This window comes from Camellia sinensis, chromosome 8 (genome assembly GCF_055761805.1).
Source record: "Camellia sinensis isolate YWXY chromosome 8, ASM5576180v1, whole genome shotgun sequence".
Taxonomy (NCBI): Eukaryota; Viridiplantae; Streptophyta; class Magnoliopsida; order Ericales; family Theaceae; genus Camellia; species Camellia sinensis.
The window spans coordinates 189,229,360-189,301,448 of record NC_138968.1 but is presented as its reverse complement, the minus strand read 5'-3'; the positions used below and the strand labels follow the sequence as shown (position 1 = coordinate 189,301,448).

The window sequence follows — 72,089 nt, the reverse complement described above, 5'->3', positions numbered from 1 at the left end:
TCTACATAACAGATCAAGGCTGCAGCAAAGAGGATCTATTTTGACGTTGGTATGCTCTTAGAACTATACATGAGAAATCTCCTATTTTAATCACTTGTGTTAATCATAGTAAGGCTGTGCTGCAATGTTAAAATTTTAGGTAGGAAAGAGAGATGTAGGAATGTATGGCAAAACGAAAAGGTGTGATGCAAGGAAAATGATTTTATCTTATATTTATTTAATTTCTATATCAAACATCAAAGAAGCAGTTCCATTTACTAAAACCATCATATTGGACTACTGTGTTGAGTGGTACTAATGGACATGGACCACATGAATTTTAGGTGTACTTGGATTTGGTGTATGTTTGTTTGTGCACATAGAAGGTGCTTGTATGCAATTTTATAGGCATATTCTGTGCTCACTAAAATGCTCAATTCTGATATTTCCCCAATTGATTAATGCGTATCTTTTAGAGCAAATTTGAAGCTTACTTCAAGTGTTATCTCTCTTATTTTCTTTCATCTATCCAAAGGCATATGATCTCATTTAGCTTAGTATTATCATTTTAACATTAGCTTCACGAGGTTTCTACTCATGCTTATATGTTATTGTGGTATTGAGTAAAGTACTTACACAAAAAACAAAAAAGGTTATTAAAATATTCTCTTAAATCATATATTTCTTTTTAATGTTGCTGTAAATTTGCCACATGGCTGGTGATTTTCTTTGTATCATATTTTTTTCAATTTTTTGGTGTTTTCCTTTTGGCTCATTGTGAACTCCCTTTCTAAATTGTCAAAATTAGTGCCTAAAATCCACTTTACTGTTTAAAATTGTCACAAATCTATTTTGTCATTCTAAAATCTCTTTTGCTAGGTCATAAGTAGACTTGAGGCCGGGACCTAATTCATAAATCTCTTTTGTTTTGATGAATGCAGGTTTGAAGCAATGTGGTAAGAGTTGCAAGCTTAGATAGGAACCCTCATCCCTGTGATGGGAGCAAGTGGGTTTACTGCAACTGCAATTGCTATAGGAATTGTTGCCGGTAGTTTTAAATAATCTCTTCATAGTTTTGGATATGTTTAGAAACTTAGATATGCATAGTTTTAGATGGTTTAAACTTTTTGGATAGTGTAGAACTTAAGGATATAGTTTTCGAATGTTTGGAATGTATAGACAATTGTTAAATGTTTATAATTTATGGATATATAGTTTCTTTTTGATGTTTCAAACAATATTTTGATAGTTAATTGATGTTTTTTGATGCTTGTTTATAATATTTATTAGATTGTATAAAATTGGTCAAATAGAACCTGTTGAATTTTTTAAAAAAATAAAAAATTACATATTTTACGACAGGCATAATAAGTCGTTGTATTACATATTTTACGGCGCGCAATTAGCGTCGTTATTTGTCTCACCAATTAACGGTGTGCAAAAGTAGTCGTAAAAAAAGTAACAATGACGCATAAAATCTGTCGTTAACATGTCGTAGAAAAAGTAACAACGACGCACAAAATCTGTCGTTAAATAGTTTTTAATGGCGTACGAACGTATGACTTTTCATGAGTAGTCATAATATGACACGCGTTGCATGTCGTAAAAGGGTTTTTACAGCGTGCATTTCGTGCCATAAAAACCTTTTTTTGTTGTAGTGAGATTAGCTTCCATTCACCTAATCCTCATGCAATATCTACAACAATCATGGCTATCCTCCGTCGATAACCCAAAACAGATATTTCTAGACAGATATACAATCTCTAAAATAAATAAATCATCCAAATTTCCATGGGTGAAAGGTAACACACATCAAACTCCACCATTTATATAAACATTCATCCAATGTCATGTTTCCCATACCGATTTCATTATTTATGCAAAATTATTATTTAAGAAGTTTTAGGACAAAACCTCATTTTCGTCCAAAATTCCTCTCGACTACCAAAATACTAAAATTTTCACAACACACTCCATCTCTATTCCCATAATCATCCGTTTTGCATTTACATTTCAAAACCCCTCATATGATTTTACATCCCAAACCCTAGGTTTGCTCAACATAATTCCAAGTTTCAATATTTTCTTACACAACAACAAATAACTAAGTTAAAACTCATAGAATAGTGTAAAAAGTCCCTACCTCAAGCTTAGAAGACCAATGTAACAATGGAGGAACTTCAAAGACGCCGAAATCAAATCTTGTTCGGACCAAAACGAGCTCTAGAGACGTTTTACCTTTTTAACAAAGGCACCCGAGTAGAGAACTCAATGGATCTAAGTGAAAAGTAGAGAGAATATGAGTTCTAGAGAGAGAAACTACAGATCTAGGGTTTTGAAACGTTTTAGAGAGAGAAAGAGATTAAAAAAAGTGATGTAAAAAGTGGTTGTTACGAACTGATATATGCACAGTCTGCTCGAGCGTAAGAGTTGACGCTTGAGCGTCAAACACAATAAGTTATTACACTCGAGCGCAGAATATACACTTCCAGTAGTTTTGCAGAGAACAGACCATCACTCGAGCGCAAGAAAGGCCGCTCGAGCTGAGCCCGCTCGAGCGTAAAAAGAACAGCTCAAGTGTAGAATACAGTCTCTCAGTAGTTTTGTAGAACTGCAAAAGTATTGAGAGTTTACAAAACCCTCTCGAGCGCAAGAAGTGCCGCTTAAGCGGAAGAGCAAAAAGTTGAACAACAAAAGTTTGAAAACTAAGCAACCAACCGAACATAGCCCAAACAACTCAATAGCCAAACTTACGTAAGAATAAAGGAGAAAAAGTATGAACAACATTTGGAAACCATAAAACCCGAGTTCTAGAATAAAAAAATGGGTCGGGTCAAAACCAAAATCGCTATATGATGAGCTTTACACATTAAATGATTTGAATCATTGAAACGAAATTCGTAGTGAACTCCACAGGCCAAACCATATGAGAAGCCATCTCTATTTAAAAAAATAAAAAAATTTGCAATTGCGGTTTAAGAGTGATTTAAACCCAACCTTAAACTATCTCAAATGAAACTAGTCATTGTTGGGAGTGAGTGAAATTGGATTGGATTGTTTCACCAATTTTTTTTTAACATGCCTAATGGCTAATTGGGTTTATTCTGTCTATTACTAATCTCACCATTCATCAATGAGGTATAACTAAGGCTGGGACAAAATTTCGCACAGACTAACTTCAAGAAAATTATTTACACCTAAGAGATTTGAACTTAAAATTATAGAGAGAGTACACTCCCAAACTCCAAACCTTGATCATTGGGCCAACTTCTTTGATTAGGCCTACTTTATTTATGACTTGGTCCTACACATAATACACATGTAAAGCTTATATTGACATAATAAGCTAAATTGGAATCAAAATATGCATCAATGAATTGACCCATTATAGCAACATAATTGGTTTTCTCTCTATTGACAATGTTGTGATCACCGAGCAATACTACTCATATATGCTTACTTGCGATTTAGCATCACAAACATTCCTTCTAGTCTCAATTGGGTTCGGCCCATGGACAAAATTGCCCTAACAAAAGGGTCACATTAATGGTAACCACATAAAAATTTTTAAAATTTTTTTTAAAAAAATTGCATGTTACATACCAAAACTACAATGAGACATAGGTGACATGGTCCCTTTGTCTTTCTAACTACATATATAATAGGTGACGCCTCCACTATCAATAACTACTAAAATTTCAGCTTTTTGCAACGGTGAAATGCTGTCGCTAATACTCCTAATGCCGCCGCAAAAAACTTTTTGCGACGAGAAGAGGGGGGTCGCAATTGGGGGCGTTGCAAAACAGTTTTTGTGATGGTACAGTGCCGTCACTAATGTTTTGCGACGGCATTTTTGCCTTTTGCGACAGCACTTTACACTCGCTAATAATATTTGAAATTTCTTGACTTTTTGCGACGACACTATTTTACCGTCGCTAAAAATGTTATTTGAGACGGGAAAAAATGCCGTCACTAATAATCTTTTTTTTAATGGCAAGAACACTATTTTTGCGACGGTGTGGTGCCGTCGCAAAAAGTATTAAAAATATGAAAATTTCTATTTTTTGCGACAGTGTACTGCCGTCGCAAAAAGTATTAAAAAAATAATAAAATTTCTATTTTTTACGACAGTTTAGTACCGTCGCAAAAAGTAAAACCTATAACAAAATCAATAAAAATATTAAAATTTTCTGTTTTTGCGACGGTGTAGTGCCATCACAAAAAAAAAAAAAAAATCCTGCAATAAAATTATTAAAAATATTACAATTTCTCCATAATAATTGCATAATAATATAAAAATTCCTGTATAAAAATAACAATTTCTTCTTAATAAAATATTCTTCCATTCATAATTACACATCAACAAAAATATCTCACTACATAATGTTCCATAATACATATATAATGTTTAAATACATGATTTTGTTCATAATTCAAAATAACATAAACCAAAATTAAATATTTTTTTCATCATTCTTCGTAGATAACAAAAACAAAAGTTAGCCACATTCTCCACAGGCATGCATTCCACAAGAAGCACACCCCTATATGAGAAATATCTGAAAAATAAAAATAAAAATAATTAATGACAATATAATTATGTGTTAATGTTAATTACAAAAAAACATAAAAATTTAACTACTATAGTAACAAATACAACATTTTTTTTGTTAGTCATCAAATCCCACCTAGATAATTAAACATCTCAATCAAATGCAAAAATAAAAATTTCATTACTGTAACATCAAATACAAAAAATATATATATATATATATATATATAAATTTTAATACTATAACAAAAAACAATCACCCTATTTGATTCTTAAATTTTGACTTCAATTTTATTGGGATATCTAAAAAGTCAAAAAAAAAAAAAAATCAAAATTCAATTTTTTGGATGAAGTTGGGAAATAAATAAATATTCTCTATTTGACATAAAGTGAATAGATGGACAAAATAAATACTAACGATTCTATTTGTCATAACAGACTGTCAATTGTTTTGTTTATTACATCTTCATCAAACCAAATTTCTTTCCATTCGGTTGTTATGATAAGATTCTGTACTACTTTTGATGTGAATTTTTTTTTTTTTTTGAATTAAACTTTATCATTTACATTGCCCAAATTCCAATATAAAAGAAAATTTGAATTTCACTTGCAAAATTCAAAAAAGTAAAATTAAACAATAGTCACCTCTCAAAAAATATTTGTTTTTTATTTTCCAAGCTAAACAAATTTGAATGGAAAAATGAATTGAATGTGCAATGAGATGGATGGAAAGATTACGTTTCAGCAAAAATCAAATAGTTTAATTCTGGAACTGAAAGCTTCGTTGAGGACGAGAAACAAAGTGACAATCTCCCAACTCTCAGCATAAGATGTGTTTAATTTGGTGAACCAGTAAAGCTAGAAACAAAACTACAAAAAAATAAAAGTAAATTTTTGGAGCATGCAAAGCGAGCGCATACTATTTGAGCTACATCCCCACTTGCCAATCATAAGTTTCATATGTTATCTTTCTTTGGTAATCTGAAAGTTTCCAAAACATCTCAACACCGAGTAATAATCTCATCTTTCAAAAATACCATAGTGAAAACATGTCCAATTTGTCACAACCCAAACCCGGTACCCAAAGGCTCGGCGTCGTAACAAGATAAAAATAAAATAATTCTAATAATTTTGTAGTCGCAGCGCAAGCGGATAAATTAAATAAAATAATTGGGTACCAACTGCTTATTTAAAAAGAAACAAACATAATCATTTGAACTTTATTATATTACAAGAGTTCAAAAGAAAACAGATAGAAATAAAAAGAAAAAGATTAAAAAAAGCAACAACACAGTGATTCATTTTTCATCTTGATCCCGCTAAACCACGTCACCTGAAAGGGGTAACAGCTATAAGCACATATCAGAGTGAGAAATATTATACTGTGAGTGTAAGGGCACAAAATAGCCATGGATAATTAGTTAAACTAAAACATTAGCATAATTTGAGTTGAATACACAAATTAATTAAGTGGTAAAAACTGAAATAAATCACTATAACCACGGTACATAACAGAACAGGACAGTGGTCACTAAGTGACAATCACTACAGGGTCAATGGATCCATGACAAACAGGAAACTACAAAGTGGTCAAACAGGGGCCAATGGTTATTTAAGTCCCCCAAGGCATGGAACTCCCGTGGTGGTATTTACAGAAAATAATTATTTACAAAATCATTGCCAAATAATCTCAAAAATTTAAACAAACATATCCATGAGTTTTAATTTAAGCAAATAGAATTCAGAAAATAATCCACGTAATTGAAACATTAACCTAATCATAAAACATAATTTATATCAAATAAATTGTAGTAACTCAAAACATTCGTAAAATATATTATGATAACTTAAGACATATAAAAAACATATTATACTAATTCAAGGTATAATAAAACTCACCTTAAAATTACTCCTAAATTATTCAGAGCTTGCTCGCCGTTTCTAAGACTTTCTCTATAACCTGAACTCCTTAATTGCTTAATTGCTTTAGATTTTTCGGTTCATGCTACAGTACCAACCTCCTATTTATACATGTCTTGAATTGAGGCCCAAGAAAAACAATATACTTGAATTGAGGCCCAAGAAAAACAATATACATGTGGACAATGATCTTCTCCTTGCCACCCGTTTCTTTACCCTTCAAAGTTTAATCCTTAATTGACACCTGTTTCACTCCCTAGTTTTTTTTCATTTCCATGCTTTCACCAAGTGCCAATGGCAGCCACGTTGTTCCTACTTTCCTGCCACGTTAATAGTTTGTTGGTATTTGAGGGGTGTAGCCACCTGTCTTATATCATGAGTCACTTAAATTAATTTGGCTTTATAAAATTTTAAGAGTTATCACTCCTTTGGTGATTCATAATGATTCCTAAAATTACGTATATTATAAGTTAAGTTCACGTCTAAAAATTTCACTACCAAACTATAAAACATTACTTACGTCTTTCTAAAATATTTAACGTGTGGTATCTCACAATTTGTTTCCTTAATAATTTAATCGATTAATTCCCAATTTCTTAAATTATACATTTATTTATTTATTATTATTCTTATTATTTATTGATTGATATTTTATTTATTTATTTATTGCAATATAAAAATTAAAAAAGAAAATTCAGGTGTCACACAATTAACAACAAAGGTTCTATATCCTCAAATAAATGAATAATTTGATTGAATACACAACTATATATTATTTTATAAAAGAATTAATTTCTTTAAAAATGTTGATCAATTAACATACCATTCAGAGACGGTCATTAAATTTGTGTAGACATAAAATTTACAATAATACAAATTTTTGTTGGAACAATCTTCTGTGTAAATAAATAAATTGAAATAAATTCAAACAAAATAAATAAATAACATACCGGATTTATTTATCGAACCGAATTAATTAAGACCAAGTCGAGTGTGTGACACTCTGTCCTTAAGACAGATTCGCCCCGCTACGGTACTTACGGTTGAGTGGCGTCTATCTCCCAGGATACAATGATCTTCACAAATTGTAGTAGTACTCCAAACAATTTGTTCGGTGAACCAAACCTGTGTTCTAACTCTCTGAATATTATACTAAAACTAATATGAAGAATAAAAACAAATGCAGTATTTTTTTGGACAGCAAAAAGACCACAAACACACTGAATTTCCCCGGGCCTAAACCATTGCTGGAATGTAATATTTATAGGCAAATATTACTGTCCGAAAAGGTTCCAATATTGAAAGAACATAAGAGATTTCAAATGAACAGGTGCCAACTTATTCAAACAGTTTTAGCCGTTGCACATGGAATAGAACTTCCTTCCAACAGTTTGAAAAACAAAAAGCCGTTAGAGGACAAAGTTCTACACTACACTGTTTGGAATAAATTTTATTAAACTATTTGCATAGTTTAATCAAACCAACAACCTTCACTGTTTGAAATAAATATATTAAACTATTAGATTTAGATTAAACAAATAAATCTAATAGTATAATAGATTTTAATAAAACCTGTTTGGAATATAAATATTAATCTTATTTGACAAACTTTAGGAAACCATTTAAGGAATCCAAAAATTTGAATTTAGATTTAAATTAAATTCCCACAAAAATTTTTATTGAAAAAATTCAAATGAATTTTGTCTAAAAATTAATGTTAAACCTGAAAACGATGTCAATTTCCCATTCACTCATAAATGGTTTTGACGTTCCGTCTTCATCGTGTGACTTGCCATGCGGCAAGGAACACTTCACCTCTTCGGACACGCCCCAAAATATTTTAGGGGCCTACTAAATTTTGGGCTCAAAGTCGGCCTAAAATATGCCTTATATAAACCAATTTTCCAACAATCCCCCACATGAATGGAATTTGACGGAGAGAAAATGCAACAACATGATCTAATACAGAGAGTACAGAAATTGAAAATATTCTGCAAAGGATAGGTAGCTTTTGGCTTTGAACCTTCCCTTGTGAGACACTATCGGATTTACTAGCTAACCAGTGAACATGATGTCTTGAACTGTTCAGCCGTTTGTGTAAACCAAGACAATAGAACTCACACAGTATATCAACAGACACAGTTTAGTTCTCACTATTGTGTTCATTTTGGCCCTGAACAACCTGGTCTTTCATGAGTGCTCTAAAAACTTGTAGCCCTTCACAAATCTTATAGAACCGGCCCAGTTCACACTCACATAGGTGATTCTTATGAAAAGTATCCTGCCATACTCAACTAGGTTTACCTAGATATAAGAATCATTAAAAGTATTACTTAACCTAAATCGCTGCAGACATCACTTATTTCATCATAGAAATGGGTAGGAGTTGGACTCCACAGTGATCCTTCTGAGTCAATCACAACTCGGTTGTCCCTTTGAACCTAGATCTTGGGATCTCCAGTCAACTAGGTTGGGTTGCCGTTGTGGTAACTCTTATTTAATAGGCTTAAGTCCCATTCCCCTCGATGAATTTTCAACTAACTCTCTTGCTAACCCTTTGGTTAGTGGATCCGCTATGTTATCTTTAGACTTAACATATTCTATGGAAATAATTCCATTAGAGAGTAGTTGTCGTACGGTGTTATGTCGACGACGAATGTGTCGTGACTTACCGTTATACATATGACTCTGTGCTCTACCAATTGCTGATTGACTATCACAATGTATGCATATAGCAGGCACCGGTTTTGGCCATATTGGAATATCTTCAAGGAAGTGGCGAAACCATTCTGCCTCTTCGCCTGCTTTGTCTAAAACTATGAATTCAGATTCCATAGTAGACCTAGCAATACAAGTCTGTTTGGAAGATTTCCAAGATACAGCCGCCCCACCAAGAGTAAAGACATACCCACTGGTGGACTTCGAGTCTCTAGTATCCGATATCCAATTTGCATCACAGTATCCTTCAAGTACTGCTGGATATCTAGTATAGTGAAGCCCAATGTTACGAGTAAATCGAAGATATCTTAGAACCCTTATCATTGCTTTCCAGTGTTCTACTCCCGGATTACTCGTGTATCTACTTAATTTACTTACTGCATAAGCTATATCTGGGCGGGTGCAGTTCATCAAGTACATTAAGCTTCCAATAATTTGGGCATACTCTAATTGAGAAATACTTTCCTGTACATTTTTAGAAAGGTACAAATTAACATCTACAGGAGTTCTAGCAAGATGATCATCATCTTTGCTGAATTTGTCAAGTATTTTCTTAATGTAATGAGATTGTGACAAAGCATATCCTTCTGATGTTTTGGTAATTTTCATACCAAGTATTACATCAGCAATGCCCATGTCCTTCATGTCAAAATGTTTATTCAACATTTTCTTGGTAGTTTTAATCATGTCATTATTACTACCAATGATGAGCATATCATCTACATAAAGACATACAATGACATAACCTTTATCTGTGTTTTTAATATAAACACATTTGTCACACTCATTAATTTTAAATCCATTTGATATCATTGCCTTGTTAAATTTCTCATGCCATTGCTTTGGCGCTTGTTTTAAACCATATAATGATTTAACCAATTTACACACTTTCTTTTCTTTCCCTGGAACAGAAAACCCTTCTGGTTGTTCCATGTAAATTTCTTCATTTAACTCACCATTTAAGAAAGCGGTTTTAACATCCATTTGATGAATTTCTAGATTGTATAGAGATGCAATGGCAATTAGCATTCTAATGGATGTGATTCTAGTAACCGGTGAGTATGTGTCAAAGTAATCTAGACCTTCTTTCTGTCTAAAACCTTTGACTACAAGTCTTGCCTTGTATTTATCTATTGATCCATCCGCTTTCAATTTTCTTTTGAAAATCCACTTGTACCCAAGAGGTTTACAACCTGGTGGCAAGTCCACTAATTCCCAAGTGTGATTTTGCAAGATGGATTCAACTTCACTGTTGACAGCTTCTTTCCATAAAGGAGCTTCAGGACTGGACATAGCCTCTTTAAAATTTAAAGGCTCATTTTCTAACAAATATGTTAGAAAATCTGGACCAAAAGATTTTGAGGTTCTGGCACGTTTACTACGCCTAGGTTCCTCTTCTTCATTTTGATCTAACTCTTGTTCTTGATCATGTTCTTGATCCTGACTAGTAATAGCATCAAAAGATCTTTTATGAGTACTAGTCTCTTGTCCAGTCTTCTTTGGAAATACATGTTCAAAGAAAGATGCATTCCGAGATTCAAAAATAGTATTTACATGCATTTCGGAATGTTCTGATTTATGAATCAAAAACCGATATGCACTACTATTCTTGGCATAACCAATGAAAATGCAATCAATGGTCTTAGGACCTATCTTAGTCTTTTTAGGACTAGGAATAGCCACTTTAGCCAAACACCCCCACACTTTTAAGTATTTGTAGGATGGTACTCTTCCATGCCACAATTCATAAGGTGTTTGATTTATTTTCTTTCGGGGTATTTTATTTAAAATATAATTAGCAGAAAGTATTGCTTCCCCCCACAAGTTCTGAGGTAATCCAGAACTAATTAACATGGCATTCATCATTTCTTTTAAAGTCCTATTTTTCCTTTCAGCAATTCCATTTTGCTGAGGTGAGTAAGGAGCAGTGGTTTGATGAATTATTCCATGTTCTTTACAAAACTCACCAAAAGGTGATTCATATTCACCACCTCTATCACTTCTAAGTTTCTTGATTTTCTTACCAAGTTGATTTTCAACTTCATTCTTATATTGAATGAAAGTTTCCAAAGCTTCATCCTTGGTTCGAATTAAATAAATATAACTATATCTAGTATAGTCATCTATAAAAGTGATTACATACTTTTTTCCACCTCTGGTTTGAATTGATTTAAAATCACAAATGTCACTATGAATTAATTCAAGTGGTTCCGTACTTCTTTCAATTGAATGAAAATGAGTTTTAGATAATTTTGCCTCAACACAAATTTCACATTTATGATTTGAATCAATGTCAAATTTAGGTAAACATTCCATATTAATTAATCTACGCAAAGATCCATAATTAACATGTCCTAGTCTACCATGCCATAAATTTGAAGACTCAAGCAAGTAAGAAGAAGATGTAGTTTTATTAATAACTGAGGGTACAACGGTCATTACATTTAACTTGAAAAGGCCATCAGACATGTAACCTTTTCCTACATACATTCCATTCTTAGTAAGTACAAATTTATCACTCTCAAATACTAGCCTAAACCCATTCTTACTCAACAAAGATCCGGAAACAAGATTCTTGCGAATGTCCGGTACATGCAGCACATTGTTGAGAGTGAGTTCCTTTCCAGATGTCATCTTGAGTACAATCTTTCCTTGTCCTTCAACTTTGGAAGTTGAGGAGTTGCCCATAAAAAGTTGTTCACCATTATCCACTGTAGAATAAGATGTGAACATCTTTTTGTCGGCACAGATATGGCGAGTAGCACCAGTGTCCACCACCATTCTTTAGGATTTCCGACAAGATTTGCCTCGGAAACAACTGCAGAAAGATTGATGTCATCGACACCATTGGAAATATTATCCACTTCGGTCATGTGGGCTTGAGCAGGCTTCTTGCTTGTTCTTCTTTTGTTTTTGCCTTTGCTACGGCAATCTTTGGCCCGATGTCCCTCTTTGTCACAGATGTAACATTTGCCATTAAACTTGTACTTTTTATTTCCTCCCCCTTTAGAGCCTTGTGATGAACTTTCTCCAGAAGACTTTCGTTTCTTGGTTTTTGAAGCATGTTCCACCACATTTGCCTTAGACTCCATAGGAAGCTTACCAGCCCGCTTTTCAGAATTGCGGTTGTCCTCCTCAATCCTCAAACGCACAATTAACTCGTCCATAGAAATTTCTTTGCGCTTATGTTTGAGGTAGTTCTTGAATTCCTTCCAGCCTTTTGGTAATTTTTCAATTAAGGCTGCAACTTGAAAGGATTCACTGAGAAACATACATTCTGCGTGAATGTCATGCAGAATGAGTTGGAAATCTTGAGCTTGGCTGATCACAGTTTTTGAATCAACCATTACAAAATCCAAGAATCTGCCAACCACAAATTTCTTTGAGCCGGTATCTTCCGTTTTGTACTTTTTCTCCAACGATTCCCAAAGTTCCTTTGCAGTCTTGATTGGACTGTAGACGTTGTATAATGTGTTGTCAAGTCCGTTCAAGACGTAATTCCGGCAAAGGAAATCGGCATGTTTCCAGGCATCAACCGCAGCAACCACTTGCCGGTCGGTTTCATCCTCTTTCAGGATAGGAGCATCTTCACGGAGGAAACGAGCCAGGTTCAGAGTTGTAAGATAGAACAACATTTTCTGTTGCCATCTTTTAAAGTCAGTTCCTAAGAACTTCTCTGGCTTTTCACCGTGATTTACCGGTACTGTTACAACAGGAGGGGGGGTTGGCGTCATTGCAGCCACCACAGTAGTACTTGTTTGGGCATTTGTTTCAGTAGCCATCAATTCTAATATATAAAACAAAATTATAATTAGAATTTACACTACACAGAAAATTAAACCAAATTCACAGAATTAAATTCCGTAAAAATAAAAGAAACAAGAATGTAACTTTTATTTTCCAATTAATTTGAAAATAAAATAAAATTTTATTTAAACAAATTAATTCCACACAGAAAGTAAATTCTGTAAAAATAAAAGAAATAAAAAATTATAACTTTTATTTTTCAATTAATTTGGAAATAAAATAAAATTTAATTTAACCAAAATAATTCCACACAAGAAATTAAATTCTATAAAAATAAAAGAAATAATAACTATAACTTTTATTTTTCAATTAATTTGGAAATAAAATAAAATTTTATTTAACCAAATTAATTCCACACAAGAAAATTAATTTCAGTAACACTTCAATAATTAAAATACTGAAACAGAATTTTAATTAATGAAAACTCAGAAAATAATTTCTAAAACCCAAAATTAATTTCTGAAAAAATTCCACAAAAATATATTCTGAATTGTTAATGACACCAGTATCGTACTACTAGTTGTTGTCAAAGAAAAGAGACAGTATATTACTACTATCTGTCAAATAGCATATAATCACTATTTATTTTTCCAACCAGAATATTATTTTGTAAATTCACAGAAAATAATTTTCTTTCGAAATTATTTACGAAGAATGGAAAAAGGAAAACAAACGAAAAATTCTGTAAACAGAATAATTCGAAACTGTCTTAAGATTGTTGGAACAATCTTCTGTGTAAATAAATAAATTGAAATAAATTCAAACAAAATAAATAAATAACATACCGGATTTATTTATCGAACCGAATTAATTAAGACCAAGTCGAGTGTGTGACACTCTGTCCTTAAGACAGATTCGCCCCGCTACGGTACTTACGGTTGAGTGGCGTCTATCTCCCAGGATACAATGATCTTCACAAATTGTAGTAGTACTCCAAACAATTTGTTCGGCGAACCAAACCTGTGTTCTAACTCTCTGAATATTATACTAAAACTAATATGAAGAATAAAAACAAATGCAGTATTTTTTTGGACAGCAAAAAGACCACAAACACACTGAATTTCCCCGGGCCTAAACCATTGCTGGAATGTAATATTTATAGGCAAATATTACTGTCCGAAAAGGTTCCAATATTGAAAGAACATAAGAGATTTCAAATGAACAGGTGCCAACTTATTCAAACAGTTTTAGCCGTTGCACATGGAATAGAACTTCCTTCCAACAGTTTGAAAAACAAAAAGCCGTTAGAGGACAAAGTTCTACACTACACTGTTTGGAATAAATTTTATTAAACTATTTGCATAGTTTAATCAAACCAACAACCTTCACTGTTTGAAATAAATATATTAAACTATTAGATTTAGATTAAACAAATAAATCTAATAGTATAATAGATTTTAATAAAACCTGTTTGGAATATAAATATTAATCTTATTTGACAAACTTTAGGAAACCATTTAAGGAATCCAAAAATTTGAATTTAGATTTAAATTAAATTCCCACAAAAAATTTTATTGAAAAAATTCAAATGAATTTTGTCTAAAAATTAATGTTAAACCTGAAAACGATGTCAATTTCCCATTCACTCATAAATGGTTTTGACGTTCCGTCTTCATCGTGTGACTTGCCATGCGGCAAGGAACACTTCACCTCTTCGGACACGCCCCAAAATATTTTAGGGGCCTACTAAATTTTGGGCTCAAAGTCGGCCTAAAATATGCCTTATATAAACCAATTTTCCAACAATTTTATTGATCATGAATTCCAAATTTATGCATATCTCAAATCAACAATACTAGAAATCCAAAATTTACCTAAAAAATTAATAACTCAAATTTATTTTATATATAAACCTTACACTTCATCAATTCAATTTATACCACACAAACACATTCAAAATCCAATCCCAACCAAATACCAAGATAATGTAGAAAATGTCAAGTCACAACCAAATCCTACTTGGGTCGTCTCTCAAGTCACAATAAAAAATACTCAAAATGATGTTTCTTTAGAACAATTTTGTATCTGCCTTGGTTCGTTGGACCTGTTAATGAAGGTAACCTATCCAATTGAAATTCATCACTACCATAACCAAATTGAAACACACATTTATTCTAAATTCAAAACGCTTAAACCTTGAAGTAACAAAGGCATAACATTTGCATATCAACTCAACCCATGATGACTCATAAAACAATAAGCAACAAATTGACGGTCAATTACCACTACAAGAAAAAACACTTTTGGCGACTAAATTTTTAGTCGCCAAAAGTCTTCTTTTAGTCGCCAAATGTAGAATTTTCACCTTTCCCGACTAAATATTTTAGTCGCCGTTGTGGTCGCCAATACATGGTCGGCAATACCTTTGGCGACTAAAGATTAGTTAGTCGGCAATATACAGGTCTTCAGCGACGAAAGTTTTAGTCGCCAATAGTCGATTCCATTTGTGAAATTAGACATTTAGCGACTAAAGTTTTAGTCGCCAATAGTGTTTTTTTTTTATTATTTATACAATTGGCGACTAAAGTTTCGTCGGCAATTGTCACTCTTTTTTGGCGACCATAGTATTTTGTCGCCAAAAGCATTTTTCAAAAAAAAAAAAAAAAAATACCCACTGTGCCTTAGCAGCTCCCAGGCTTCGAACCTGCAACCTCCAAGCTCCAAACCTTAACAACACACGCCATCCCACTATGCCACTCAACCATCACATGAATAGAATTGCAACTTATATTATTTATATATTACTTTCACCAGTATTAATACAACAAAATATATATAAATATAATTATATATATTCAAATATAATTTATGTAAAAAATAAATTATTTATTAAAAAAAATTTATCTCACTTTTGGCGACTAAATCCATTATTTAGTCGCCAATTCTACAATTTTAGGCTACTAATTAATTTTGCAGTCGCTAAAAAAAATTGTTGCGCCTAAAAACACACCTTTTGGCGACTAAACCCGTTTTTAGTCGCCAAAAACGACCCCTTTTGGCTACTAAACTGAATTTTAGTCGCCAATACTCAGTTTTTAGCTACTAATTTTTTTTTTGTAGCCAAAAAACTTCACTTTCAGCGACTAATCTCGTTTTAGTCGCCCAAACACCTACCATTGGCGACCAATCTGCTTTTTAGTCGCCAAAACTAGCACCTTTGGCTACTAAATTGTTTTAGTCGGCAAAAACCATCACTTTTGGCGACGAAAATTGTGTTAGTCGCTGAAACCCATATAATAGGCGACCAAACTAATTTTTAGTCGCCAATACATATACATTTGGCTACTAAATGGTTTTAGTCACCAAAAGGCTTCATTTTCGGCGACTAAAATGGATTTAGTCGCCATTTGTGCAACTTTCAGAGACGAAATTCATTTTTTTAGTCGCCATTGGTGCTTTTTGTTGTAGTGTACCCATTCCACTACATACATAAAATGAAACATAACACTAATCACAATAGATGACTCACATTTTCTTAGCATTCGGCCCATACTTAGCAAACTAAACCATTATCTCTCTGCGATCAACAACTCGTCCTAATAAAATAAAGCAAACATAAAAACAACCCACATATACACATACAAGCAAAACATCTCTGATTACAAAAAATTACTTGGGGCATTTAGATTACAAGTTATTACATAGTATTAAGAACATACCATCGAGCTTGTCGACCGCCTTCTGGGCTTCATCAGCATACTTGTACCAAACAAACGCAAATCCTTGTGAATCACTAGTCCTAAAATTGTTGAATTACACAATAGCTAACTCGTCAGAACAATTACAACAAACCCATTAAAGAAAATTTAAAATTAAAACAACCGATGAATATATATATATATATATATATGTATAAAACCTTCGGTCTCTAGGGATGAAGACATCAACGACCTTGCCGTATTTCTCGAAGAGTGGGAATAAATCGCCTGCACTAGTTCCTACAGAAGACAAAGAAAAGAATAATAAGTATTTACAGAAATCAAACAAAATCAATGAAAACAAGAAATGAGAGAATAGAAAATTGGCGAAAGGGATTGGGGTTAGTTATGGAAGGTGATGTTGAGGACGAGGAGAGAGTAGGTGTCTTTGATGTTTGGAGGCCCAGATCTTCCAAAGTGCGACATCTTCTTCTTCTTCAGAGAGAAAAAGAGACAGAGAGAGATGAGTAAAGAGTAAAGAAAGAAAGACATACAAGATGTTAAGGTAGTACACCAGACTCCGGCATATCATCCATATCACTGCCTTCCCTCCTCCTCCTCCTCCTCCTCCGACGCGGCTGATGCTCTTGCACTCCGGAGCCCTTTCTATTCACACAGCAGCCTCGTTTGCCGCCGCTCGCCCTCATCTGCCGCTCTCTATCGTCTTCAGCCGCTCGCCGTCGATCGAGAAAGAGGGGTAAGAAGAGATTAGGGATTTTTGGTTTTGGGCGGGGGGGTTAGAGATTGAGGATTTTTTGTTTGGGTTGAGGGGGTACAGAACGGGAATGGAAAAAAAATGGGGGGGAAACAAAGAGGGAATGAAAAGAAAAATAAAAATTCGGTCACAAATGAAATTTAAACAACAAAGGTGGTGTTTGGGAACTTGGGTTTGGGATTTTTTTTTTGATTTTTTCTACTAAAAGACAAACTTTTTGCAAAACTAAAAAACCCACATCTAACCACCAAAAACCCAACTGCCTTCCCAAACACAAAAAAAAAATTCTCTAATAATATCCTACAACTAAAAAAACCTACATAAAAACCCACTTCCCAAACACTCACAAAATAACGTGGTTTAACCCTTTTTTTTTTTTTTTTTTTTGCGACGAGGGTTGCTGTCGCCAAAAAAATTTATTTTTTGTTAAAATATATATATATATATATATATATATTTTGTAGTTAATGAATTTTTTTTAAAAAAAATCATTTTTTTTTTAGTTATTAAGATTGAAAATTTATTTGTTTTATTTTTATTTTAATGAAAAAAAAATTATTATTATTTTTTATTTGGTAGAAGTAGAGGTAATATTTTGTGGTAGAGAAGAGGGAGCAACAGTAGTGGTGAAGGTGGTGGATAAGAGATGATGGTGGTGGTGGTGGTGGTAGTGGTGATGGCGAATGAGATTAGTGGTGAAGTTGTGGTAGTGGTAAAGTAAATAGAGTGGCAGGGGTGAAGGAGAGGTAATTGTAGTAGTAGTAGTGGCAATAGTGGTAGTGATGGTAGTGGAGTGGTGGCGATGGTAGTAGTAATGGTAGTCATAGAAGTGAAATGGCGATCGTGGTAGTAGTGGTGGTAGTGAAATGGCATTTGCAGTAGTGGTGAAGGTGGTAGAGGAGATGGGTGGTGAGAGAGAGGGATGAGTGAGAGACAGATAGAGAAGAGAGAGAGAGAGAGAGTGGTGAGCGAGAGAGAGACAAAGTGGTCGCTAAAAGTGCATTTTCTTGTAGTGGGTCGATAAATCGAGATGGAGCTCAGTAAATAGAGAACACGGAAGGGAGAGAGTGAGCAACGCGAACACAATGGGGAAGAGAGTGAGAGAAAGAGAGACAAAAAGAGAAAGAGATAGAGAGTGAAAGAGATAGAAAGTGAAAGACAGAAAAAGAGACAGAAAGAGAAGAGCGATGAACGAGAGAGACAGAGAGAGAGATAGAGAGAAGAGAGATAAGCGTCAGAGACATAGAGAGAAAAGAGATGAACGAGAGAGACAAAGAGAAGAGAGATGAACGAGAGAGAGGTGAGAGAGATAGAGAGAAGAGAGATGGGTGAGAGAGATAGAGAGAAGAGAGATGAGCGAAAGAGACAAAGAGAGAAAAGAGATGAGAGAAGAGATAGATGAGTGAGAGACAGAGAGAGAGAGACAAATAGACAGACAGAGAGAGAAGAGTGATGAGTGAGAGAGAGAAAGAAAAGAGAGAGAGGAAGATGAAAAAATGGGTGAAAAGATATAGAGAGAGAGAGAGCGAAAAGAGATAAACGAGAAAGAGACAGAAAGAGATTGGCGAGAGAGCAAGAGAAAAAAAAAGAAGAGAGACAGAGAGAGAAGATATGTGAAAGAGATAGAGAGAAGATAGATGGATGAGAGACACAGAGAAAAAGAGAGACAGACAGACAGACAGACAGACAGACAGACAGACAAAGAAGAGTGATGAGTGAGAGAGAGAAAGAGAAGAGAGAGAGAGAGAGAGACAGAGAAGAGTGATGAGTGAGAGAGAGAGAGAGAGAGAGAGAGAAGAGAGATAGAGACACATAGAGAAAAGGAGAGACAGGCAGACAGAGAAAGAGCAATGAGTAAGAGAGAGAAAGAGAAGAGAGACAGACACAGAGAGATAGGAAGATGAAAAAATGGGTGAAAAGAGAAATGTTCAAAAGAGTAAGACGACGTCGTTTTTTTTTTTTTTTTTTTTTTATGACAGAAAAATACCATTGTATTTATTTAAACCATTTTGTGACTATATATATATATGAAGCAATCTCAAAGCCACAATATATATATATATATATATATTTTGCAACGGTACCTATTACAGTCGCAAAAAACTCTTCTTTTTTTTTTCTTTTTTTTTTGTGACTGCAGCTTGTACCGTAGCAAATACTCTATTTTTTTTTTGCGACAGCAATTTCTGCCGTCGCAAATACTCTATTTTTTTGCGACGACAAGTTATGCCGTCGCAAAAAGTCACATTTTTTGCGACGGCAAATGTGCCGTCACAAAAAGTCCCGTCTCTTAAACCCAGTTTTCTTGTAGTGAATTCACAGTTTATTTATACTTATCATCATGCGTAAAACAAACTTACCAAGATATAATCTCCTATATCACTAAAATCTTAGCTAAATAACTTTGAAATTATGGGTACAGTCTCGAGATAATCACTTTATACATAATGTCAAAGATTAAGTGTGTACTTAGTTTTTCCTCTCCCAAACACATTAATGTGTACTAATTGAACATTATTTTTTATATCACTAAAATACAAATTATTTAGCTCAAATATTTCATGAAATAATTGAAAAAGTAGTCAAATATATACAACTCTAATAGATTTATTGATTTTTTTCATAATTAAATATATATTTTTCGTAATGGTTATAAAAAAAATTATATTCAAATAGTAATAATTTACCAAAATGTAACATATTTTTGGTACACTTACGTTGACCCAACATAAAATTTGTTGCTCTCAAGTTGGTGTTCGAAATCGGAGCACAATTATCAACCAACATTCAAGTTTTTTCTCCTTTTTTTTCTCTCAAACATGGAAATTCTAGAAAGCATTTTATTAATTTTTTTTTAAAATAAATTGCACTGATTTTCTTCGAGTAAAGACAAAATTACAATCAACACAATTATTTTTGACAAAATTACACTGCTTTCCCTACAATGTAGAAATTTTAATATATTAATGGAGATGATGAAATTACTGTATTACCTTTGAATATTTTGTATTTGATTATATATTGATGTCAAATGACATATTTACCTGTCCTTTTATCTAATTATTCTTAGGTCAAGTTTGGCATGTCTTGAAAAAGACAAAAAGTCAAAAAGTCACTATCCTATTTAAGTCGAAAAATGCTTGGGACCTCTAATTAGAGGTACCACTAGTGATGTGGCACCCACTGCCACATCAGTGCTGTGTCTTGGTTTTTTTTTTTGTTTTTTTTTTTTACCTTTTCCACCTCATTAGAGGTGTGCTTAGAGCCTCTAAATTAGAGGTCTCTAGCATTGCCCATTTAAGTTACATCATCTTATTTAAGTCACATCACCTCTCTAACACATCACTTCAAACTCAACCCAAATCCAACCCATATTTCATAAAAAGTCAAAAAATACACTTATTTAAATCATGCCAAACAACCTCTTATTTTTTCATCTGCGTGTATTATTCAAATTAAGAATATTATTGGATTCAAGTGATGTTCAATCATAGAATAATAAAGAGTCAAAAAAGTATTTTACTCTAAATAATAATGACAAATATTGTTTTGGGAGTTTTGGTTAGGGCTCCCCATTATAATATATTACTAGTACAAATACACATATAAATACGAAAAAAAAGAAAGAAGTTCTTGTCCTCTAAAATTTGGAAGGCTATTTTCGAATCAAAATACCCCTAAAACTATGTGTTTCATCAGGTTAACGTTGTCATAGTTTTTGAATGATTTAAAATATAAAATTTCAATAAATTTTTTTTTTAAAATCTAAATAAGTGTTAAGTGTAATATTTTAAGTTTATTTTATTAAATAAAATTTATATATGATATATTATTCATGAGTTAATTACATAATTACTTAAAAATCCTATTTACAAATGTTATAGTAGTTCAGGTTCTAACTAAGATTTTTTGAACCAATAAGTCCTATTTAGTAAAACTATTAATATTATCAGTTTTTTTTTTAATTTTTAAAACTAGCACGTTATCAATTTTGTATAGTAATGTTTTAGATAATTGTTTCACTAATTTATGAAAAAAAAAGAGCATGAGATTAAACGTTTTTGCTCTTCTACTTATTGGTTTGATTCAACTATCCAATAAAACTGATAATATTATTAGTTTTTTCATTTTTTCATTTTTTTTTTAGTTTTGTACATCAATGTTCCATCATCATACTCCTTTATAGATACAAATTTTTTAATTTTGCATAAAAAAATCAATTTTTTCAAAAATAACTTCGTTTTTTTTTTTTTTGCACATAATTTTTATCTTAGTTTTTTTAATTTAAAAGTTGATGTCTTAAAGTTTTGAAAATCAAAATAAATGTCAAATCATCATATTTCTTTATAAATAATCATAAATAATGAATAATCATTATTTAAAGAGTGATTTCAACTATTAAAAATTTAATGGAATTTGAAGGTTCGAAAGATTTTAATTAAAACTAAATAGATTATAAATTTATAAATTATAACTTTTGCGTGCGCATATTCAGTGGAAGTTTGGGATGTTCCCAAAAAGCCAAAAAGCCAAAAAGTTACTCAAAAAGTTAAAAAGTTAACACTATTCACCAAAAGTCAACAATTACGGCTGCACAACTCCCAATTCAAAATTTTCCCTACAAATCAATTTTTACAATTTTTTATTACACATTTTTCAATAAAAAGTCAAAAAGTTAACCCAAACATCCATATTTTCAACCTCAATTTTTTAGTCCAAAAAGACAAAAAGTGCACTTATTTAGTCTTCCCAAACTTGGCCTCAATGTTTGCTAAATTCCAAACTGAAGCATATGGACACGTGAAAAAGCAGAGTTTTGGTAGTTGGGCCCACATTTTGTTACCTAGCTGGTTGGGCCTCCCACTTGCGTTTTTAAAATAAAAGCAAATTGTGGTGGGTTCACCCAACCCATGGTCATTATGATTTTAAGGCCCACTTCTTTTTATTTGTTTTCGATTAAAAGCAAATGATTGTATGAAAGTGTCACTGTAGATTTCATGTTTTTTAGAGTAAGAGCTCCATAAAAATAAATATAGGGAAAATTACAAATCAGTAGATAATGGAAAAAAATATAGCACTATACATGAAATTTTTTGTAGTGCAATTCTGCCACACAGGAAGGATTTACACCAACCACAAGAAGATTTCTACGATTATGAAAATGTAAATATTTTTTCACTGTATCACTAATTACAATTTCGCCATAAATATAAATGAGGTGCGGAATAGTGTTTCCGTAAGTTAAATAAATAATTTATTTTTAAATAATAATGATTATCATTATATATTATTGGTCTACATAAAAATATCTTAGGGAGTGAAAACAACTTGAACCATGTAACAGAAAAGAAAATGCCAAACGGCGAACGTCCCACCAGAGTCCTGTGGTTTATTTTTAAGCTCAATAATTGCATTGTATTAGGGAGAAATTTTATAATATACACATTCTCTATCAGTCATATGTATAAGTTGCACCATCATGCACTCTTTTAAGGAATGGTGAAAGTATAATACATACATATATATAGGTATTGTTTGGTGTAATTTATTATAAGTTAAAAATTGATAATCAAAAAGTATAAACTAAAAGCACTATTTTTTCAACTTTTAAATAATCAATTTTTCTCAACTTATTTAAGTTGTTTCTGCTTAAAAAGCTATAAATAGAAACTGTATCAAATAATCTAACATAAATTCTCAAATTAAAATAAACTATAATCATCTCCTATAATCCCTACCAAATAACACGGTGATATAGAGTGGTCTTTACATGTATGGCATACTACTTAAATGACATTAGATGATAATAATTCAATGAGGAAAGTACTTTATATATAGTGACATAGAGTGGTCCTTACATGTATGACATACATGTATGACATAGTACTTAAAAGTTGGAGATGATTTTTCGATAGAGTAGGGCTTGGGCATCGACAAATCGATGCTCGAATGCCTCGAATTGGGGTTTTTTTTTTTTTTTTTTTTTTTGGAAATGGTGGTTATGTGTAAGAGTATGTTAAAAAATTAAATATCTCGCATCAACTCAGTTTGTGTGATTTGATAAGGTGAGTAAGTTGAATTGGACTGGTTGAGTGATAAAATTGACTGATTAGTTAGGTTGCTGATTAAAATTTGTTAATTCCATATAATTTTGTACAAGTCCTTACTATATTTTTGTTTCAAATCAGGAAGACTCGGAGGAAATTTAAATGACTTTGGTATTGTTTATGCAAAATACCAAAGCCATTTCAATTTTGTCCGAGTTTTCCTAATTTGAAATAAAAATATAGTACGGGCTCGTACAAAACTATATGGAATCAACAAATTTTAACCAACAATCTAACTAATCAGTCAGTCTAACCCAACTCACTCATTTTATTAAACCACACAGGCTGAGTTGGTGCGGAATGTTTAATTTTTTGACACACTCCTACGCATAACCACCATTCCAAAAAAAGAACAACAACAACCAAACCTACACAGCCGAACAAATAAATAAATAAACAAATAATTTTCTTAAAAAAAAAACAACAACAACAACCAACATAGCCCAACAAATAGAAAGAGAAAAAGAAAATTGAGGCATTCGAGCCTCGATTTGTCAAGACCCCAAGCATTAGTCTTTTTGATAACTTTAATTTGAAATTAAAGTTAAATTCAACCGTCAGTTGAGGTAGGTCTGAATGATTTTATATTTTTTTAAGTAAGAATATTGCAATACAAAAATAATAAGCCGAAACCATTAAGTTGTGAATGAGAATTGTCTCATAAAGTGAGTATTAATAAAGTTGGACTTAAATTTGGACTTGGGTTGTTTTGAAAAATTGGTTAAAAAACTAGTTTCTTTTTTTTTTTTTTAACTTTTTTTTTGAAAAAAAAGTATAAAAAAATAGAGAGGTGATGTGACCTAAATAGGTTAAAAATTGGCTTTGGCTTTGGCTTTTTTAAGCGCTTCCCAAAAGAGCCTTGGTTTGCACTAAACCTAAGTTTGTGCTTGTGCATTTGCTGGGTTTGGTTTTGAACTTGTACTTAATCTTGAGGTTGGGCTAAGTTATATTATGTTGGACTTAGCTTGTTTGAAAAATTAGGCTTGTTTCGGGTTGTGACCCAATATTAGTATCCATTTTGTGACTCATTTAGTTGATTTATTCAAATATCAATATATACATATTTATTTGTGTTTATTAAGCACACAAGAAATTTAAATTTTTGTAACTCTCATATTTTTATGATGAAGTTGATGACCATATTAGTGGCTACTGTAAGTATTTTTTTATGATGACCATATTTTTTATGATGGATGTTGTAAGTATGCCGGCATCCCTAACGGCTAGAGTTTATGGCCTTGACTAATGGCATTTAATGGCCTTATTGATGTATAACTTTCATGATTAGGGATTCTCCGGGATTCTCCTACTTATAAAAATAGAGGCTTTTCTTATCCAACTTAGTAGGATAATTTGGGAGAGATTTTTTATGAAAAATGAAGATGGTATTTTGAAATAAAAAATTGGAGATTTTTTTTTTTTTTTACACCAAATAAAATTTTCTTATCTTCTTTTACTAATATCTTCTTTGGTTCTTATTAAAGAGAGTTTGTTAAGTTCACCGAAACTATTCAGGAGTTGCTTCTGCATTAACTGGTTTTGACTGTTGAATCTCGAGAGGCAGATGCCGGCATACTTACAGCATCCATCGAGAGGCGATGAATCTATTTTAAATAAATTGTGGTATTACACTGGTTTCGATTTGTATCTTTTATCTTTTGTTCTTAAAACTTTTAAATTTGAATTATTTTTGATATATTATTTTATATGTTCATGGAAATCCATTTGGTAATATGTTCCATAATGTAATCTAGTTTATTTCTGTATTTTTAGTTGTGTAATTTATTCTTTAATAAAAAATATTTATTTTGTCATTCTATTTATTTTATTTTATATATTTTTCTTATATTATTATGAAAAAATATCAATACTTAAATGACATTAGATGTGTTATATGGAATTTGTGATGGCATTGTTTGGTGCAATTTAGGAGTTATTTATGTATTTATTTTGATTTGTTTATAACTTATGAGATATAAATAACTTAAATAAATTGATTATTATTTTTTACACAAGATAGTGATTAATATGTTAATAGTTAAATTACAAAGCAGGCTAACGTTTCTTCATAGATTCAAACTTGAAATCTCATATATCTTGACATCTAAGTCTCCTATTCATGACAAATTGGACAACTACCCGGGGTCAAATAAATAGATTATTTAAAAGTTAAGAAATAAGTGATTTTAGTATATACTTTTGATCATCAACTTCTAATTTGAAAAAAAAAAAATACCAAATAACATTATTAATGTCAAATAAGGCGTATATTAAATATTGTACAACCGTAACCATCCTAATAGTACCACATTTTGTTTCACATAAGGGCCAACAAATAAAATTATTATGTTGTTTGATTTTCATATTCAAATACAGTTATCGAGTTTATTTATTTATTTTTTTATATTTTAGTAATTTTTTTTTTCATATTATAGTCAAATTTTCTTATTTTTCTTTTTGAATATATGTAATCTAAATGCACCTGAAGTTAAATTTGTATAGAAATCTCTAAAAGAAAAAAATACAATTTTTTTCCCTTCAATTTTCTTCACAAATATATATAAAAAAGGGGAATTTATCAGAAAGTTCCATATGGTGAAATTACATTCCATTTGGTCCCATGAATAATTTGTTTGATTGGGCAATCCATAATAGTAGAAATATCGTACTCATAACTCCTTTTTTGACTTATATTGTTATGTGGGGGACAAATATGCCCTTACATTAACTATGGGCTTTTATGTTTTCATTTTTTTATATGTAATACCATGTTGTACCAAGTCGGTGTACCGCGTTGGTCCTGCGGATCTTCTTCTGGGTATCGAAAACATCGTTTTCGTCGTTGTTCTTGACGTCGGTTGAAGCGTCGGTGATAGGGGAGTTTTCCATGGTCTTAGATTCGTCGATCAAAGCGTCGTTGCTAGGAGTATCTGAGGGTGGTTGGTCCTGTAGTTGTTCTGGGTCAGGGGTTTTACTATGGTTTTCCTTTTTCTGAGTGGTTGGGATCGGGATCGGGGTCACAGTCGCCATTGATGTAGCTGATAACTGATGTGATGAGAGAGAGAAAGAGAGAGAGACGAAGGAGTGAGAGATGATGAGTGAGAGAATCATATACAAAAAACATGGAAGAATTGATAGGGTTTAATTTGATTCAAAGTCGATATGTTCATGTCACATGATCCAAAGGGATGATGTGAGATTAGTGAAGCATCTTCTGATGTTCATCAGTTTTCATATAAATATGGTTATGGATATACACATGGATCTGGACTGTGTTTTCTTGATATGCGATTTATTTAATTTTTGTGATTTCTATTAATTTGTTTGTGCTTGTTATGTGAGTATGTATGGAACCAGAACTGTGGAACCAGTGTGGAACCACAACTGTGGAACCAGAACTGAGATTGAGATTGAGAACCAGAACTGTGAATCGGTGAGGAACCACAGTACCAGAATCGGTGAGATTGAGAACGAGAATCGGTGGAATCGGTGAGGTTCACGTTGATTTGTCACAAATGGCAATTGGAAAACAAAGGGTCAAACTGATGGAAAGCTGAAACGTGACACAATCCACGTCACAAAAAAAAAAAAAATGTCAAATTACTTGTGTTCACGTCACAACCCACGTCTCATGTTTTGAGTCTTACACACTTATTAAGCCTGTGTTTGGCAAGGGCTTTTTCAGATTTTTTTTGGCTATTTTAGCCACAAAAAACAAAATAGGCTATTTTAGCCATAACAAACAAAACATCACATCCAACCTATAATCATTACATTCTTCTCTCACAAAAAAAGTCAAAAAAGCCAAAAAGTCAAAAAGCCCTTCCCAAACCAAGCTTTTTAGCCCAGGCTAAAATAGCCAAAAAAGTAAAAAAGTCAATCCACTTCCCAAACGGAGGCTAAATTAAAAACAATATTAGTGTGTTTTTTCGATCAGCGTGACACACAAACACCCATTCACCTTATCACATACAAACCCACACCAAATGTCAATCAATAATACTAGCAGTGGCAAAACAGTCAACAAACAAATTAAGAGACCATCCAGTTACTAAGAAAACATTCAGGCCCTTATGGATTACAAATTCACAAAATAGGATTTACTGGTCAATTTCCAAAAAAAAAAAAACCAAATAAATAAAATAAAATAAATTAAAAAACTTAACAAAACGTGTTATATTATAATATGAAGTAGCGAAAATCACGTTGTATCTACCGACATTTTCGCGTTTCTCATTAGATATGTCGCAAATCTATTGATGTGCACGGAATGGATTATTTTATTAAAATCTTAAAAACGCTATATGTGCTGCTGAGCATGCGTTGCACGTGCTCATGCACGCAAACCAACAAATGAGCCACGAAAAAATATAAATCGCATTTAAAAATTAAAATTTCTTACAAGTTTTGTTTGGAATTGAGTTGATTTTTTATTTTTTTTAATTTAAAGTTAAAATTGAGATTAAAAAGTTTTATTTGTGGATAAATTTTTTTTATTTTTTTTTTGATTTTTATAAAAGAAAAAATAAAATGATTCAAAATAACTTGAATAGTATATTTTATCTAATTAAATTAAAAAAATTATTTTATTTTATTTTTTAGTATTTTAACCCAACGCACCCGACCCACCCAAACGAGTGCTATATATGGTTTGATTGAGTCTCTCTTTCCAAGAAAAAAAAACCATTTTCTTCCAAACAGATGGCAAGAGCTCTCTCCCACTTCACTGGCAAATCAAGCCTCCCCTCTCTGTCTAAATCAAATCACAGTCGTCCATCATCATTATCATGTTACAGACCCATGATGATCACTATGATGGCTCAAAGCCAACCTTACTGGGCCTCCATAGAATCTGACATTGAGGTCCATCTCAAGAATGCAATCCATGTCCGGCCACCAGTCACCGTCTTCAAGCCCATGCACTGCCTTGTCTTCGCCGCTCCGAAAACCAAGGCATCCGCCTTATGCGTGGCGGCGTGTGAGCTCGTGGGCGGTGACCGAGACCGAGCCATGGATGCGGCCTCTGCCATCCACCTCATGCATGCAGCTGCCTACACCCACGAGCACCTACCGTTAACGGATAGGCCCATTTCCAAGCCCATGATCCATCACACCTACGGCCCAAACATAGAGCTCCTTACTGGTGATGGAATTGTACCATTTGGGTTCGAGTTATTAGCTCGTTCAGTTGACCCGGCTCAAAAAAATTCAGGCCGGATTTTACGTGTGATCATTGAGATCACACGTGCCATAGGCTCACTAGGGGTGGTTGATGGCCGGTACACGGAGATTCGAGGCACTCAATCCAACGGTGAGGAATTACGCGATGAAGACACGTGGATGGAACACGTGTGCAAGAAGAAGGTAGGTGAGATGCACGCTTGTGGGGCCGCGTGTGGGGCCATATTAGGGGGAGGGAGTGAGGAGGAGATTGAGAAGTTGAGGAAATATGGGCTTCATGTGGGGATGATACAGGGGATGATGATGATGGTTAATGGGTTGGGGAGAAAAGAGGAGAGAGAGATGGAAGTGGTAGAGAGGTTGAAAGTATTGGCTCTCAAAGAGTTGGAAAGCTTTGATGCTAAGAAAGTTGACCTAATTTCTAGCCTTGTTGAGTCTAATCTTTGCAATGTTTAGAGTTTGAGATGTTGACATGTACCTAGAGACAGAGAGAGAGAGAGAGAGAGAGAGAGGGCATATGGATGATTGTATGATGGGGGGACAAATGAAAGAGAACATGGGACAGGGCAGGGTGTGTGATTCTTTTTACCTCTGCTTGTGGCCAAACGTTGTGTGTGAAATATAAAAAGTAGCTTAGTAGTGTGAATGGCTTTCTATTTTTGTTCTTGTTTTTATTTTTTTCCCTCTAAATTTGCAGTAATGTTAGGTATTATGAAAAATCTTTCATGAAAATAATTATGAAAATTTTGTGACATTTGAATTACACTTAGAATAAAGCACCACACACTAATCAAGGTAATCCAAGGATCATAACCTTTTCATGATCATTTTCATAAATTTTTTTTTTATAATCCCTAACTTTTCCCATAAATTTGTGGTGACTTGGTTGTGATTTTTTGTTCTAACATTATATTGAATAGTAATATCCATTGAATCACATCAAAGTTGACAAACAAGTTGTTTATGCATAAAAAAATTCAAAATATTTAATTATTCAATAGTTTTATAATGTATTTAACACATTGATATGAAATTTTAAGGTTGGATTTATTTGGAATTTAAATTTGAATTTGACCATCATGGTTGGACTCGTGGGGCTTATCAATGGTCCCGGTTCAATGATCTAAATTATTTATTTTATAAGAACATTCATATATATCATCCGTACAAAAAATTAAATTAATTTAATCATTATAATTTTTTTATTTTATCACATTTATTTTTAAAATAATGAATCAAACTTGTTCATCGTAACTTTCTTTACAAATTCAAAATTCAAATACAGTGTTAAAAAAAAAAAAATCCAAGATTGTCAGTTGGGAGCTTGTACAGAAATAGGGAAACCAGAAGGGAAGTTCTCTAGTCTAGGTGAGCTTTTCTCGCGGTCCACCTTATTTCCCCATGTGCAAAAAAACAAGAAAAAGTCTAGAGTGACCTTTGTCTGAGCGTAAAAATTATTTACTATTTCCTCCCCCAATTGAAAAGGACTTGTAACACTCCGAATAAAAAAATAAAATAAAAATATATTATAGCTATTTTCATAAAATGTTTGAGACACAAATATAAAATAACAGGCTTGTCTCAGGTTTGAGATTAAGATCGAATCGTTTAGTTTGGTTCATGGGTCTCGTTTCGATAATCCAAACCGTTTTAATATGTAAAACTCGTCGAGTACTATATCCCTGTAAAAAATTATTTTGATCGGATATCGATAACTATTTGATCAGATCAAATTTGTATAAAAAAATAGACGGTGAAAAAATAAACGATTGACGGAAATCTAATATGATCAAATAACTATCGATATTCGATCAACGTAATTTTTTTACAAGGATATAATACTTGATGAATTCTACATATTGTATGGTTCGAATTATCGAAACAGGAACAAAAAATGGGCCCATGGACCGAACTTGACAGTCCAATCTTAATTTCAAACACGAGACAAGTTGATCCCTAAAATAAATAATAAAATTCACATATGAGATTCATATCATATATAGAATTCATCTTTTATCTCATATTTAAGGAAAATTTAGCCAAAATTTCTCTATTAGACTTTTATTTGGTGAAAATGACAGCATAATTTATTTTACTTCATATACTCCCTAAAGAGAAAATACATAATTGAGTAAGGACAAAGTAAAATATCTTCTTTTTTTTTTCCTTGGATAATATTGTCAGGGTAACATGTTACTGTGAATTAGAGTAATATGTTACTGTCAAACAAAATAACTGTCAAACAGAGTATCATGTTACTGTCAAACAGAGTAACATGTTACTGTTACTGTTTACATCAATTTCGACAGTAATAATTTTTCTTTTTTAGAATTTCATAACTAATATGGATCTTTTTTGATAAATCTTGATGAGAGGATTCTAAAAATACTAATCAGTGTGTTTGGTTTCAGTTTTTTGGAAATTAAGTTTTTATTTTTTATTTTTTTATTTTTTTTAGTGAATATTTTTAAAATTTTAAGCATTTTTTTTTTACTTTTTTAGATGCACCTTACTTAGATGTATCTAAATAGTAAAATATTTATGAAAAAATATTTTTTAAAATTAATAAATACATAAAAATACAAAAAATATATTGAATTTTAATTATTTTTTTATATTTTTGGCATTTAGTATTTTTTTATAAAAAAAAATTCACAAATATTATACTTTTTTAGTGTATTTATGTTAGATATGTCTAAAAATTAAAAAAGCTGTTTAAAATATTAAAAAAATAATTGAAAACAAAAAAATACAAAAAATAAAAAAAAATCTAATTTTTTGAAAAGTATTTTGTAAAAATCAAAATCAAAACCAAAACCAAAACCAAAACCAAAACCAAAACCAAACGAGTTAAATTTTATTAAAAACCGTTGGATTTATCCATCACGCCTACAGCCCAAACATAGAGCTCCTCACTAGTGATGGTAGGGCTGTACAAAAATTCGAACCATCAGACGAAACCGACCAATTCGAACCGAAAAATCAACCCACGGACGATTTTTCATAACCAACGGTCGGTGGCGGGTGTTTTCAGTGAAAAAATCAATTTTCTCGGACGTGCCACGGTTTCCTACACGTGATAACCGAAAAACCAATCCGATCGTTATTTATTATATTATATAATTTTACTCGTGTATGTGTGCTATTGGCTTTTCATATTATGTTTTATCTCTAAACATTATAACCAGACAAAGTGATGACTTTTAACACTTGAGCTCTCTCTCTTTTATTTTTTATTTTTATCTTCCTCCCTCACACGCGTCTTTAGCTCTCTCACTCTCACTTACACGCATTCACCACCCTCTCTCTCTCTCTCTCTCTCTTCTCTCCTTTGTCTCTTACACTTGCTTCGCTCTCCCTATTTTTCTATATCTGCCTCACGCATCTTCAGCTTTTTCTCACACTCTTTCTCTCTCCCTCTTCCCCCAAAATCCTTCATCTACTTCCATTGTACCAATTTCTAGAACCTATTTGTGACCGTGACTTGATGATGAAGAGCCAAACCCTAAACTGCGTTATTCCTAATAAATTGATGTTGAACAGCGGCCATGAACACTCAAAAGCACTTAGCAAAACAGATGAACACTCGTTGATTCTTGGTGAGTGTTAATTTCTTATTTCCTTTGTTGTTTTGTCATTTCTTTCTTCTTCAGGAATCATTCCCTAATACCTCATTTATTTTTTAGTGTTATGTGTTATCTTCTTCGCCAATTGACATTGAAATCCCTTTCTCTTTTGCTATTTTTTGTGTTTATGATTTTTGGTGACCCATGCAACTCGACCGAGACCGACCGCCAAACCAAATGTCACTCTCGGTCGATTTCGAACAACACATCGGTCGGAAGCGGTTGATTATATCTTCAGCCCATCATGGTCGGGTCGGTTGACGGATTGCTAGGAAAACCGACCCGGTCCGACTCGTGAACTGCCCGAGGTGATGGAATTGTACCATTTGGGTTCTAGTTATTAGCCCGTTCAGTTGATCCGGCCTAAAAAACTTCAGGCCGGGCTTTACGTGTGATCATCGAAATCACACGTGCCATAAGCTCACTAGGGGTGGTTGATGGCCGGTACACGAAGATTCAAGGCAGTTAATCCAACGGTGAGGAATTATGCGATGAAGACACGTGGATGGAACACGTGTGCAAGAAGGTAGGTGAGATGCACGCTTGTGGGTCTGCGTGTGGGGCCATATTAGGGGGAGAGAGTGAGGAGGAGATTGAGAAGTTGAGGAAAGAGAACATTGGACAGGGCAGGACATGTGATTCTTTTTACTTCCAACTTGTGGCCAAAAGTTGTGTGTGAAAAATAAAAAGTAGCTTAGAGCATCTCCAACTCATCCTCCATATCTTCAAATATGGAGGATCCTCTCCCAAAAACAACTCTAACCCATCCTCTATATCCTCCTAGGATGAATTAATCCTCCAAATATAGAGGGAGGATGAAAAAATAGAGGAGACTCTAAAACACTATTTACTCTATATTTCTTAATTATATTCGAAATAACTTTTAATGTGTAAATTTAATTTTTATAAAAATGACATCAATAAAAAGTATAAAATCATACCTTTAAAATGAGTATAATATTAAATATGTTTTATAAAAATTTTAAAATTAAATATTTATTAACGAACAAAAATTACTTTTTGATTAGAGTTTGAATGAAGAAAATGAAGATTTGTAGTTGGAGTTTGAATAAATAGTGACCTCCTCTATATTTACTTTTTGAATAAAAAATATTATTTCCATCCTCTTGAAAAGAAGATATGATTGGAGATGCTCTTAGTAGTGTGAATGGCTTTCCATTTTTGTTCTTGTTTTTCTTTTTTCCCCTATAAATTTGTGGTGACGTGATTGTGAATTTTTGTTCTAGTATTATATTGAATAGTAATATTCAATGAATCACATCAAAGTTGACAAACAAGTTGTTTATGCATGAAAAAAAACAAAATATTTAATTATTCAATAGTTTTATAATGTGTTTAACACATTGATATAAAATTTTAAGGTTGGGCTTATTTGGAATTTAAATTTGAATTTGACCTTCATTGTTGGACTCATGGAACTTATCAATGGTCATTATTTAATGATCTAAATTATTTATTTTATAAAAACATCTATATATATCATTCATATAAAAAATTAAATTAATTTAATCATTATAATTTTTTACATTTATTTTTAAAATAATAAATCAAACTTGTTCTCCGTAACTCTCTTTACAAATTCAAAACTCAAGTAGAGTGTTTTAAAAAAAAAAAAAAATTGCCAGTTGGGGACTTGCACAGAAATAGGGAAAGCAAAAGGGTAGTTCTCTTGTCTAGAGTGACCTTTGTCTGAACGTTAAAAATATTTGTTATTTCCTCCCCAATCGAAAAGGACTTGTAACACTCCGAATAAAAAAATATTATGACTATTTTCATAAAATGTTTGAGACACAAATATAAAATAAGGGTTCAGTCTCATATTTGAAATCAATATTAAATCGTTTAGTTTAGCTCATGGGTTTATTTTTGGGTTTTGTTTCGATAATTTGAATTGTTTAATGTGTAGAACTCGTCGAGTACTATATCTTTGTAAAACATCATGTTAATCGGATATCGATAACTATCTGATTAGATCAAATTTATATAAAAAAAAATTAGACGGTGAAAAAATAAATGGTTGACAGAAATCTAATCCGATAAAATAGCTATCGATATTCGATCGACGTGATTTTTTACAGAGATATAGTACTCGACGAGTTCTACACATTGAATGGTTCAAATTATCAAAACGGGGACCAAAAATGGGTCCATGGACTGGACTGGACTAAACACTCCAGTCTTGATCTCAAACATGAGACAAGCTGGACCCTAAAATAAATAGTAAATTCACATATGAGGTTCATACCATACGTAGAATTCATTTTTTATCTCATATTTAAGGAAAATTTAGCCAAAATTCCTCTAGTTGACCTTTATTTGGTGAAAAGGATAGTATAATTTATTTTTACTTCATAAACTCCTTAAGAAGAAAATACATGATTGAGTAAAGACAAATTATATATATATATATATATATATATTTTTCTCGGACAATATTGTCAAAGTAACATGTTACTATCAAACAGAATAACTGTCAAACAGATTAACATGTTACTGTTACTGTTTACATCAATTTCGATGGTAATAATTTTTTTTTTTTTAAGAATTTCATAATCAATATGGATCTTATTTGATAGATCTTGATGAGAGGATTCTAAAAACACTAATCAGTGTTTGGTTTCAGTTTTCTGAATTCAGTTTTTTAGAAATTAAGTTTTTTGTTTTTTATTTTTCTTATTTTTTTTGTTTTTAGTAAATATTTTTAAAATTTTAAGCAATTTTTTTTTTTATTTTTTAGATGCACCTTACTTAGATATATCTATAGTAAAATATTTGTGAAAAAATATTTTTTAAAATTAATAAATACATAATAATACGAAAAATATATTGAATTTTCATTTTTTTTCTATTTTTTGTATTTAGTGATTTTTTTAAAGATTTTTTTTTCATAAATATTGTACTTTTTAAGTGTATTTATATTAGGTGTGTTTAAAGATTAAGAAAATTATTTAAAATATTAAAAAAATTCATTAAAATTTAAAAAATACGAAAAATAAAGAGTATAATTTTCTTAAAGGTATTTTTTAGAAACCAAAACCAAACAAGCTAAATTTTATTAAAAACCGACATTTATATCAAAAGTTATGTTATTTTAAAATTTAATATTTTGATAATAGTGGTTGTGGAGAGGTGATTTAGAAATACTCTAAAACCCTAGAGGACGTTCTTGATCCTCTGATTGCCACTTGAAAAAGGGATTAACACTCCGATCGGAGGTGTCGAAATTAGCACTCCGACGGAAAAGTTAGTATACTCTCGTTTGCTTGTAGCTTAAGTTTCTTTAATCTGTTCACACATACTTCTTTTTGGTTGATGCTTCTCTCTTTTATACTCGTCCCTGGTCTCGAGGGTCGGGCCCACTTTTAATCCAGTGCATAACTGCACACTCGGCCATTAAATCGTGTGCCTATTCACACTCGGCTTCTTGTATGTCTGATTATATGGCCGATTTAACTATTCGACTTCATGGTCCCCCAGGACGGAGCCAAATAGCATATATCTTGATATTCTTCAAATTCAGTTAGTTTTCCTACATATAAAAGTTATTCGGCTCCCACAATTGCCTCCCGAACATCCTACTAATCCCAATTAGTCGGCACGCTTGGTCTTGAACTTGGAGAGTCAAAAATATGACAGCTTCCCTTATTCCATTACAAGTGTCAAAACATTTACGCTTTTTAGGAATCATTATAATTTCCCGCCCCCTTCATACACTTTATTCTTTTAATGCGATTTGAAACCGTGTTGTCCCTTCGACTGTATTTTTTTATTTTTTTAATACACAAAGCTTCTTGGTTGCTTGCCAGTTTGCCTCCTTCATTTCACAACCTCTGCAACTTCTCCTCATTCCTCACTGTCTTCCATACTTCTTGTAAGTTCTCCTCCTCTCCATTTCGACTCCCATTTCCTTGTTTGTTTTTTTAGTTTAGCGTACTTCCTATACTGGCTAGGATGGCGAAACATCTGAAAGCCCTTCTTTCTGTGGATCGAGTTTCTAGTTTTCGACGCCATTTTTCCATTCCTAACGACGTCCATCTGTCACTCGTGGCAGAGAGCGTAATTGACATAGAGAGGACCGATGAGAGTACTATCATCTTTCCTCTCCTGTCAATCTCTGAGGGCGGAATCTGTTTCCCTCTTCATCCGTTTTTGAGGGCCGTCCTTCGTTACTGGGTCTAATCCCTTCTCAGCCTAATGTAAACTTTTACCGAATCATAACGGGAATTGTAGAATTAAATCGACGCCTTAGGCTCAATCTTGGAATCCCTGCTATTCGGCATTGCTATGCCTTGGCCAAATCCTTTGGCCGGTAGGGGCGCTACTTTCTCAGGGCTAAGGACACCGACCATCATTTGGTGACTATGCTTGCCAACTTTAGCAAGCTTATTGACGATGTCATGGTCGTTGTCCAAGGCAACTGGGAATTCGGCAAGGGCGAAGATCGCCTAGATCCTGTGCCTGGACGAAAAGGCAAACCAGGTGGTTGCATGGTCCATGTGTATTTTTTATATGTTTACTCGGCTTAGATTCTATGCACTTACCGTTTTATTTACGCATGTAACGATTTGAAGAAAGTTCTGGTCTCGGCCGACGACGCTGTACTTGCGCAAATCAAAACCACGCTCCAGTTCTTCGGCCGTCCAAACCTCCAAAAACAAGGGAGGGCGGCCCACGTACTTTTGAGATACGAGCCAACTTACGCTACGTTTTTGGCCGTAGATAACATTTCGATTCCAAGAGGCGAACAACAGCTTACGGCGCTTATTTTCCCGAACTTCAAAAGTCTTAGGGAGATTGGTCTTGAAGCTTCAGATTTAGAGTCGGCGAATGAACAAATAGCCGAAGAAGTCGCTGACCAGCCGAATCAGTCCACCTTGGATAGATCCGAGAGTCTCGGGGAGGAGGTTGACGCGACTCTAAATTTGGCTTTTGAGAAAGCCAGCCTCAATCCTCCATATAACCCTCCATCCACTTCAGGCTGAGCAGACGTCTCCTTTGAACATATTTTTACTAACTTAGGGGACCTTCCCGGCACATATCCTGAGAACATGGCTGGGGAGTCACTCACGCAAATGGCCAAGAGGAAAAACGCTGAGAGGATGGCCGTCCGGAAGAAAGTTGAAGCCAATCGATCAGAACCTCCACCCGTTACCGCGGCTGAGTCTTCTCCGCCTGCTCCTGTGAAAGAAACGGCTCAAATTGATACGACTAAAACGGAGCACATTGTCGATCAACAGGGCAATCAGGAGGCCGAGCATAGGGGAAAAAAACGTCCCGCCAAGCACAAAGCCGACTCTGTAGAAAACCTAACCGATAAACAGCCGCGCATAGAGAAGTCAGATTGGGTTGTGTTGTTTATCATACAACCAAGGTTAAAGAACGTGCCAATTGCTTCTGATGCATCGGCTGTGAAAGACCCTACTGTGGCCTTAAGCATGGCCTCTTCAATTTCCCTGTCGATTGACAGAGCAACCTTTCGGGCGGAGCCGGATTTGCTGTCAATAGCATTAGCCACTCAATCGGCCATATTGGTACATGACTTGAGACTTGCCTGCAGTCTTGCGCCTATATTTTTTATTTTTTATTTAACTTTAATTCCTTGTTTTGTAGGCGGCGAACAGGATAACTGAGATTGGCCGCCATCAACATGATGCTATCGAACAAATCGGCTTTTTCATAGCCGAAGTTGAAACTGAAAAGAGCAAGGCCGCGGAGGCCTCTCTCAGAGCCAAGTCCGAGGCGATGAAAGCGGCGGAAGAATGAGCAAGGGCCGACGACGAGGTAGAAAAGGCCAAGAGTTCTGACCAACTCAGGTTGGTTACCGAAGAGAAGGCGGACGCGAGCAATGACGCGCTCAAGTTAGCCAAGGAGATGATTGCCAAACTGGAGGTTGATTTGGAAGCATCGAAAAAGGCAAAGGAAATAGCCGAATTCGAGATTTCCAAAGCATTCCAAGTTGGGAAGGACGCTGCCTTGGAAAATTATGTAGAAGAAGTACCTAAGTTCGAGAATTGGGGCTTCAAACACGGCTAGCTCAAAGCCCTCGCTGCCACTAATGTGACATTGGCACAGCTGATTCCATACGAGCAGGTGGACGTTGAGCCGCTAGAGTCTGACCATAAAGATTGACTAGGGAGTAATTTTGATTTTTGTTAGGCATCTTGTGTGCGTAGTTTTTGTAGATTTTTGTTTATTTATTTTGGTTAGAAGTCAAATATAGGGTAATTTTCATGTGTAAAAATTCTACTGTTTGTACTTAATTTATTAATGAAAATCTCCTTTGCCTTTCTCTGTCTGTCGATTGCATGTGCTAGTTAACGACTAAGTAGGATGTAAAATCATGAAATGAATAAATTAATTCAGCAATAAAATAACTGCGTATCTTTGCGATTTATTCGAATATATTAATGAATTTACCCTTGCCCCAGCTAATGAATGAACTGGACCGCCAAATAACGGAAGTTCATGGATTGGCTAGGGCACATCACTTAGCGGCGCAAAACTTTGAAAATTAGCCAAGTAGATTGATGAATCTGCTCTTGACCCAGCTAATGAATGAACTGGACCGCCGAATAACGAAAGCTCATGGATTGGCTGGGGCATATCAACTTAGTGGCGTAAAGCTTCGAAATGTAGTCAAATAGATTGATGAATCTGCCCTTGCCCCAGCTAATGAATCAACTGGAATGCCGAATAACAGAAGTTCGTAGATTGGCTGGGGCACATCACTTAGCGGCGCAAAGCTTTGAAATTTTGGCGCAAAGTTTTGAAGAGATCGCCTTGAGAATGTTAAACTCGTAATTAATAAATGGTGTGGGGCCTACGTGCGCGTAGGTGCCATTTTTGCGTTCAAATCCAACACATTGCGAGGGGAAAAAAAGCATTGTGTCGAACCAAGCTGGACGACTATGATGGCAAGAAGACTATTCTTTAATAGCAGAGGGAAGGATAGGACACTGGCGAAACTGGATGCAGAGATGAATCGAGGTGGCGAGCCTTCGCGCACGGGGAGTAGGACTCCGGGGGAGCGTGAGAGGCGTTACTCCCCACATTGTCGAAGTAGGTCACCCAAGAAGGAGAAGCAGCAACGATGTAACTCCCCCCGTTCGAGAGGAGAAGCCAGTGGGCCACCGCGCCCGTTAAGTTTTTCAGTCTTTGTTAGGAACAAACCGATGATGAAAACGGATTCGATTATCCGTGACCCAAACGTGGCAGTCGAGTTCGCTCGACAGATTTTTTTGCCAGAAGCCCAGCAATTGATGGTCGGTCAAGCTGATTATGAAGTTTTTCGGGAGGGCGTCCATGGAGCAGTAAAGGGGTTATATACCTCCTATCAAATCGGCATGCGTCTTCGTGTCGCGCGAATAAAGATAGAGCAAAAGGACAGTCACATTTGGAGCTTGGAAGCTCACGCTGAGAGAGTTGAAAATGAGCTGAAAAAAGCTAAAACCTCTAAAACTCAATCGACGAGTCAATTAAACCCGGTTGTCGCGGAACGAGTAAACTGGCGAATTTTGGATCACGCGATTGCTGACCGAGATACGATGAGCATGTTCGCAATAGAAGCTGCGAAGACCAGGTCCTATGAACAAGGCTTCCATGACGGCCGAAAAATTGGAATAGACAAGATGAAGGAAAAACTAGCCGAGGAAGTCTGTCGATGCGCAAATCATGGATTTAAGCATAGATGGATCAAGGCTCTCCAAGCCGCGGGCGTTGATTTGGCGTCGCCTTTATATCAAAGTTATACGTTTCCGTTTGACGCTTTCGACGCCGAGAAGATTGATGATGAAGATGAAGCCGAATAATTTTTATGTATATTGTTTACATTGTTCCGTTTTTATGTAAAAGATGTATTCACGATCTACTTAATGAAACATTTTATTTTGAATGTTTGTATATTATTTCAATCAATGTTTGTAAATTAAGTCATGGGCATCTACGTACTTTGTGTCAATCGCGTTTGCGCTTATCAATCGCAATATCCATGAAGGGCGCTCCGAATTCGGAGGCTTATTCGGCCCAATCGCGTCATTCACGGATGGGGCTCCGAATTCGGAGGCTTTTATCTTGGCCAATTGGGATATCCACGAAGGGCTCTCCGAATTCGGAGGCTTCTATCTTGGCCAATCGTGACATCTACGAAGGGTGCTCCGTATTTAGAGGATTATTCGGCCCAATCGCGTCATCCACGAAGGGTGCTTCGAATTCAGATGCTTTTATCTTGGCCAATCGTGATATCCACGATGAGCGCTCCATATTCGTAGGCTTATATCTTGGTCAATCGTGATATCCATGAAGGGTGCTCCAAATTCGAAGGCTTATTCGGCCCAATCGCATCATACATGGATAGGGCTCTGAATTCGGAGGCTTTTTATCTTGGCCAATCGAGATATTCATGAAGGGAGCTCCAAATTCGGAGGCTTTTATCTTGGCCAATCGTGATATCCACGAAGGGCGCTCCGAATTCGGAGGCTTATTCGGCCCAATTACGTCATTTACGGATGGGGCTCTGAATTCGGAGGCTTTTATCTTGGCCAATCGGGATATCCACGAAGGGCACTTCGAATTCAGAGGCTTTTATCTTGTCCAATCGTGACATCCACGAAGGGTACTCAGTATTCGGAGGCTTATTCGGCCCAATCGCGTTATCCACGAAGGGCGCTCCGAATTCAGAGGCTTTTATCTTGGCCAATCGTGATATCCACGAAGGACGCTCCGAATTCAGAGGCTTTTGTTACTGAACCAAAATTCACAAAGTAGAGAGAAAAAAGGCATTGCATTGGAAAGTGAAAGTTGTACATAGTGAAAATTCAAAATAGGCTACTATGCCATACAGGTTGGGTTAATGATAAAATTTACGCAAATGAGTAGAATTCTAAGGACGTGGCAAACTTCTTCCTAACATGTCTTTGAGCCGATATGCCCCTGTGCCAATGATTGATTCGACCTGATAAGGGTCATCTCAATTGGGGCCTAACTTTCCGTTAGCGGGATTCCTAGTAGTGAGAAACACTTTCTTGAGGACCAATTCGTCAGGTGTATAATGACGCAGCTGTACGCGTTGATTATATGATTTAGCGAGTTGTTGCTGACACCGTGCCATAGAAGCAAGGGCACGGTCTCGACGTTCCTCAATCAGAGTCAAGTCCAACGCCAACATCATGTCATTACGGCCCAAGTCAAACACCTCTGTTTTCAAAGTGGGTAGGCCGATCTCTAAGGGGATGATTGCCTGCGTTCCAAAGCACAGAGCGAATGGCGTTTCCCCAGTGGATCGCCTTGGAGTAGCGCGATAAGCCCATAACACACTGGACAGCTCTTCGACCCATCGGCCTTTAGCTTTCTTTAACCTTTTCTTGATGCCGTCCAGGATGACTTTGTTGGAGGCCTTCGCTTAACCATTGCTTTATAGATAAGCCAGCGAGAAAAAGTAGGGCCAAATACCGTGCACAATTCTCGGTAGACGCCACAATCAAACTGCGTGCTGTTATCTAAAACAAGTGCTCTTGGTATGCCGAATCGCGTTATAATGTTTTTCCATATGAAACGCTTAACGTCAGTGTCTCGAATATATGTCAGTGCCTCCGCTTCGACCCATTTTGTGAAGTAATCTGTCACGACAATCAAGAATCGCTTGTGCCCTAGGGCCCGTGGCAATGGTCCAATGATATCAAGTCCCCATTAAGCGAACGGTCAAGGACTAGTGATAGAGCTTAACTTCTCGGCAGATAGATGAGTTAAAGGGGAAAACTTCTGGCATTGTTTGCATTTCTTAACATAGCACTCGGCATCTGTTCTCATGGTCAGCCAATAGTACCCCTGTGTTATAGCTCGATGAGCCAAAGAACGTCTGCCCGACTGGGCATCACAAATGCCTTCATGTATTTCAGACAAGAGTTCCTCGACTTTATTCGAGTGAACACATTCTAAGTATGGCCCAGAGAGAGATTTTTTGTAGAGCTTCCCCTGCGGGTCCAAGTAGTATCGGAGGGCTTTGTTTCGTAGTTTGTGTGCCTCTTTCTTATCCATCGGGAGTTGCTCTGAAGATAGGAATGTAGTAATAGAGTCCATCTAACTTGGACCTGGTTCAATAACGTTGATCTGAACTGATTTTGAAAAGGCAATGCTCGGCTCAGGGACGAACCCTACTTCGATTGTCTGCTTAATTTCTGAGTTGATGACAAAGGCTAAGTAAGCCAGGGTGTTCGCATGCGTGTTCTGATCTCGAGTTATTTGATTCAGTTCGTGGTGATCAAATTTCGTGAGCAAAGAATTCGCTATTTTCATATAAGTTACCATGCGGTCATTTTTGGTTGCATATTCCCCTTTCAACTAGTTGATTGCTAGCTTTGAGTCACAGAAAATAAGCAGACGCCGCGCACCGAGGTGAAGTGCATTCTGTAGGCCGGTTAACAATGCTTCGTATTCAGCCTCATTGTTTAATACATCGAAGCCTAGTTTGACAGCCTGTTCTATTATCGCCCCTTCGGGGGTCATGATTACTACGCCAGCCCCACTGCCACGTTGGTTGGATGACCCGCCACAATATATTTGCCAAACGTCTCCAACATACATTTTCCAGTCGGAGTTAGGTTGCACTTGATCGGACTTAAAGTCGGTGAGGGATCCTGTGAATTCGGCTATAAAGTTGGCAAGCACTTGTCTCTTGATGGAAGTTCTGGGTAGAAATTGGATTTCATACTGGCCGAGTTTGAGAGCCCATTTCAAAATGCACCCCGATACTTCCGCGCTGCGGAGCGCTGACCGGAGGGAATAGTCCGTTAGTACCCCAATGGTATGCCCCTGAAAGTAATGCATCAGTTTTCTTGCGGCCATGACGAGAGCAAGGATAAGCTTTTCCAATAGAAAGTAACGTGTTTCAGCGTCGGCCATTGCTTTGCTCACATAGTAATCTGGTCGCTGCTTCCCAAGTTCTTCCCTTAACAATACGGTGCTGACCGCCCGGTCAGATACTGCCAGATACAAAATGAGTGGATCGCCTACCGCAGGTGTTACCAAGAGTGGTACTGATCGGAGATAAGACTTCAAGTCGTCCAAAGCGGCCTGGCACTCGGGGGTCTATTCAAATGCTCTGCCTTGCCGAAGTGTGTGAAAGAATTGTCGGCAACGACCTGTGAAACGGCTAAGAAACTTGTTAAGTGCGGCGGCCATTTCCATCAGCTTCTGAACCTCTTTGACTGACCGAGGGGATCCAAGCTCTAGAATTGCCATTATTTGCCTCAGGTTGGCTTCGATTTCGCGGTGGTTAACGATGTAGCCAAGGAATTTGTAGGATCCAATGCCGAATACACACTTTGAGGTGTTCAATTTCATCTTGTACTTTCAAAGGATGCCGAATGTCTCTGCCAAATCGGCTAGATGGGCGTGCTTTTCCTTGGATTTGACCACCATATCGTCGATGTATACTTCCATGGTACGGCCGAGTTGTTCCCTGAACATGGCAGTCACTAATCTTTGGTAAGTTGCCCCTGCATTCTTTAGCCCGAAAGGAATGACCTTGTAGCAATAGGTTTCTCGTGCAGTGAGGAATATGGTTTTTTCTTGGTCCTCCGGATGTATGGCGATTTGATAGTAGCCCCGGTAGGCATCTAAGAAGCTCATGCGTTGATGATATACCGTTGCACCTACGAGTTGGTCTATTCCGGGTAAGGGAAAACAGTCCTTAGGACAAGCTTTGTTTAAGTCCGTGAAATCCACACAAACACGCCAAGAGCCATTCTTCTTCTTTACAACCACAGTATTAGACAACTATGTGGGATAGGTTACCTTACAAATTGCCCCGGCATCAAGTAACCGATTAACTTCTTCAACCACGGCCGAAGTATACTCCGCGGCTATCCGCCGACTTCTCTGAATAATTGGCTTACATTTCGGATCAACGTTTAAGTGATGCTGGGCCACAAATGGATCCACTCCTGCCATCTCATATGGTTGTAACACCCCCAAAATAATACCATAAATATGACCCAAGCATAAACAAGAATTACATAAATCAGAGTGTAAGTAATCATTTCATTACATGAAGTTGATAATACAAGAGGGTTTAACATAAACAAATGCCCTTCGGGCTTACATCTTTCCAAGACATTACTAGGTTACAACAAAAGAGAGTCACAAGCTCATTACATATAAAGCCTTAGGCTTGAATAATCATTTATACATCTAAACAATAAACAACAAAATAGAGCCTTCAGCTCCTAAATCCTCCCAAGCTACCTCCTTGGAAGTAGCACGTCACCAGTACCTGAAAATGGTTTCCCAAGTAGGGTGAGTCAAAGCCTAGTAGAGATATACTAACACAATATATGAAGTTCAACTAAGATATAAGCACTAGATAAATGCTCCACATTCATAACCAACTTACTTCTTTCCATGATCTTTCAATACTAGTACCCATATCTCGATCCATTTTCAATTATTCATTTCATTATAATTCAATTAATTCCAAGTTAATTCATGAGACAAGTTCATTGTTATCTAAACAACCTAAATGAGACTACAACTCAATGATTTACAATTCAATACAACTATTATTCAAACACTTCAATTTTTCCATTTTACGGAATTTTCGTCCGAGGGAATCGGCACCCATATGTATATAAGGTTTTGGGACTTTCACCCTGGACACTCTGGCCAACTTAATTTTAAATGGAGTCCATCCCCTATCTCTTCCCAAACAATGGAGTACATCCCTTATCTCTTCCCAAACAATGATACATATACAATGTATTAAAGCACATAATCACATATGGAGTACATCCCCTATCTCTTCCCAAATAATGATAAATATACAATGTATTAAAGCACATAATCACATATGGAGTACATCCCCTATCTTCTCCCAAACAATGATACATATACAATGTATTTAAAAGTGTCATATACAATGACTATCTACGGCACATATTTAATATCTCAATCATATCATCACATTCAATGATGTAAATTAAACGATAGGTTTCAATTCACCTAATCCACATGCAGTTTCTACAACAATCATAGCTATCCTCCACCGATAGCCCAAAACGGATATTTTCTAAACAGATATCCAATCTTTTAAACAGATAATTTATCAGATTTTCATAGGTTAGTGATTTAACAAATCCAACTACACCATTCATTCATGCACCCTCCCAATTTCATATTTCCCATATCAATTTTATCATTTATACAAAATAATTTATTTAACTCAAATTAGGGCAATTCTCTCCATTTTCTCAAATTCTACCAAATAGCTAGATTCCACCATTTTAATACCAAACAACCTCATAACGCAACCCCATGATCAAATATGCAACAACACATGAAGACCCCTCTTTATAAATTTGAATCTAAACCCTAGATTTCCTCCAAACATCCCAAATCTCACCATATATTCATAACAAAAAATAACTAATTTAAAATTCATAACAAAGTGTAGAATATCCCTACCTCAACGTTAAGAGACCAAAGGAGAAGATGGAGACACTTCAAACAAACCAAAACCACGATCCATTCGGATCAACACGGAGCCCTCAAGGTGCTCTACCTTTTTAACAAAGGGAGTAAGGTAGAGAGATGTTTAGATCAAGGAGTATTTATAGAGAGAGATAGAGTTTTAGAGAGAGAGGCTGTCGGATTAGGGTTTTGAGTGAAAAGGGACACAAAAAAATGATACAAAAATCCTCTACTGCGAACTGATAGACGTGGTCTTCACTCGAGTGAAGGAGTTGTCGCTCGAGCGACCAGACATAACAAGTGACCTCGCTGGAGCGCAAGAAGCGTTGCTCGAGCGCACAATGCAAAGCTTTAAGTCTGCCACAGATGCACACGCTCGCTCGAGCGCATGAAACCTCGCTCGAGTGAAGGAACAAATAACACAAGGCTCGCTCGAGCACACAATGCAAAGCTTTAAATCTGCCATAGATGCATACGCTCGCTCGAGCGCAAGAAACCTCGCTCGAGCGAAGGAATAAATAACACAAGGCTCGCTCGAGCACAAGAAGCCTCGCTCGAGCGAAGAACTTCATCTTCCCCAGAAATGCTGCGTCTGGAAGGAAACTTGAGAACTCCTAATTCTCACAAGAAACTTCGCTCGAGCGAAGAAGCAAATTACAAAAAGTACGCTCGAGCGAAGAGGCCAAAACCTGGGCAATAACAATCTAACCCAACTACAACTAACCTGTTCCAAACTCGCCCAACAAGTTCTAAAACTCAAACATCAAGGCTCAAAGGAGAAAAACAAGACATGGATACAATATTCAATCACGGAATCCAAGTCCGGAACACAATGAAGGCTGGGGCAAAATCGGGATCGCTATAATGGTGACCATGCAAACACATTGATATTGCCGAGTAAGAAAGATACTAACTCTTGCCTTTCAACTTTATCCAAGGAAGCGCTGAACATGAAGAACTTGTCAGGATTCCCGTCAATTTCGACCCGATCTAGGGCTTCGGTGGCCTTTCACTTGGGATCTTCCCAATGTCTTTGAGGCTCTCCCTATCCGGTACCTCAATTGAATGCACTTCCAGCTCCCTTGGTCTCCTTGCAATAAGAAGATAGCATGCCTGTGCCGATTTCTGAGAACTGCAAATTTGTTCGACACCGTACTCAGTCGAAAAACGAAGTAGTTAATGGTAGGTGCTTGGCACGGCTTGCATTGTATGCAACCAAGTTCTTCCCATGATGACATTATATGGCGAAGGAAGTTTGACAACCAGAAATTCTACATCTACTGATCTGGTGCCCACCCGAACTAATAGTGTGATTTTGCCCGAAAGATACTCGGGGTTAGCATTGAAGCCGAAAAACGGGTAATTAGCCGGAGACAGATCTGAGTCTGTGAAGCCAAGTTTGACAAAAGTTTTGTAATACATTATTTCCGAAGTGCTGCACTGGTTAATGAGAACACACTCAATGGTGCATCTGTTTACGTGTAGCTCGATGATGAGGGGATCAGTGTGGCGGTGAGTTATTCCAACTATGTCACTATCATCGAAATTGATCCTTCCAGTTTCATGGGGCCGTTTCACTGGCATGATTGGGCTATGAGGGCTAGACTGCAACTGAAGTATATGCACCTCGGATGACGTCGGCAAGCTGTATATCATATGAATGACACCAAGAGAAGGTGAGTCCGACCGTAGAGCTACTGTATTTGATGGATTGTTCTTTCCGACGTGTTGCGTAAGACGGCCGTCTTGCACCAACTCCTCCAGGTGATCCTTTAGTGCATAACAACTATTGGTGTTGTGACCGTGACCTTTATGATACTCACACTGTTTATCCCGTTTTCTTGCATCGGGAGGTCCCGTCATCTTGGGCGGCCACTTGAAGAACGGAAGGTGTTGAACTTTCGACATAATCTTTCTAATCGGCTCTGTTAACTCCATGTATTTCTTACCTGAGAACCTGGTGCGCCTACTATCCACTTAATACTGTTCATTAGCTCGATGTGAACATTGATCGTTTGATCGGCGCGAGTCACGCATTTTGTCTCGTTTAGCTTGATTCCACGGCTCGGGGCTTCTTGATGGCACGACGCTAATCAGCTGAATGATTCCCGACGTGACCGTCTCAACGGCCCTGATCCTCTAAAACCCTGAAGGACGTCCCTGATCCTTTGATTGCCACCTGAAAAAGGGATTAACACTCCGGTCGGGGGTGTCGGAATTAGCACTCCAATGGACAAGTTAGTATACTCTCGTTTGCTTGTGGCTTAAGTTTTTTTAATCTGTTCACACATACCTCTCTTTGGTTGATACTCTTCTCTTTTATACTCGTCCTTGGTCTCGGGGGTGGGGCCCACTTTTAATCCAGCGCATAACTGCTCACTCGGCCATTAAGTCGTATGCCTATTCACATTCGACTTCTTGTACGTCTTCTATCGCCGATTTAACTATTTGGCTTCAGGGTCCCCCATGACAGAGCCAAATAGTATATATCCTGATTTTCTTCAAATTCAGTTGGTTTTCCTACATATAAAAGTAATTCGGCTCCCACAGTGGTATGTGTTGCACCTTTCAAGCAAAACTTTATATAATTATCCTCAATGTATTAAAATTTTATTATGAAGGATTTTTGACTAAATCTTCCCATATTTAAGTTTTATTATGTAAAAATTATATGCACATTTAAATTTATTGTATTTTTTAATATTTTATTTAATATAAAGTTTGGTGGCATGTCGTTCTCCATTATTTTTTGTCTTAATTAATTAATTAATTCTGCAATTCCACTAGCAAAAACTAAGCTAGTTTTGTTTTTACTCTTCTTCCTTTTCCGGCTCTTGTTTATTTTCATTATTAACTAAGTTATAGATATTACTATTTTACTGCTATACTTTGTTAAAAAATAGTCATTAACCTCATCATCACTGTTCACATGACCCTGTAATTTGAAAAATTATTTACTGTCGGGTGTAATAATACCATAATTCATCTCTAATCATACATTTTTGTGCATTCATGCTAGACCCACACAAAATGTATGAATAGACCTCTTCTTGTTTTTAATTTTTGGAATTAGTAAACGCTTATTAATTGAAATAAAAGATATGCAATACAGCTCACTGTTTTATTATTAATGACAATAGTAAATAATTGCTTCTCTGTTTGTTATTTTTTTATTTTTTTTATTTGGGTTTTGTATTCTTTCATCAAATATATTTTGTCATCACCAAGAACCAAAACAGCCTGTTATCATTTGTTACATCTTACTATTATTAATTTATTAAATGAAGTGTAAGCATAATTATTATGATTTATAGCCACAGCAAAATCAGTGAGATAACCAAGAACTGTTTCAATTAAGGGTAAATACATGTCAGTATAAAAGTTAAAAATCAACCTATCTTTCTATATATTATATTAGGAAAAGAATTTTTTTTTAGTGAGAAGCATTCTAGAAACTCTAAATTTTCATTTTAATATTTTTAATTTTAAATAATTATTTGTATTTGATAATCTTACATTGGAATTTGAAAATCCCATATCAAAAGAATAATGAAAAAAAATTAGTTATTTTACTCATATAAAAAGAATCTTATATTCCCATTCTATTTAGCGAGGAGCTTTGTGAGAGTTTTAATATCTTATATTAATTTTCTTGATTTTCTTAATTTGATAATTCCACACCGAGAAAAGAAGGAAAAAGTAAATTTGTTGGCTACATATTTTGTACAAGCCAATCACAGTTCGGCACGTGACAGAATAAGGGTAGTACAGGAAGACAATTCAAATCTTCAATCATTATCACACACGTGGCAGTCAGCATTGGTTTGCTGTAGATCTGCGTAACACTGAATCAACAAAGATATGCAAGATGGCATGGCCTTAATGGTTACTTACATTTAAATTCAAAATCAGGAGGGAAACCTAACTGCAAGTATTGGCATAATGAAGCTAACTATAAGGCAACATGATCAGCGATCATGGAGGAGCTGTTCGACAGTTAGAAGTACAATTCGATGGTTGTCACTGAGAAGTATAAATAGCAGAGAAGGCCCCAGAAAATCTCCCCATACTCAGATAAAAAAAATCAGTTTTATTCTACTTTATTTCCTTTCCAGTTTTACATTTCTTGTTCTTTACATTTCTGTACTTCAAATTCCTGCATTGCATTTCGTTCATAGGAGTAGTTTTCAAGTAGCTTGTTACTGTAAACCTCTACGACGCTAATTTGGATCTTTGTAAGTCTTTCATTTTGCTTAATGAAATACTACAATTGTTCTTCTTTTAATCATTGTCTGTTTAATTCTCCTAAACAAAGCCACCAGTAAAAGTCCTCTTCATTGAGGCTGAAAGAAGTAAAACACAATTGTCTGATAATTGGTTGACAATTAATATTCTGTAAGGACTGATTGATCCTTGTTGGCACGCTCATAATTACAAAAATAACCTTCGAAAACCAAAAAGCCAACATATATTTTTGGCACGCCCGGTGGGATAAATTGAAATGGCTAGACGTAGGAGACAAGGAGAAAATGAACGTTTGGAAGAAGGAGAGGATAATATGATAACACATCCTGTGGAAACACCTATTTTATCAGAACCTATGGTCGAACAGACCAGCACTTCAGAACAAGTACCACATGTTCATAATATTGGACGAGGTCAAGGAATTGGACCATCCACTGTTCCATCTACTCAGCCAATGAACCCATGGGGTGGCCTAGTAGATGCTATGAGACAACAGATAATAAATACAATGGAAAGATGGGCAACATCCTTTTTGGATCAAATGAACACTCATCAACCAACTAACGCAAGACATATAGAGGGAAATTCAAATGTCCCTCAGCAAAGATTGGCTAGAGATAAACAGTATACGCAGAATGATGAACATACTAATGGTCAAACTAGTAACCAAAACAATGAAAAACCATCACCTCAGTCTTGGTATGAGCCTCTTTCGAGGCCTGTGGCAAATCAAAATGCCTCCTTACTCAAAAGTGAAGCCATGCAAATTGGTGGATCTGGTCTAACACAGGAAAATGGCGTAAGGATGTTTCCAAATCCCATGTTCGCAGCCATACCTGGTACGAGGGGGTTCACTAATCCTTTATTCAAATTTATACCCGGGGGGTTAGAAGGTTTTCCTGTAATTAGAAGAGATACAACACCTGTTCCAGCACCTTTCGTAGGTCCTTTCGCAGGACAGGCTCAAAGGGGTCACCCATACCCTCAACAGCAGCCAGCACCACAGGGATAACCAGTCCCAAACATACCACCCTATGGACCAAGAGGACCCCAGGCACAAGGTTGTCCACCAAATCCTGTGTTTGTTCCTTCAGTAGTGGTTCAACAGGCACAAAATATGGTCCCTAGGGACCAAATTGTTGATATTGTTAGAGAGATGTGTGGACCAATGGCTCAGGGGGTTTAGACTCCTGTGTACAGGAAATCGTACCCAGAATGGGTAGATAGGGTACATAAATACCCAAGAGATTTCAGGATACCAGACTTTGCCCCATTTTATGGGAATGGAAACCAGTCAACGGTTGAGTATATTGCTAGGTTCGCGGCTCAGTGCGGTGAATTTACCAATAATGACTATATAAAGTTAAGATTATTCCCAAATTCTCCAACTGGGGGAGCCTTTGTACGGTATATTAACCTTACACCTGGCTCTATCCGGACTTGGCAACAAATGGAGGAGGCATTTCATGCCCAATTCTTCCAAACGGAGCCAGAAGTATCTATGGTAGACTTGGCAAGATTGAGTCAAAGGCTTGATGAAAAGGCTACTCAGTTTATTTCCAGATTCAAAAGAGCACGAAACAAATGTAGGATCATCTTACCAGAACCTGAATTTATGAGGTTGGCTCAAAATGGTCTAGAGTTTAGGTTTCGAAAGAGTTTGGCTCAACTGAGTTTAGAGACTTGGTAGAACTAACCTATAAGGTGTCTAGGTATGAAACATTACTAGAGGAAGAGCAAGATCGAAGTAATACATCATACAAGACATATTATAAAGATCCTAATTATGAGATTGGTGCGACAGAGATTCTGGGAAAAGAACCTGTGATCTGTGAAGCATTAATTTATAAAGACACAATAATATACCAGCAGTTTAAAAAGAAAGACCTTCATAAGAAATACTCTTTCGATTTAACAAAGGCAGATGACATTTTTGATCATTTGCTTATGGCAAACATCTTGAAGTTACCAAAAGGAGTCAAAATTTCATCTCCAGAGGAACTTAATGGAAAATTGTATTGTAAATGGCATAATTCTTAGTCTCACTCAATTAAAAACTGCATTGTTTTTCGAGACAGGATCTAAGAGCAGATTCGAAAAATGAGTTTAAAATTCCCAGCTAAAGTAGAAACGGCCATGGGGATTGACACTAATCCATTCCCAGAAATTGAAGAAATGACAGCCAATGTTATTGTGCCAGACTTCCAGAACTTGTCCTTGAAAGAATTGGAAGAGGTCAATGTGCAAATGCACGTTGCCAGCCAAACTACTGTCAAAACAGATACTAGAAGTTTACTAGCTGTTGGGCAAGGCTTTGCAGGTCAAAAGAAGGACTCTGATGAAGAGGCACTAGATGATGATTCTTTAGAGGCGGCTGTCGTGCAAAGAATGTGTCCTAGGTGTGGGTTGAGCTATAAGTGGTTGAAGGGGCTTCCAATTGATGGGAAGCAATATTACAAGGATGTGCAGAGGCGTCCTAAACCAACCAGTGCCTATAATAAGAGACCATATCCAACTGGTACTATACAGTAGCCATTCATGACTGAGCTAGCGGCTACGAGAATGCAGTCCAAGGGCAAGAGACCTCTACATGAATTCAGACCACTCAACTATTAGAGAACGGAAGGCAAACACCCTGAGAGGAGACTTGAAGTGGGTTCGAATCATGGGATCAAAGCTAGAGATTGGCCCCCTAGACCAGCCTCATACAAAAAGGAAAATGGCCACTTTCATGGAATGCCTGAACTAGGCCCAAAACAAGGGGTTAGAGCCAAGCAGTGGTCCTCATAGCCAGCCTCAAAATTGGCTTCGAAGGAAGAAAGAGGTAGTTCGACAACTGGGTCGGTAGGTTCATGGGTACCTGGAGTTCCAGATTGGTTTGTCATGCAGAACAAACCTAGGGAAATACCTATACAAAGAAATGTTGTCCGAGATCAGAGCAGGATGGTTAAACCCCCTTTGGTAGCTCCAAATAATTGGGTGTTATTAAAGCATCCAAAAACAAAGGAACCAGATATGGTTCTAGTGATCTCTAAATCCCAAAGGAGGAAGATCCAACGAAGGTACACTCAGTACTAGAAAGATCAAAAAGAAAGTGGAGAAAGCTCTTTATTGGCCCAGCCAAAAAGCCAAGCAAAGGAAGGAAAAAGTTTAAAGTTAGATCATAATCTGAAGTTAACTCTTCAAGACAAGAGGAGTTGCAGCAGAGAGCAATTGACCAAAGTTCATTCTGAACTGAAAGCCAAAGAGAGATCCAGTTTGGCAAGACTGGAAAGGCTTTGATGGAAAGTGAAAGTGAGACAGAGGAAGAAATTGGCCTAGGCCAAAAGAAAGAGATGATTGAAAAAGAAATGTTTGAAGCCTTCATGGCTGAACAAATATTTTTGGTTGAAAAACCAGCAGAAACAGATCATTCGAAGGAATTTACAAGTACTGAAGTACCAGAATGCAGCATGGAAGATGCTTTTGAAATAATTAAACAAGTTGGCCAGGAAGAGAAACAGGTACAACCAGTCATCCAATTTGGCTCGTTTCCTCTAGTATAAGTGAATATGGTACACATACTACCACAAGAATTCCAAGCTGAAGATGAGAACCAAAAAGGTCAAGAAATTGACGCAATTCCAGTTTCCAGTGAAGACTCACAAGTGAGTATGGTGCAAGATGAATCTGAAGTGGCCACACATATGGAAACTGGAGATGAGAGTGAGGAAGTGGTGAGCATTAACCTCTCATACCCTTTTGAGTATCCCACGACATCCATGACACAACATGTCAAACCCTTGTATATCAAGGCCTTCTTCGATGGGATACAGATGAACCGAGTGTTGGTAAATAAAGGGGCAACAGTAAACCTGCTTCCAAAATCTTCTTTGAAGAAACTAGGAAAGAGGAACCCTAGACTAATCCCAACCAATACAACCATTGCTAGTTTCACTGGAGACAAACAGATGGCTCAAGGCATTTTGCCCATCAACCTGAGTGTGGGAACCAGGGACTGTATGACTGCATTCTTCGTTATTGACAACAATGTTAAATACAATGCTCTACTTGGTAGAGATTGGATTCACACAAACAAGTGTGTGTCTTCCTCTCTACATCAGAAAATAATAATGGCCTTGGGCAGTGGAGAGACAGAGGAGATTAATGCAGATCCTCAACCTTTCATAGCTTGTGCAGATTTTGTAGAGGGCAAATTCTATACTGAATGAGTGACACCACTCAGTGTACTGAGAAAACCTGATGGATCAGCCGAAGTGACGGCTGATGAGGAACACACCTGAAACATTTAGTTCAAGAAAGTGCTGATGAGGAGTTTGTCACCAAAGAAGACAATGATGCCTGGTTGTAGGCAAAAAGATGACACACAAGAGGCCAGATCTTTGGCTTTAATTAAATTCTCAATATTGGACATAAAATCAATAGTCCAGAAGATACAAGAGCAAAAGGAAAAGGCCATGGCAATTGGCTGTAAACAGGAGTAGCAACAAGTCAAGGTGTTGGCCTTGGCAAAATACTGTGCATTGGACATTGAAACAAAAGTCCAAGAGATACAAGAAGAAGAGGCCTTGTGGACAGACTTTGTCTATGAGGAGGAGGGCAAAGATGTTGAAACAAAGAAGCTGGGAGCAGGACAGAGCAATGAGATTGCTTCGAAGATAAAAGAAATCAAAACAGAAGCATCAGTGTGTCCTCAGATGCAAGACCCTTTGGAATAAGTGAACTTAGGGGAAGGTTCTATACAGCAGCCCATCTATATAAGTGTCTGGTTGAATGCTCTCGACAGGGACCAGTTGTTGGTGGTCTTGAAGAAATATAAAGATTGTTTTGCATGGTCTTATAATGAGCGACCAGGATTGAATAGATCATTAGTATAACATAGGCTCCCTATGAGGCTTAACTTCAAGCCATACAAGCAAAAACCAAGAAGGATAAGTCCTGAAGTGATCCAGAAGGTCAATGAAGAAATCCTTAGGCTCCTCAAGGCAGGCTTTATTAGGACAGTCAGGTATGTTGAATGGTTATCTAATATTGTGCATGTAGTCAAGAAGAATGGTAAAATGAGGGTATGCATTGATTTCAGAAATCTAAATCTAGCAACTTCGAAAGATGAGTATCCTATGCCCATAGTAGATTTATTGGTAGACAGTTCAGCAGGGCATCAAATTTTATCAATGATGGATGGGCACTCTAGTTATAACCAAATCTGCATTGCATAAGAGGATATCCACAAGACAGCATTCAGATGTCCTGGGAAAATTGGCACCTTCGAATGGGTTAAAATGTCATTTAGTCTGAAGAATGCTGGGGCTACATATCAAAAAGCTATTAACACTATCTTTCATGATCTCATTGGAGGATACTTAGAATGCTATATTGATGATATTGTAATAAAGTCTCAATCCATGGAAGAACATTTGTTTCACTTGGAAGCAGCTTTTGAAAGACTGAGAAAATTCAAGTTGAAACTTAATCCTCTCAAATGTGCTTTTGGTGTATCAGCTGGAAACTTCTTGGGCTATGTAGTACACAAGAAGGGAATATAGATTGATCAAAACAAAGCCAAAGCTATCATCGAAGCTAGGCCTCCATCAAATAAGAAAGAAGTACAAAAATTCCTTGGGCAAGTTAATTTTCTTCGAAGATTTATTTCTAATACTACAGGGAAAACTAAAGTATTTTCTTCCTTATTAAGGTTGAAAGATGAAGAGGAGTTTGTGTGGACGGCACAGCATCAAACTGCTTTCGAAGATATCAAAGCCTATTTCGCTAAACCTCCAGTGCTGATGCCACCAAGGGGTGATAAGTCCTTGAAGTTGTACATAGCTGCAGCAGAAGATTCACTGGGAGTTTTCTTAGCTCAGGACAATGGAGAAGGCAAAGAGCAAGCATTTTATTACCTTAGTAGGTTTCTAAATTCTTGTGAATGTAAATACTCATCTGTAGAAAAGTTGTGCCTTGCATTGTATTTCGCTGCAATGAAATTAAGATACTATTTTTTGCTTACAACTGTCTTGGTAATTGCAACCACAGATTTGGTTAAATATATGTTATCTAGACCCATGTTGAGGGGAAGAATTGGTAAATGGATACTAGCGTTATCAGAATTTCATTTAAAATATATCCCCCAAAAGGCAGTAAAAGGACAAGTGTTAGCTAATTTTTTGGCAGACCATCCATGTCAAACAGAGAGCCAAGAAATAATAGAACTTGGTATGGTTAGTGTTGAACCATGGCAAATATGGTTCGATGGGTCAAAAGCCAATGGTCTAACTGGAATTGGTGTAGTAATTAAGTCGCCACAAGGAGTAGAAACCACACATGGTTTCAGAGTGGATGAAATTACTTGTTCCAATAATCAAGTTGAATATGAAGCCTTAATAATGGGACTGGAAATACTTATTGGATTACAAGCCCATGCAGTTGACGTATTTGGAGATTCTCAATTGGTAATTAACCAAGTGAAAGGGATTTTCAAATGTCAAAGTGTAAGCATGTTGCCATATTATGTTGTTGCATTGCATTTGCTGTCTCAATTTCAGAGGGCAAATGTAACTTATGTCCCCAGATTCTTGAATAGTAAAGCTAATGATGTGGCTCAAAAATTTTTGAATTTCAAGAGAAGAGACAACATTCAAAGGAATATAAGCCAAACAACATATCACAAGGTAATTCTACCTTTGAATAAAAGGAATATGGTCTTAGAAGTCAATCATAATGACTTACAAGAACAAGATTGGAGGCATCCAATAATGCAGTATCTGGCTGGCCCATCTTCAAAAGTCAGTAAAAAAATTAAATTGCAATCTATGCAATACATAATGTATGGTAATGCTCTCTACAAAAGGGGGGGAGATGGATTATTATTGGAATGTTTAGGCCCAAAGGAAGCATTGACAGCTATGGCTGAGGTTCATGAAGGCATCTATGGTTCTTATCAGCCTAGTGTGAAGATGAAATGGCTGCTTCGAAGGCACTCCTACTATTGGCCAACTATCCTTAAAGACTGCATAGGATATGCAAGAGGCTACCAGGTATGCCAAAAGCATGGCACAATAAGACACGTGCCCATAACTGACCTGCATGCAGTTGTGAAGCCTTGGCCATTTAGAGGATGGGCCATGGATATGATGGGGAAAATACACCCACCCTCTTCGAAGCATCATTGTTTCATCTTAATGGCCACAGATTACTTCACTAAGTGGGTCCAAGCTAAGCCATACAAGACTGTAGACCAGATCAAAGTGATTGGATTCATTAAAGAACTGATTCACAGATTTGGCATCCCACAGACTATAATTGTTGATAATGGGACTGTATTTGATAGAAAAATGGTAAAGTTTTTCGTGGCGGAGTTTGGGATTAGCCTTGTTAATTTTACCCCCTATTATGCATAAGCCAATGGTCAAGCTGAATCATCCATAAGTCTTTGAAAAAAGGAATACAGAAAGTTGTGGAAGACAATCCTAGGGATTGACATAACTTATTGTTTGATGTATTGTGGGCTTATAGGACTTCTCCAAGGTCAAGCACAGGAATCACTCCTTTTGCCTTAGTAAATGGGCATGATGCAATGCTACCTGTAGAAATTAATGTTAAGTCCTTGAGGGTGAGATACCAAGACCAGTTAGATCTTGAGCAATACCATCAGAGTATGTGCTTGGAATTAGAAAGTATAGATGAAGCTAGGATTTTAGCATTAAATAGCATTCTTTTCCAAAAGAGGAAAGCAACCAAAAACTATAATAAGAAAGTCGAGCACATTAGTTTTGACGAAGGTAATTTGGTATGGAAGACAATACTCCCAATAGGGATTAAAAGCCATAAGTTTGGCAAATGGTCACCTAACTGGGAAGGACCGTATCAAGTTCATAGAGTCTTGCCTATGGAGCATATTATTTGAAAATTTTGAATGGATATGTACATCCCAAGAAAATTAATGGCAGATATTTGAAGCCTTATTATCCAACCGTATGCGAAACACAAGGAATAGAATAAGTGTTAAATAAAAGAACATGAGAACATTTAAATGATAAATAAGAATTTTTATTTCATAAAGAATTGAGTACATGTAGCCATAGATTGGCCCAGAAGTCAGTACAATGTCTCAGTTGTTCTTTTACAATAGATGCTCTATTCTGAAGTGATGGGAACAACTGGATGGCTGTAGCCATCTCTTGCTTTCGATCAGCCAGTTCTTGATTGGTAATCTACAATTTGGTGGTGGTTCGATCTAAGGCTTGGTTGACTGCTGATAGCCTCCTCTTCAAGTTGAGTTTTCTTCTCCAATAGTTGAGCTCGAAATTGGGAGACATAGGAATATTGTTCCTTCAATTTTGACACCTCAGTATGTACTTTAGAAACAAAGCTCTGATCCCTCATCAATTTCTCCTCTGCAACCTTGGCAGCATGACAAATGTTGATGTAAAAATCAATGGTGACTACTGCCTGAGACAAATAACTGGAGACAGCCATACCGGATTGCTCAGCAATCTTGCAACATTGGAGGAATCCATTTTTTATTATAGGCCTCTGTAAGGCTTCGAAAGGAATCCTCGAAAAAGATGCCAGCAGCTCCAGACAGCTATCCAAGTCTATCGAAGGCAAGGAAGTCTTACAACTGAAGGAAGAGCTCTCAAAAATTCCTAGCAAAGAATCAGCTAGAACTAATGGCTCAATCTCATTGCTAGTCATTGGAGAGGTGGAATGTATGTCAAAAAGACTAACTAGTCTAGCCTCAAAGATATCCACCTCATCCATTGACATGGAAGGTGCAGAAAGAGCCCTAGTAGAAGGAAGAAATGACTGCATAGGAATAGGAGAAGAAGGTGGAGTATCCTTAGCAGTCTCTATAGTTATGGCTACTAGTTGGACAAGAGAAAAAGGACTGGAGCTAGGCAAAGATAATGGATGATGGATTGGAGAGCTACCAGTACTTTCTCTATAGGAATCAGCTACCATCAAAGATGAAGTAACAGCTGGAATTTCCTTAGGAGGGGGAGGAGAAGTAAGGCTCGAAAGAGAATCAAATTGAGTAAAATTGAAAGACAAATGAGGGAGGTATGGAGTTAAGCCAAAAGAAAAAGAAGCAGGAATACTTGGCCTCAAGAAGGGTATGGAAAATATAGGGCCAGGAAGTGGGAGAATTATTTGAATGGGCTTCACATCTTGAGGTTGTTCAACTGAAACTGAAACTGAAGGAATCTTTATTAAAAGAATAGACAAAGTAGTTGTTGCTACAAAAGAAGAAATACTAAACAATGTCAAGCCTTAGTATTGGGAATTTGAGAAAGATGAATAGAAGTACGAAGGAGCTTACTGGTTTCAGAAGTAATGGCTATGATTAGGAAGCTGCGAAGAGTATAGTGTCCAGCAACTTGTTGTTTTCTTGCAACTTCTTTCTGGAGTGCATCAGCGGCGGCGGCTTCATCCTTGAGCATTTGCTGTTGCTTCCTCTTCTCAGCCCTTTGGAATACAATAAGCTCTTTGGAATGCTCTGCTTACACTACTTTAGCAGATGCTTCATGGATGGGATCTCTAGTGAAATCAGCAAGAGAGACAGTCATCTTCTTTCTTTTTTTTAAGGGTGTTTCTTGCTCTTGTTCCGCCTCTTCTTCTTCTGCTACCTGAACCCCAGGTGCTTCCTCTTCAGGGTCAAGTAAAAGCTTTCTTTTCTTTTGTTTCTGTTTGCTCCTGAGAAGATTTAAAGCTTGGACCTTTTGGGAGAATCTCCCTGTGAGGCACCCGCACCACCTTCACCAAAAGAAGAACTAGAAGTAAGGCTAAAAGCATTATAAAAAAGAAAAAGAGAAAAGAAACAAGGGTACATACCTTTCTTCGAGGCAGCTCGAGTAACTTTAGGAGAAGTTGAGGCAGCAGGAATAGGCTTTGTAATGACAGGTGCAAGAACTGTGGTAGCAAGAACAGTGGAAGAAGTAACAATTCCAGCCCCTTTCGAATTGGGTTGAGGTATATCCAATACTATTAATAGGTCTTGGGGAGGAATGGCCAAGTATACCTCCATATTGGTCACCCACCAGTTTTGGCACCTTTTCAATAGGTTACTTTGAGGAATGAAAGGGAAATACTCAAACTCAATCAAGTCCTGGATAAATTTAGAATTTGCTTCTTCTAATCTGGATCTTCGAACCTTTAAGTCCCTGCTGGTAAGACTTAAATTGGTCTGGCTGCAGAGAGGTATTGGCACCCCTTGTGAGAGGCCAAATTACCTAGCAAATTGAGCAGGACAATAAGGCTCAGCAATGCACTTGTAAGCTTTGGGGTTCATAATCCCAATGAATAACTCTCTAGGGATCAGAATAGAGGCCCATAGGTTCTTGTGTTGGGGTGAAGAGCAGAACCTATCACTCAGAAAGGTTTTCAACCAAGATGAGCCAATAGTGGTAGGTTCGAAGGGACGGAAGTTATGGGAAGAAAAGGAAGCTGGGAGTTGGTGGAAGAAAAAGAAGTAAAAAGCAAAGATAGAAGGATAGAGTGAAACGGTGGCTAGCCTCATGCCATGAGTAATAGGATTTGGCTTCAAAAACTTAAGGCATTTAGATTGTAGTTCAGTAAAATATGCGAAAAGCCAAAGCTAAAGTATCCAAAATGGACCTCCTTGATTGGCATCCAAAGGTTTCTCACAAAAAAGAGAACATGCTCTATATACGTGACCTAGAACGTATGGAGCTAAGGCCATCTTTTTTTGTAAAACAAGGGCTTTGGCAAGAGGGGGCGAATTCAATTATGATCCTCTGAGAAGAAGTACAGAAAAGGAATTTACAAAGCCAATATAATATGAAAGAAAAGAATTCCCTATCAGTCACAGGGCCCTCCCTTTTATTCTCGACCTTGACAAAGTCACTATAGGATGAGTTAAGAGAGGGGAGGGAAAAAGGGGTTTGTAGGTCAGGATAATCTGGTCCAATGGGGGTTTCGGTGGGGGACAATCCTAATAAATGGCAAATGTCAAGAACAGTAGGGGCCATCATCCCACATCTGAATTGAAAGAAATTGAAAGCAGAATTCCAAAAGCAAAGGGCAGCCGGTATTAAGAAAGGATCCTCTAAAATAGTGAACCTGGATAATTGGAGGGCGTTGAAAAGGCAGAGCTCTTGAAGGTCCAGAGTCCTATCAGGGACAACCCGATCATACCACTCTTGCTACTCTGGTCTCACCGTGGGCCAACAGCGATGGAGGCGGTTCATCCTCCAGCTTCCCCAGTCAAGACCACCTTCGTAAAGGAGACAATAGTCCTCTAGACGTGGGTATAGAGCTAGAAGCTCTGTAGGAATCTCCTTGAAGATGGGCCCAAGCACATACTTTTGCGGCTTATGACGACGAGGAATAAATATGCGTCTGTCAATGGTGCTTTTCTCACCAGCCTTGTACTTCTCACACTTTGCGTCAATAATCCTTTTCAGGGTCACAGACGGACTCGCACGCTCCACGACCGGTATTTTCAAAGAAGGAGAAGCCATTGATAGATTTGTCTCAGAAGACGAAGTCGGGAAAGAGAGTAGAGGAAAAGAAAGGTCAGGAGAGATGAAGGGTTAAGGTGAATTCAAAGCACGAAATAAAAGGGTTTTAAAACTTTTGTGTCTGAAAAAATATACCCAGTTGTGTTGCACGAACGAAATTCACAAAGAAGTACTAAAGCTACGGATGCAAAAAGTTTCTTTCTATATTGATAATTATGGAGGGAAGCACATATCAAATACTAATGTCAGCTTCGAAATAAAATATTTGGCTTCGAAGCCAATTTTTGGTGCCAAAATAAAATGACAAACGGCTTCGAATGTCGAAAGCTTACTTCGAAGCACATTCCATGCCTCACGGTGAAAGAGTGTTTAGATATTTGTTTACTTCAAAAGGATTAAGAACCTGTTTGTTGGTTTCTAAATGGGTAAAATCCTTCGAAGCAAAACTTGAAATATTTTTCAGTTAGAAATTGTTTCAAACCAATAGTTGGTTTGATAGTACACAGAAGAGATTACTTTTTCCAAATAAAACGGTGCAGTACTTTATAGACTAATTGTTCGAAACAAAATTGATTTGAAAGTCCTTGGTTGTGTTAACCATATGATAAGGAATTGGATATGATCAAATCAAGTTTCGAATGACAAAATTGGCGAATTCGGAGCTCTGATTCTAAAAGGAAACCGGAAAAAGTTGTTAATTACACTCCATAAGTTGGAAAAGATCAAGTTGGTTTCTTTAGTACTGCCGCTGATAATGATCGAATTGAGATTCGAATGATGAAATTGTTGACTTTGAAGCCCTAAGATTGTTTGACTTCGACAAAAAGGGTAAAATCAGACCATGCCAAATAAAAAGAAAGATCTTAGCCTTATTAAAATAAGAGCGATTACATCATAGGCCTTCTTTGGTTACATATTCAAGCTCATAAAAATAGGGAACAAAATAAATAACAAGGTCATGAAATTTGCTCCAACTGTGGTCAATGAACTTCTGTTCTTTCTTTGTTCTATCTTCTATTTTCTCTAGGCAGTGTTTCTGAAGTTGATATGCTCTAATTTTTATTTCAAATTCTATTTCCTTCAACCCTTGTTCTATCTCATCCATGTCCAAGTCATCCCAGTATGCAGAGTCTTTATTCTTGAAATCATTATACTCATCGATGAGGTTCTCTGCTTCATACTGGGTATGAACTCGACGGGCTGAGATTTGATCCAAGGATCAAATGGGGGCCACAAAAATGTGGTGCCAATGAAGAAGTAATGAGAGCTGATCTAAAAACATTTGAAGCTCTGCTTGGGCAACAGGGTTGAGGACTATGGATGGAAATCTAAAACCGGCCCGACGGTGACCCGACCCCCCGACCCCGAATTCAGTGGTTATTCACTGAAAAATATCCCCTACGGGCCGGGGATGGTATTCAAAAATTCATCCCAGATGATATCCGGGCCGGGGACGGGGATAGGTGTTTCAAACCTGGACCCGGCCCCGCCCCCGGCCCAGCTCTACTTAGTCCCCGAGGTAAAATTATCGTTTTGTCCCTGGATATATATATGCTTGTATTTGTTCAGGGTTTGACATAGAAACACACACACACTCAGCCTCTGCCCCTCATTCACATACGGCCCTTCTCTCTCTCTCTCGCTCGCCACTTGTCTCTCCCTCTCTCTTTCATCTGTCACTGCCGCGCCTCCCTTCTCACCGGCGTTCCTCCAATCCTCCCTCACCGCCGCTCCTCCGTCGTTGCTCTCTCTGTTTAGGTACCTTTCTCTCTAGGGATTTCGATCTAGGGTGTATATATATGTATATTATATATATATATATATATATCTGAGTGTATAGATCTGTTTATTTTAGATCTGTATATCTGAGTGTATAGATCTGTTTCTTCAACCTCTGGTTTTTTTTTTCTCTAAATTTATTTATTTTATATATATATATATATATATCTGTTTATATATTCCTTTATTATGAATCTGAAGGATTATTTTTATTCAAGATCTGTTTAGATCTATTTATTTTATATACTATTGAAGATGATGATGTTATTCTGTGTGTAGAAATTAGGTTCAGTTGGTTTACTCACTACTGACATTTGGTTTGCTCATCCAGGTATTTTCTCTTTAGTGATTGTGGCTTCTGAGTGTATTTTACTTCTTCTAGTGTGTTCTGAAGTTGAAATTATGTGAAGATATCTGTTTGTAGTTGAATTGTTAATTTGTTAATTTGTTGAAAGCTGAAAGTTGAAAGTTAACATAATTAATTTGTTAATTATGCGAAGATTAATTTGTTGAAAGTTGAAATTTGTTAATTTGTTGAAAGTTGAAATTATGTGAAGATTAATTCGGGAAGGCAAAATTGGGAGTTGGTGATAGAAAGATGAAGGAAAAGAAAGAAAAGAAAGAAAAATTGGAACTATGAATTGATCTCAATACAAAATGTTATGCATTGCACTATTCCAGCAATATTGTTTGTGGTAGACTTTTTTTTCAAAAAAAAATTATAATTATTTATTATTTATTTATTTATTTTTTAATAGTTAGATTGGTTATTTTCTTCAAATGCATGCATACATACATACATATATATATATATATATATATACATTTGCTTTTCCTTATCAATATTGTTGTTGGCTATTTCTTTTTTCCCTTAGTTGAAGTTGAAATAAAAAGTAGAAGATATCTTTTTTCCCTTAGTTTGCTGGACATAGCTTTGTTAAATTTTTATTTAAAATAAATGTTGTAACTTTTTTTAAAAAAATGTCAGGTAGTTTAATTTTTGTTACCATCTCTTTTAATTTTTTAATTTTTTATATTAAGTCTATAGACTAAATTTTCATTCAAATAATTCTCTAACTTCTCAAATTGATTCAGTTTTACCCTTATGTGACATTCTATCCTCTTTTGGCAATTAAGTTGATCAAATAGGACTAATTTAAAGGATAAATCGATAAATTTAATTCTAAAACCTTTTTCCTAGTATAAAAAAAATCCATTGATAACATGAGAAATGGTGAAAGATAGTGTTTGTTCTATGATTTTTTTGGGGGGTCATTTTAATATTAGAAAAATAAATTTATGTTGAGTTTTCTCAATTTATCCTTTAGTTAGGGGGGTCATTTTAATATTAGAACTACACCTGCATGCAATTGGAACTACGTTTAGTTGGATATTTCTTTTTCTTTTTTTTTCTTCTTTTGATTACTTGGGTTACTAAATTTAATTTTGTTGTTGTATGGCTGATGTTATTGCTTTTCCAATAAGACCCATTAGAATTTTTAGAACAAATCAGACCTTTTTATTGAATCAAAAAACCTTTCAATTTGAGTGAACATGCTTTTAGTTTGTGTTTTCTCCTTTAGGTGTCACTAGTTTAAAAGTTTTCCAATTTCCAAATTATCTTAGTATGTGAAATTTCAAATGTTTAGGAAATTGCTATTGGTTCTTTTTGGCATGATCTCAAGCATATGGTGCAGTCTATTTTTGGGCTTACACTATTTTTGGGCTCTTGATAGGAGTGAGTTGCTTATTCATCATTCATTGAGTTCTTATTAGAATCTAAATTGAGGTGATTATTAGCTTGCTTTATTGGATATGTGTTGATTCTTTTACTGGATGATGTTATTAGTTATTATTAATTTGTTTCTTAGTTCCAGTAATCTACTTTTATGTCACCTCTGTTAATATTAATTCAATCCATATTATTTTTATAAGGTTAAAAATGTCAGATGTTAACTCTCAAGCACTAATTAACTCTAAAGTACCCGTTAATTCTTAAGTACCCGTTAACTCTCAAGTACCATTTGAGAGTGACGCGTCACAACATTCATCGCCAGCTACAAACTCACCTACGAACTCACCGTCTCCCCTCTACCGTCTCCCCTCTCTAATCAAAATGTTATTGATTTAGAAGAAGAGTCTAATACTACTTGTGGAGGAACTAAAAGAAAACCTAATGTTGTGTGGGAACATTTTAAAAAACAACAAGTCAATGGGGTGTGGAAGGCAATATGCAATTATTATAATAAGCATCTTGGAGGTGATTCAAAAAATGGAACTAGGCATTTGCATGATCACCATAAGAGTTGTGCTAGGAAAAAAGTGATGGACTTGAGGCAAAAAGTGTTAACTAACAATTTTAGTAGAGAGAGTCCAAAAATGAATTCTTATATTTTTTATCAAGATTTTGGTAGGAAAGAGTTGTCACATGCCATAATCTTGCATGAATATCCCCTCTACCATAGACTATGTTGGTTTTAAACGATAGTCAGCAACACTTCAACCATTGTTTAAAGTGCCTTCTCGAAATACGATAAAGAGTGATATTTTAAAGATTTATGATTATGAAAGGGTGAAGACGTTGAGTTTGGTGGAGCATAATAAAAGTAGGGTGGCAATCACAACTGATATGTGGACTGTTAGCAATCAAAAGAAAGGATTCATGGCTGTCACCGCACACTTTATTGATGATTCATGGACATTGCAAAGTCGCATTTTGAGGTATATTTTTATAAATTTGCAAATCATTTAAAAATTCTATCTTATTCAGTTCAATTTGCATGTTATTAATACTTGTTTATGAATATCATATTTTAGGTTTATTTATGTTCCATGTCCACACACAAAAGTTCTTTGTGATACTTTGCTTGAGTGTATGATGGACTGGAATATTGATAGAAAAATCTCTACCGTTACTGTTGATAATTGCTCCACAAATGACGTCATGATTATCATGTTGATGGATAAGTTAAGTAATACATCGCTTTTGTTGGGTGGTACTTTGTTTCATATGCGTTGTTGTGCGCATATTTTGAATTTGATAGTGAAAGATGGATTGGATGTCATACGAGTGGGTGTGGAGAAAATTCGAGAGAGTGTAACTTATTGGACAGCAACACCAAAAAGACTAGAAAAATTTGAAGAAACAATCAACCAATTGCGTATTCCACATACTAAGAAATTAGGACTTGATTGTGCAACTAGGTGGAATTCAACCTACTTGATACTTCAGACAGCCTTATTGTATAAGGATGTCTTTTCTAGGTTGAAAATTAGAGAGCCCCAATATAAGACTATGCCAACTGAGCAAGAATGAGAGTTTGCTAGAGAGATTAGTGGGAGGTTTAAGATTTTTTTTTCTATCACAGAGTTGTTTTCTAGTACAAAGTATCCCACAGCTAATGTTTGTTTCTTAGCTTTATGTGAGATTAGGATGACACTGTCTCAATGGCTCTCTTGTAAAATTGAAGTGATCAGAACAATGGCATCAAAAATGGTGAAAAATTTTGATAATATTGGTTAGTGATACATGGTGTTATTAGAGTTGCAATTGTACTTGATCCTAGGTATAAGATGAGTATATTGGAGTTTTATTTTGAAAAACTTTATGGAGACAAAGCTAAAGATGAAGCTGATAAGGTTCGTCATATTTGTTATGATTTGTTGCAAGAGTATCAGCACCGAGTTGGTATGGAGACCGATGTTGTTGGTGACTCTTCTACTCATCCAGAAATTGTTACAGAGACCCTTTAGAATTTGATTTGTTTATTAGTAGAAAGAGAAGTAAAAAAATGAAGAATGTAAGATTAGAGTTGGACCATTATCTAGAAGATGATGTTTTGCCAAGAACTTTAGGTTTTTATGTTTTGAATTGGTGGAAGGCTAATGGACCAAAGTATCCGACCTTACAGGCAATAGATAGGGACATTTTAGCTATTCATGTATCCACTGTTGCTTCTGAGTCAGCATTTAGTACTAGTGGAAGGTTGGTGAGTCCACATCGTAGTAGACTTCATCCAAACACATTAGAAACATTAATGTGTGCACAAAGTTGGTTGTGGGGTACAGAGATGAAAGGTATTATTTCATCCAATCTACATATTATTATTTCACTTTTTATTATTTATATTACCATGGAATAATTTCAATATTGAATTTATATTCTTTACTTTTTAGAAAATTCAACATTGGAATCAGTGGGCTGTGCAACTATATATGATGATGATGAGATCGAGTCGGATCAGTCATGTGCCACTTTTGTATTAGTTGTCATCTTTTTTGTTTTAATTGTTAACATTTTTTACATTTTATTATTAGTATTAATTATTTATTTTTTTTCCTTTTGTTATTTAATAGGAATTCAAGTTGAAGGATATGATGGAAGTTGTGTGGTTTGTATGGGTATTGGAGAAACAATAGATTTGATTTTTTATGTTGTAATGGATATATTTTTTTTATTTTTAATTTCAATTTTTGGGTAACCTATCCCTTGCGGATTGTGCTTGGGATTAATTATTCTCTTTGGTACTTGTTGAATTTTCTTGTGTGTGTGGGCTGCTGAACAGATGTTTTGTTTGTGCTATTTGTTGCTACATGATGTTTTGTGTGTGGGTTGTGTATGGACTGCTGAATTTTCAGGATGTAATGGATGTTGAATTTTCAGGATGTTGCTACAGGATGTAATGGATGTTGAATTTTCAGGATGTAATGGATGCTGAATTTTCAAGATGTTGCTACAGGATGTAATGAATGTTTTGTATGTTGCTACAGGATGTTTAGGAGATATTTATTGATTTATTGATGCTGCTAGACAAATATGTTTGAATTGGATGTTTATATAATTTTTTTAATTGGCAAATATGACAAATATATTTTAATCCATTTACAAATTTTTACATAATAAAAATTAAAAAAAAAAACCACCGGGGATTTTTTAGGGTCGGGGATCCCCGATCCCCGATCGGGGGCGGGGATGGGGCTGAGCTATGGGTCCCCGTCGGGGATCGAGGGCGGGGACGGGGACGGGGTATACATTACTTTCGGGGATCGGGGAAGGGGGTTGTAGTCCCCGGTCTCACCCTGCCCCGTTGCCATTCCTATTGAGGACATGACCCCGGGTTATAACATCACAAGCCCATTGAAAGTTCTTGAGGGAAACATCGTCCTCAAGAACATTGAAGGGCAAGTGAGAGAAGGCTGCAAGCAGAAGTTGGGCTTGTTGTCGCTGTTGTTTGGTAGGTGGAGATGGAGGATGATAGGAGGGGAGAAACTGGTCCTCAAAGAGAATAAGTCTCAGTTCCTCCATCCAGTGAGGATTTTGCGGAAGAGAATGCGCAGGAGCTTCCATCTCGAAAGAAGAAGGAAATTGAGGGTTGTTAACAATATCAAGCCAGTCAGAAGAGCAAAGTTTAGCTCTTTGAGCTAAGAATGACGGGCTGTATCCTTGGGCCTCTTCTGGACGAGGGGTGGCTTGAACTATCTTCGTAGGCATGGAAGACGTGTACCATGCTTCGAGTAAGTTATCTTCCAAACAGCGTCGGTGGTCAATAGGTACATATGGGTAAACCACTGAACTCCAAGCAAAATGAGGGAAAGTTAGAGGATCAACGAATTCGACAAAATGATGATTAATTCGTTCCCTTAACTTAGACTCCTCAGGTTCTGGCCAGCTTCTGCAACCAGAAGCTCTAGAAGAAGAAGAAGCAACAGCTTCATCCCACGCAGAAGGTTTTGGGTCAGAAGAAGAGCCTCTAATATCCATGTTTGCAAAATTTTGGGTTAAGGAATTGTGAATAACAGGTTCGTAATCCAAAGGTTGATAATTTGCAAAAGCTTCCATGACTTGAATATAAGAAGGTGGGTAAAGGTGGCTAATTGATGCATGAAGATTATTTCGAGGATGAACAGCATTATCAAATAACTTTTCGTACGCTTGATCGAGGTGGGAAAAGGTCTGCTTGGCCATAAGAGCTGAACTAGTCTTTTCGAATACTGAAATAGTGAGAGTGGTCAAGGGTTAGAAGAGAATTTAATGCAAATGATTCATTAAGGAATGACGGTTGCATTTCTGAAAAATGTAGAGCCCATGCACGTTCTAAGACGTGGGTAAAATACCTTGCTCCACTAATATCACCAAGTATTGGGTATATTAGTGCAGGGGGTAATGTTGGCTACATATTTTGTACAAGCCAATCACAGTTCAGCACGTGGTAGAATAAGGGCAGTACAGGAAGACAATTCAAATCTTCAATCATAATCACACATGTGGTAGTCAGCATTGGTTTGTTGTAGATCTACGTAACACTAAATCAACAAAGAGATGTAAGATGACGTGGCCTTAACGGTTACTCACATTTAAATTCAAAATCAGGAGGGAAGCCTAACTGCAGGTATTGGCATAGTGGAGCTAACTATAAGGCAACATGATCAGCGATCATGGAGGAGCGGTTCGACGATTAAAAGTACAGTTCGATAGTTGTCACTGAGAAGTATAAATAGCAGAGAAGGCCCCAGAAAATCCCCCCAGACTCAGATCCAAAAAATCAGTTTTATTCTACTTTATTTCCTTTCCAGTTTTACATTTCTTGTTCTTTACATTTCTATACTTCAAATTCCTGCACTGCATTTCGTTTATAGGAGTAGTTTTCAAGTAGCTTGTTGTTGTAAACCTCTACGAGACTGATTTGGATCTTTGTAAGTCTTTCATTTTGCTTAATGAAATACTACAATTGTTCTTCATTTAATCATTGTCTGCTTAATTCTCCTAAACAAAGCCACCGGTAAAAGTCCTCTTCATTGAGGCTGAATGAACTAAAGCACAATCGTCTGATAATTTGTTGGCAATTAATGTTCTTTAAGGACTGATTGATCCTTACTGACACGCTCATAATTACAAAAATAACATTCGAAAGCCAAAAAGCCAACAGAATTGTCCAGGTTGGGATAATTTAGGTTGAAAGCTTTTACTATAGTTTAGGTTAATGGTTCAACAAACTGTATGGTGAAAATATGTCTCTCTAATAGGAGGCCAACTTATATAATTTAAAGGCTTCTTTTAATAATTAATATTATTATTATTATAATAAAAGGGTTTTGAAATTTGGAGGCCGTCACCCATCTCTTCCAATTAGATCCATCTTGCTTGCATGAATATAATTAATTATATTTTTAAAATAATATTTTGCTCCAAATGCAATGATGCAAAATTAATTTCACGATTATGACCACATAGATGACAATGTAACAAGGCATATATTGGAGAGTGGAAGAGATCAGTTACTTGACTTCAATTTATTTTCAGTTTTTATTAGCAACATTCTAAACAAATTAAAGTTCGATTTACTTTGAATGAGACTATCATTTATAATCACGTAATTTTATTATATTTAATTTTAAAAAATAAATAATATATATAATTTTATAAATAGATTATATATTTTTATTAAAGATAAACACGTTGAAATCACATGAAACTGAGTTTAAAATGAATTTAATTTTTTTTTAAATATGCATATGAGTTTACAAAATGATCGAACATGATAAATTCACCAACTTAAACTATGTCTCTCTAATTCCCGTTGGTTAGTTTCTATTTACCTTTTATTTTACAATCTCACATCGAAAAAAGAAAAAAAGAAAAAATGAATTGTTTCACTTATATAAAGTGAATCTTATACTCCTATTTATATAAGCAAAATGAGATTATTAGTGAGAAACCCTATAATCAATATCTTATACTCATTTTTTTTTTTTTTGATTTTCTCAATTTTAAATAATTAAGAAAATCCCCATTGGTTAGCTTCCATTTAACACATAGTTTTGATTTTAAAAACAATTTTGTTTGAAACTCTTATAATATTTGACTTTAAAATAATTACAATCTCACATCGAGAAAATAATAAAAAGTGAGTTGTTTCATTTATATATAGTGTTACAATCTGACATTGGGAGAAGAAAAAAAAAACTGAGTTGTTTCACTTATATAAAATGAATCTTATAAATGGAGCTTTAAGGGAGAAGCCTTCTAGAAGGTCCAAACTGTAACAACCCAGATTTTTAATTATTCTGTAGAATTTATACTAATATTATTTAATCTCATTTATGAAAACATATAATTTATTATATATATATAATCATATAAAATTATAATATAATTAAATCGACGACCAAAATATAATAATTCGGTATTAATTACCCGCTATCCTACTTCTTAAATGCGCATGTATCCTATGCTCCAATGATGACCTTTTTTTTAAAAAAAAAAAAAAAAAACCTTTGCTCTGATACCATTTGTCACGACCCGCTCCCCGTACCCAAGGGTTACTGGCCATCACGATGCTTAACCCTTGGGTACGGGGAGCGGGTCGTGACACAAACTCTCATTCTAAAATTATTAAATTTTCTTAATTTTAAACAATTAAGAAAACTCTCATTGGCTACGTTTTATTTATCTTTTACTTTACATTCCCAAATAGGGGGAGAAAAAAAAAGAGAAAGTGAATTGTTTTATTTACGCAAAGTGAATCTTACACTCCAATTTATATAAATCATTGAAATTTCCTAATTTTAAACAATTAAAAAAATCCCCATTTGTTAGCTTTCATTTAAATTTTATTTTATAATTCCACATCGGGAAAAGAAACAAAAAGTGAATTATTTTACTTATATAAAGTAAATCTTATGCTCCCATTTATATAAACAAAAGAAAATTTTTAGTCAGAAGTCCTATAATCAATACCATTTTTATTTTTTTTTTTGTGTGTCTAAGAAACATATACAATACTCCTAACATATCACCCGT

At 35.8% G+C, this 72,089-nt stretch overlaps 1 protein-coding gene, 1 long non-coding RNA gene and 1 pseudogene across 3 annotated transcripts; 2 read left to right on the top strand and 1 right to left on the bottom strand.

The window, feature by feature from the left end:
• Nucleotides 1–16,441: 16,441 nt before the first annotated feature.
• On the bottom strand, nt 16,442–17,100 carry LOC145798364 (serine/arginine-rich splicing factor SC35-like; annotated as a pseudogene). The gene is made up of 4 exons (XR_014339239.1): nt 17,025–17,100; nt 16,836–16,914; nt 16,636–16,715; nt 16,442–16,512 (listed from the first exon to the last, which is right to left on the bottom strand). The product of XR_014339239.1 is annotated as a serine/arginine-rich splicing factor SC35-like (transcript).
• Nucleotides 17,101–28,114: 11,014 nt separating this feature from the next.
• Nucleotides 28,115–29,323, top strand: LOC114276125 (heterodimeric geranylgeranyl pyrophosphate synthase small subunit 2, chloroplastic). Its single transcript, XM_028217893.2, has one exon. It carries the CDS (start codon nt 28,198–28,200, stop codon nt 29,131–29,133), a length of 936 nt encoding a protein of 311 aa, XP_028073694.2. The 5' UTR covers nt 28,115–28,197; the 3' UTR covers nt 29,134–29,323.
• A 2,669-nt stretch (nt 29,324–31,992) lies between these two features.
• On the top strand, nt 31,993–68,010 carry LOC145797524 (uncharacterized). The gene is made up of 3 exons (XR_014339079.1): nt 31,993–32,276; nt 65,861–66,010; nt 67,646–68,010. It is a non-coding gene; the product is annotated as an uncharacterized LOC145797524 (long non-coding RNA).
• The last annotated feature ends 4,079 nt before the right edge of the window (nt 68,011–72,089 follow it).

Excerpts from the sequence above, each read along its gene's own strand:
- LOC114276125 (XM_028217893.2), top strand. The coding sequence starts at position 28,198 with ATGGCAAGAGCTCTCTCCCACTTCACTGGCAAATCAAGCCTCCCCTCT.